The sequence below is a fragment of the Eriocheir sinensis genome, chromosome 64 (genome assembly GCF_024679095.1).
Source record: "Eriocheir sinensis breed Jianghai 21 chromosome 64, ASM2467909v1, whole genome shotgun sequence".
Lineage (NCBI taxonomy): Eukaryota > Metazoa > Arthropoda > Malacostraca > Decapoda > Varunidae > Eriocheir > Eriocheir sinensis.
This window is the reverse complement of record NC_066572.1, coordinates 6259289-6331377: the sequence shown is the minus strand read 5'-3', so window position 1 is coordinate 6331377 and position 72089 is coordinate 6259289. Positions and strand designations below refer to the sequence as shown.

The 72089-nt window shown below is 44.9% G+C and overlaps 1 protein-coding gene across 1 annotated transcript; it reads right to left on the bottom strand.

Annotated features, from left to right (window-relative positions):
- Nucleotides 1-28813: 28813 nt before the first annotated feature.
- On the bottom strand, nucleotides 28814-70150 carry LOC126987452 (paramyosin-like). The gene is made up of 11 exons (XM_050844417.1): nucleotides 69939-70150; nucleotides 63411-63648; nucleotides 60058-60205; nucleotides 57590-57684; nucleotides 54084-54197; nucleotides 49641-49787; nucleotides 45538-45767; nucleotides 44450-44614; nucleotides 43187-43349; nucleotides 29386-29751; nucleotides 28814-29185 (listed from the first exon to the last, which is right to left on the bottom strand). The coding sequence occupies exons 2-10, from the start codon at nucleotides 63621-63623 to the stop codon at nucleotides 29671-29673; spliced, it is 1356 nt and encodes a 451-aa protein (XP_050700374.1). The 5' UTR covers nucleotides 63624-63648; nucleotides 69939-70150; the 3' UTR covers nucleotides 28814-29185; nucleotides 29386-29670.
- Between the last annotated feature and the right edge of the window lie 1939 nt (nucleotides 70151-72089).

Genomic DNA, 72089 nt, shown 5'->3' with positions numbered 1-72089 from the left:
AAATGGGGACTCCTTTATGGTGCGATAATACGCAGCATTATAGGCCAAGATGTCTATAAGTAGCATTATATCCCAAACGGACACATTTCCTAGAACATTCTCCTCAAAATGTTAACAACAGTATAATTTGCGCGCTTTATTATTCCATTTCCATTTGTATGGTAAGCCGTTATTCGCGTGTCGCACAGGTAGCTTCTAATTTATCTCCTGCATCACGGAATTAACGAACTCTGAACCTTGACCTGTAACAACTGTCTGAGGAACACCGTGTACACAAACAACATCCACGTACAACGCCCTTGCCCCTTCGCGGGCTACCTTACTCCGTAAGGGTACTATAATCAAATACCTTTTAAAAACATCAACTATGGGCATTACGTATCGAACCCCATTGTCCGATACACCCATGGGACCCACAAGGTCCATGTGTATTCTTCAAAAGGAGCGGTGACGTCTGGATATTGCCGCCAAGCAGGGTGCAAGTTCCCAACTCACTTTTAACACGACTACCATGACGCACTTCCTTACATAATTTTCTACATCCCGTTTCATTCCAGGCCAGAAAGCGAACTTTCTACACCGACATAACGTATCTTGGGTTCCTCCGTGCCCTGCAGTGGCGACGAATGAGCCAGAGTTATCGCCTTGAAATACTTGGGGGTAGAATCACCACCTTAGTGGCTTCTCCGTACGGACTCACTAAAACACATCATTTATTTCCACCTGTAACTCTGACAGGGCGGCATCTCACATTATGCCCATCTTCAACACAATATAACATAATTTCCACCTGTACCTCTAACAGGGCGGCATCTCACATTATGCCCATCTTCAACACAATATAACATAATTTCCACCTGTACCTCTAACAGGGGCATCTCACATTATGCCTTTTTCTCTGAGTCTTTGCTCAATTTTCATTCATGGGGCTTCCTTCTTTAGCAAACTTATATGCTGGCTGCTCATCATGCAGCTCACTAATCTCCTGAATACTCCAGTCAAGTGTGTGGCCAATACACTCACTATTCAGGTCCATACATATCATATATTTTATTTTCTCATTTTCAGCGCCTGTTTCTTTTTCTGCACTAGTGCAATACCTTGCCCTCATTATCCACGTGTTCCACGGTTTTGTTGTTCCCCATCTACAAACATTATCGCGCGTGTCCTTCTAATTCAATCTCAGTGTCCTGTTGAGCCTTCATCCTTGATAAAAAATCTGCTACTATATTTTCCTTGCCAGGCAAATGATTGATTGTAAAACCATACTCAAGGTCTGTGATCCGTGTGGATCTCAACAGGGTAACCAGTATTAATGGGGGTTTACGTGTAACCCATAAATTACAGTTAAAGCCTCTCGTTCAACTATACTGTACCGCTGTTCTGCCGTATTCAATTTCTCACAAAAAAAGATACAGGTCTTAGTTTATCATCATTATCCTGTTATTGCAATACTCCACCAGTATTGTAGTAGGACGCGTAGAGTGACTGTACCAAGCATTCTATCCTTAAGGGTTGAGAACGCAATTTTTGTTTCATCCGTCCATATGAGTGGAGTTTTATTTTATTTTTATTTATTCTTTTAGTGTACCTTTCTTCTTTTTGTAAATCTTTAGAAAAGGAGCAACAATTTGTGAATAATTTGCAATAAATTTGCGATAATAATTAGTCAGTCCAAGAAATGACTGTAAATCATGAACAGTTTGGGGGGCCGGGACGTTTTGTATGGCCTCCAGCTTGCTAGACTGAGGTCTTATTCCCTCTGAGCTGATGGCATGGCCCAGGTAATCTACTTTGTCCTTAAAAAAGTTACACTTCTCCATCTTAAGAGTCAGTTTGGCTTCCTTTAAGCGATCCAGAATTTGTTCTAAGTTATCTGCGTGATTAGAAAATATATCGCCCAGGATAATTATGTCATCAAGGTACACCTGAACCTTGTTGCTTAATAGTCCTGTAAGGACAGTGTTATTATTTTCTTGAAGCAGGACGGGGCTGTTTTAAGGCCAAAGGGGAGGGAAGTAAATTCCCAATGTCCTGCTGGAGAAGAAAATGCCGTCTTTTCTCTGCTGATTTCATCTTGGGGGATTTGATGGTAACCCTGTTTCATGTCTAGGCATGAAAAAAAAAACTTACTATCTCCCAATTGATTGAGTATGGTAGTTATATTAGGGAGTGGGTACCGGTCGTCCCGTAGTGTTTTATTAAGTGCCCGGAAGTCCAGACAAAGTCGTAGTACTCCATCTTTTTGGGGCACTGGGATAAGTGGGGCATTATAGGGTGATCGCGAAGGGCGAATCACACCCTGTAGCTAGAGCGATATAAGTTGTTCATTTACTCTGTCATGATAACTGATAGGAATGTTATATGGACGCCTGTACACTACTTCATCAGTGTTTTGCTTGATGGTGCTTAAAAAATAGGGCGTTACTGTTAATGGTTCTTGTTCTGTGGAAAACACTATTATATATTTATCTATTAAGGACTTTAAAACCTGATTCTCTCTCTTCACTTGGGAATTTAGCGTCAACAATTTGATAGAGGCTTTTCTTCCTTACTTCAAGCTCTGCGGGCTTCAAGTCTGTTTTAGCTGTGTCAGCGGTCTGTACACTAGATACTTGTGGCAGATCAGCGTATAGCTCATGAGTGACAGGCTTCACAAATCCTAACGTTGTATTATCATCTATCTTTACACTCACTTTCAATATTCAAATACGGCACAGTGACATAAGATCTTTGATTGTCAGATGAAGGGGTTAACTTAACTATCCCTGAGCACAAGACTCTCGCCTGAGGAGTACTAACACAAGGCTCAAATAAAGCTTCACTTGCCTGTAGTTGCGTCACTAGCGTTATGTAACCTGCAACAGATGCATGCAGTTGCAAAGGTTCCGCTGCTTGGCAACGTACGGCCTTATTTTCAGTGAGACCTTCTTCATTTCCATCTACATTTAGCTAAGATCCTTCACCTCTAGATATAAGACATTTTTCCTGGCATAGTTGTATGGTTTCCCCTTCTATTATCAGTTTTAAGCTTCGTTTCTTTTGTTCCTTATTTAGTTGCCATGTTTTAAAACTTATCTCGTGTTGCATGAAAAATCAGTACTCAACACAATAGGGGTCGGCGAATCTGCATCGCGTGTTATCAATAACTCTTGGAAACTTCTTTTTCCTTCCATATTAACTTGTCTTTTACCGTCATTTTCAATATGGTATCTTTGCACAGAGACAATATTCCCGGGTTTCGCTTCACATTCATTTACTACGAGCCCTAATTCTTTAATAAATTCATCCGTTAAAAACTCACACACGCTCCTGTTTCTAGGAGTGCTGTTACTTTTGCATATGTGTTATCATGAGTAGTGCGATCTGCCTACCAATGTTACTCTTGAGTTATGTTGATTATAGCCTTTTTGTCATTATTTTTAAGGTTACTCCCTTGTTCGTTATAGCCTTCTTTTCCTTATATTTATGTGAGGCGGTTACTCCCTCGTTCGTTATAGCCTTCATCTTGTTATATTAAAGGTTACTCCCTTGTTCGTTATAGCCTTCATCTTATTATATTAAAGGTCACTCCCTTGTTCGTTATAGCCTTCATCTTATTATATTAAAGGTTACTCCTTGTTCGTTATAGCCTTCATCTTGTTATATTAAAGGTTACTCCTTGTTCGTTATAGCCTTCATCTTATTATATTAAAGGTTACTCCCTGTTCGTTATAGCCTTCATCTTATTATAAAAGGTTACTCCCTGGTTCGTTATAGCCTTCATCTTATTATATTAAAGGTTACTCCCTTGTTCGTTATAGCCTTCATCTTATTATATTAAAGGTTACTCCTTTGTTCGTCATAGCCTTCATCTTATTATATTAAAAGTTACTCCCTGTTCTGTTCTTCGCTCATTTTCCATTTTTTCCACTGCAAGTGTGCATATTTATTTATTTATTTACTTATTATTCATTTACTTATTTAATGTTATTTATAATAGTTAACTGAGGGGGGCACTACCCTGGCCTCCTCTTCCTCTGATTCCCTTACTTCACACATTTATCTTAATACTTCACACTATTGTCCATATGCTTCATTTTTTTTTTTTTTCATTCATGACTTTTTATCCATACCTCACACTTTTCTTAGTATTTCACATTTTTTCTAGATCACACTCTACACTTCCTACCTGGGGGACGCGGGTTAGGCCTTTATAATGTCACTCTATGGCTGCATGTCCGCCGCGGCACACCACCACCCTGTGAGGCGTAGAGCCCCGTGCTCCCCTCCATCCTGGGGTAACAATCCTAAAACAAACAAACCTGAGAGGCGGGACGCTGCCGCTGCCTGTCACCTGACACCCTCTCACTGATGAATGGATCGCGGCGCGGGTGGAGAGAGACTGCCCATCCCTCTCCACTCCGCCAGGGAAGGAACTCATGAATTCTCGGTTGAGTCGCGTGTGCTACCCATTGCACTACAGAACAACAGTGGTTGGCCAGAGTTTCCATTACCATATCGTCAAAGTCCATGTCCTCCGGAAGAACCATTAATTATATAATTAAATCGTCACTATTATTTCCGCCACTTAAAACGAGCAAAGCTTAATGAAAATAAGAGGCGTTTTCTCGTCAAAGTAAATTAAACAAAAGCACTGTAAGCACATGTCCCTATTTATCCCACCGCTGCCACCAGTTTTGGACCCTTCTTTTCTTGTATTAAATCAACTCTTTTATCACTCATTAATTACTCCATAAATGATCTCACCGTCTCGTATCCCTGGTAGCGTGATCCGGCTTAAGTTGTTATTGGAGACTGGTGTTCAGGGATAAACAAGGGAAAAAGAAAATATACATTTATTTAAAATTAAATGAAAGTAATTGCCTTACGCAATATTCTATGCTCAGACGATCATAACGCTGGCATATTCAGCAATGGATACAACATATGACAAACGACATGTCTTTAAACATAATACTACAATTTGTGCTCAGTTGTTGCCAATAATAATAACACTCGTCATTCCACAAGCAGTGGTTTGTTTCTCTCTGCTTACATCACAATATTTAAATACTCTCCCCACATCCTGATAACACATTCCTACAGTATAATCTACTACAATTTCACGGAAGCACCAAATTATACCACACCCAGTGCTTTCTACCTTTGCTTTACATCGCAAACAAAAAATCACAATCCTGTCCCACTCACAATCCTACTTCACATCTCCTACATTATAATCTCCAGGACAATACAGTCGGTTTCCCTTAGATTCTCAATTTCTACTCACGATTAAGATCACAACAGCCATTCTCAGCTGAGTGAGTAGCAAGTCTGCTTGAAGCAGTGCAAGGCTCGGTCTGCCCATATCACTGTTGTCTAGGTCACATTTTTCCTTGCTTGAGGCGGAACTTCATCTTTGACACGCCTTCATTTTCTACATAACCAGTAGCCAATACTTCCTGTCAACAACCATTGGCTCGCTCATTATATTATATTGTTTACTTCTCCTACTATTTGTGATTTCACTCTTAAGACACTCCCACTGTGACTTCTCTTTTCAGTTATTCGCTTATAGCATTTCGTCACACCGCACGTGACATGTTAGAGTCCTCTTGAATGGTTATCCACACTTCCTGACCACGCCTACTGGGTATCTGCTTTCTGTATGTGGGTCTGGGTATTTTCCATAACCTCTCAGTAGTGTTAGTGCTTATCAGATGTTTACAACTTTGTATATCTGACTAATTGCTTTCTTTCCCTCTCCTGTCATATTTACAATTCTTGTCTCCATATCTCCACTCGGTATTTGCCTCTGATTGGGGTCACTTTTAATTAACTGTGCTGCTATGGTCGTCTTCTGTTTGTCCATATTCTGGGTCCCAACATTTCCACTCAAATTCCCTTCCTTCCCATTCAAATTCCCTTCCTTTCCACTCAAATTCCCTTCCATTCCACTCAAATTCCCTTCCATTCCACTCAAATTCCCTCTCTTTCCACTCAAATTCCCTTCCTTTCCACTCAAATTCTCTTCCTTTCCACTCAAATTCCCTTCCTTTCCACTCAAATTCCCTTCCTTTCCACTCAAATTCCCTTCCTTTCCACTCAAATTCCCTTCCTTTCCTTCACTCAAATCCCCTTCCTTTCCTCCACTCAAATTCCCTTCCTTTCCACTCAAATTCCCTTCCTTTCCACTCAAATTCCCTTCCATTTCACTCAAATTACCTTCCTTTCCTCCACTCAAATTCTCTTCCTTTCCACTCAAATTCCCTTCCTTTCCACTCAAATTCCCTTCCTTTCCACTCAAATTCCCTCCCTTTCCACTCAAATTCTCTTCCTTTCCAATCAAATTCCCTTCCATTTCACTCAAATTCCCTTCCTTTCCTCCACTCAAATTCTCTTCCTTTCCACTCAAATTCCCTTCCTTTCCACTCAAATTCCTTCCCTTTCCACTCAAATTCCCTTCCTTTCCACTCAAATTCCTTCCCTTTCCACTCAAATTCCTTCCCTTTCCACTCAAATTCCCTTCCTTTCCACTCAAATTCCTTCCCTTTCCACTCAAATTCCCTTCCTTTCCACTCAAATTCCTTCCCTTTCCACTCAAATTACCTTCCTTTCTACTCAAATTCCCTCCCTTTCTACTTAAATTCCCTTCCTTTCCTCCACTCAAATTCTCTTCCTTTCCACTCAAATTCCCTTCCTTTCCTCCACTCAAATTCCATTCCTTTCCACTCAAATTCCATTCCTTTCCACTCAAATTCCATTCCTTTCCACTCAAATTCCCTTCCTTTCCACTCAAATTCCCTTCCTTTCCACTCAAATTCCCTTCCTTTCCACTCAAATTCACTTCCTTTCCACTCAAATTCACTTCCTTTACACTCAAATCCTTCCTTTCACTCAAATTTCTTCCTTTCCTCAAATTCCTTCTTTCCACTCAAATTCTCTTCCTTTCCTCAAATTCCTTCCTTTCACTCAAATTCCTTCCTTTCCACTAAATTCCTCCCTTCCACTCAAATTCTCTTCCTTCCACTCAAATTCCTTCCATTCTTCTCAAATTCCCTTCCTTTCCACTCAAATTCACTTCCTTTCCACTCAAATTCCCTTCCTTTCCACTCAAATTCCCTTCCTTTCCACTCAAATTCCCTTCCTTTCCACTCAAATTCCCTTCCTTTCCACTCAAATTCCCTTCCTTTCCACTCAAATTCTCTTCCTTTCCACTCAAATTCCCTTCCATTTCACTCAAATTACCTTCCTTTCCTCCACTCAAATTATCTTCCTTTCCACTCAAATTCCCTTCCTTTCCACTCAAATTCTCTTCCTTTCCACTCAAATTCCCTTCCTTTCCACTCAAATTCCCTTCCTTTCCACTCAAATTCCCTTCCTTTCCACTCAAATTCTCTTCCTTTCCACTCAAATTCCCTTCCTTTCCACTCAAATTCCCTTCCATTCCTCTCAAATTCCCTTCCATTCTTCTCAAATTCCCTTCCTTTCCACTCAAATTCCCTTCCATTCCTCTCAAATTCCCTTCCACTCTTCTCAAATTCCCTTCCTTTCCACTCAAATTCCCTTCCTTTCCACTCAAATTCCCTTCCTTTCCACTCAAATTCCCTTCCTTTCCACTCAAATTCCCTTCCTTTCCACTCAAATTCACTTCCTTTCCACTCAAATTCCCTTCCTTTCCACTCAAATTCTCTCCTTTTCCTCAAATTCCTTCCTTTCCACTCAAATTCTCTTCCTTTCACTCAAATTCCTTCATTTCCTCAAATTCCTTCCTTTCCACTCAAATTCCTTCCTTTCCTCAAATTCCTTCCTTTCCTCAAATTCCTTCCTTTCCACTCAAATTCCTTCCTTTCCACTCAAATTCCTTCCTTTCCACTCAAATTCCTTCCATTCCTCTCAAATTACCTTCCTTTCCACTCAAATTCCCTTCCTTTCCACTCAAATTCCCTTCCTTTCCACTCAAATTCCCTTCCTTTCCACTCAAATTCCCTTCCATTCCTCTCAAATTCCCTTCCTTTCCACTCAAATTCCCTTCCTTTCCACTCAAATTCCCTTCCTTTCCACTCAAATTCTCTTCCTTTCCACTCAAATTCCCTTCCTTTCCACTCAAATTCCCTTCCTTTCCACTCAAATTCCCTTCCTTTCCAATCAAATTCTCTTCCTTTCCACTCAAATTCTCTTCCTTTCCACTCAAATTCTCTTCCTTTCCACTCAAATTCCCTTCCTTTCCACTCAAATTCCCTTCCTTTCCACTGAAATTCCTTCACTTTCCAAAATTCCTTCCTTTCCACTCAAATTCCTTCCTTTCCATTCAAATTCCCTTCCTTTGCCTCAAATTCCTTCCTTTCCACAAATTCCTTCCTTTCCTCTGAAATTCCTTCCTTTCCTCAAATTCCTTCCTTTCCACTCAAATTCCATTCCTTTCCACTCAAATTCCCTTCCTTTCCACTCAAATTCTCTTCCTTTCCACTCAAATTCTCTTCCTTTCCACTCAAATTCCCTTCCTTTCCACTCAAATTCCCTTCCTTTCCTCCACTCAAATTATCTTCCTTTCCACTCAGATTTCCTTCCTTTCCACTCAAATTCCCTTCCTTTCCACTCAAATTCCCTTCATTTCCACCACTCAAATTCCCTTCCTTTCCACTCAAATTCCCTTCCTTTCCTCCACTCAAATTCTCTTCCTTTCCACTCAAATTCCCTTCCTTTCCTCTCAAATTCCCTTCCTTTCCACTCAAATTCCCTTCCTTTCCACTCAAATTCCCTTCGTTTCCACTCAAAATCCCTTCCACTCCACTCAAACTCCTTTCCTTTCCACTCAAATTCCCTTCCTTTCCTCCACTCAAATTCCCTTCCTTTCCACACAAATTCCCTTCCTTTCCTCCACTCCAATTCCCTTCCTTTCCACTCAAATTCCCTTCCATTCCACTCAAATTCTCTTCCATTCCACTCAAATTCCCTTCCTTTCCACTCAAATTCCCTTCCTTTCCACTCAAATTCCCTTCCTTTCCACTCAAATTCCCTTCCTTTCCACTCAAATTCCCTTCCTTTCCTCGACTCAAATTCCCTTCCTTTCCTCGACTCAAATTCCCTTCCTTTTCATTCAAATTATCTTCCTTTCCACTCAAATTCCCTTCCTTTCCTCCACTCAAATTCCCTTCCTTTCCACTCAAATTCCCTTCCTTTCCTCCACTCAAATTCCCTTCCTTTCCTCCACTCAAATTCCTCCTTTCCTCAAATTCCTTCCTTTCCTCCAAATTCCCTTCCTTTCCACTCAAATTCTCTTCCTTTCCACTCAAATTCTCTTCCTTTCCACTCAAATTTCCTTCCTTTCCACTCAAGTTCCCTTCCTTTCCACTCAAATTCCCTTCCATTCCACTCAAATTCCCTTCCACTCAAACTCCCTTCCATTCCACTCAAATTCCCTTGCATTCCACTCAAATTCCCTTCCATTCCACTCAAATGCCCTTCCATTCCACTCAAATTCCCTTCCATTCCACTGAAATTCCATTTCTTTCCACTCAAATTCCCTTCCATTCCACTGATATTCCTTTCCTCCACTCAAATTCCCTTCCTTTCCACTCAAATTCCCTTCCTTTCCACTCAAATTCCCTTCCTTTCCACCCAAATTCTTTCCTTTCCACTCAAATTCCCTCCCTTTCCACTCAAATTCCCTTCCTTTCCACTCAAATTCCCTTCCTTTCCACTCAAATTCCCTCCCTTTCCACTCAAATTCCATTCCTTTCCACTCAAATTCCTCTCCACTCCATTTCATTCCTTTCCACTCAAATTCCCTTCCTTTCCTCAAATTCCTTCCTTTCCACTCAAATTCCTCCTTTCCACTCAAATTCTTTCCTTTCCACTAAATTCCTTCCTTTCCCTCAAATTCTTCCTTTCCACTCAAATTCCTTCCTTTCCTCAAATTCCCTTCTTTCCCTCAAATTCCATTCCTTTCCACTCAAATTCCCGTCCTTTCCTCACATTCCCGTCCTTTCCACTCAAATTCCATTCCTTTCCACTCAAATTCCCTCCCTTTCCACTCAAATTCCATTCCTTTCCACTCAAATTCCCTTCCTTTCCACTCAAATTCCCTTCCTTTCCACCCAAATTCTTGCCTTTCCACTCAAATTTACTTCCTTTCCACTCAAATTCCTTCCTTTCCACTCAAATTCCTCCCTTTCCACTCAAATTTCATTCCTTTCCACTCAAATTCCCTTCCTTTCCACTCAAATTCCCTTCCTTTCCACTCAAATTCCCTCCCTTTCCACCCAAATTCTTTCATTTCCACTCAAATTCCCTTCCTTTCCACTCAAATTCCCTTCCTTTCCTCAATTCCTTCCTTTCCTCAAATTCTCTTCCTTTCCACTCAAATTCCTTCCTTTCCTCTAAATTCCCTTCCTTTCCTCAAATTCCTTCCTTTCCACTCAAATTCCTTCCTTTCCTCAAATTCCTTCCTTTCCACTCAAATTTTCCTTTTCCTCAAATTCCTTCCTTTCATCAAATTCCTTCCTTTCACTCAAATTCTTCCTTTCCACTCAAATTCCCTTCCTTTTCCACTCAAATTCCTTCCTTTCCTCAAATTCCTTCCTTTCCACTCAAATTCTTCCTTTCACTCAAATTCCTTCCTTTCCAAATTCCCTTCCTTTCACTCAAATTCTCTTCCTTTCACTCAAATTCCTTCCTTTCCTCAAATTCCTTCCTTTCACTCAAATTCCTTCCTTTCCTCAAATTCTTCCTTTCACTCAAATTCCTTCCATTCCTCAAATTCCTTCCTTTCCACTCAAATTCCCTTCCTTTCCTCAAATTCCTTCCTTCCACTCCAATTTCTTCCTTTCCTTGCAAATTCTTCCTTTCCTCAAATTCCTTCCTTTCCACTCAAATTCCTTCCTTTCACTCAAATTCCTCCTTTCCACTCAAATTCCTTCCTTTCCACTCAAATTCCTTCCTTCACTCAAATTTCCTCCTTTCACTCAAATTCCCTTCCTTTCCACTCAAATTCCTTTCCACAAATTCCTTCCTTTTCCCTTCCACTCAAATTCCTTCCTTTCACTCAAATTCCCTTCCTTTCCACTCAAATTCCTTCCCACTCAAATTCCTTCCTTTCCACTCAAATTCCTTCCTTTCCTCAAATTCCCTTCTTCCACTCAAATTCCTTCTTCCTTTCCACTCAAATTCCTTCCTTTCCACTCAAATTCCTTCTTTCCTCAAATTCCTTCCTTTCCCTCAAATTCTTCCTTTCCACTCAAATTCCCTTCCTTTCCACTCAAATTCCCTTCCTTTCACTCAAATTCCTTCCTTTCCACTCAAATTCTTCCTTCACTCAAATTCCTTCCTTTCCTCAAATTCCTTCCTTTCCACTCAAATTCTTCCTTTCCCCTTCCTTTCCTCCTCAATTCCTTCCTTTCCTCAAATTCTCTTCCTTTCACTCAAATTCCTTCCTTTCCACTCAAATTCCTTCCTTCCACTCAAATTCTTCCTTTCCCTCAAATTCTCTTCCTTTCCTCAAATTCCTTCCTTTCGCTCAAATTCCTTCCTTTCACTCAATTCCCTTCCTTTCCACTCAAATTCCTTCCTTTCACTCAAATTCCTTCCTTTCACTCAAATTCCTTCCTTTCACTCAAATTCCTTCCTTTCCACTCAAATTCCTTCCTTTCACTCAAATTCCTTCCTTTCCACTCAAATTCCTTCCTTTCACTCAAATTCCTTCCTTTCCTCAAATTCCTTCCTTTCCACTCAAATTCCTTCCTTTCCTCAAATTCCCTTCCTTTCCTCAAATTCCTTCCTTTCCACTCAAATTCCTTCCTTTCCTCAAATTCTTCCTTTCCACTCAAATTCCCTTCCTTTCCTCAAATTCCTTCCTTTCCACTCAAATTCCTTCCTTTCCACTCAAATTCCCTTCCTTTCCTCTCAAATTCCTTCCTTTCCACTCAAATTCCTTCCTTTCCTCAAATTCCTTCCTTTCCACTCAAATTCCTTCCTTTCACTCAAATTCCCTTCCTTTCCACTCAAATTCCTTCTTTCCTCAAATTCCTTCCTTTCCTCAAATTCCTTCCTTTCCTCAAATTCTTCCCTCCTCAAATTCCTTCCTTTCCACTCAAATTCCTTCCTTTCCTCAAATTCCTTCCATTCCTCAAATTCCCTTTCCTCTTCCTTCCACTCAAATTCCCTTCCTTTCCACTCAATTCCTTCCTTTCCTCTCAAATTCCCTTCCTTTCCACTCAAATTCCTTCCTTTCCTCAAATTCCTTCCTTTCCCACTCAAATTCCTTCCTTTCCACTCAAATTCCTTCCTTTCCACTCAAATTCCTTCCTTTCCACTCAAATTCCTTCCTTTCCTCAATTCCTTCAAATTCCTTCCTTTCCACTCAAATTCCTTCCTTTCCTCAAATTCCTTCCTTTCACTCAAATTCCTTCCTTTCCACTCAAATTCCTTCCTTTCACTCAAATTCCTTCCTTTCACTCAAATTCTCTTCCTTTCACTCAAATTCTCTTCCTTTCACTCAAATTCCTTCCTTTCACTCAAATTCCCTTCCTTTTCCACTCAAATTCCTTCCTTTCCACTCAAATTCTCTTCCTTTCCACTCAAATTCCTTCCTTTCCTCAATTCCCTTCCTTTCCTCAAATTCCCTTCCTTTCCACTCAAATTCCCTTCCTTTCCTCAAATTCCCTTCTTCTTCCTTCCTCAAATTCCTTCCTTTCCACTGAAATTCCTTCCTTTCACTGAAATTCCTTCCTTTCCTAATTCCTTCCTTTCACTCCATTCCCTTCCTTTCACTCATTCCTTCCTTTCCTCAAATTCCTTCCTTTCCACTCCATTCCTTCCTTTCCCACTCAAATTCCTTCCTTTCCTCAAATTCCCTTCCTTTACTCAAATTCCTTCCTTTCCACTCAAATTCCTTCCTTTCCTCCACTCAAATTTCTTCTTCCTTTCCCTCAAATTCCTTCCTTTCACTCAAATTCTTCCTTTCCACTCAAATTCCCTTCCTTTCCTCAAATTCCCTTCCTTTCCTCAAATTCCTTCCTTTCACTCAAATTCCTTTTTCCAAATAAATTCCCTTCCTTTCACTCAATTCCTTCCTTTCCTCAAATTCTTCCACTCAAATTCCTTCCTTTCCACTCAAATTCTTCCTTTCACTCAAATTCCTTCCTTTCCTCAAATTCCCTTTCCACTCAAATTCCTTCCTTTCCTCCAAATTCTCTTCCTTTCCACTCAAATTCCTTCCTTCATTCCTTTCCCTCAAATTCCTTCCTTTCCTCAAATTCCTTCCTTTCCCTCAAATTCCTTCCTTTCACTCCCTCAATTCCTTCCTCCTCAAATTCTTCCTTTCCCTCAAATTCCTTCTTTTCCCTCAAATTAAATTCCTTCCTTTCCACTCAAATTCCTTCCATTCCCTCAAATTCCCTTCCTTTCCCTCAAATTCCCTTCCTTTCCTCAAATTCCTTCCTTTCCTCAATTCCTTCCTTTCCTCCAAATTCCTTCCTTTCCTCAAATTCCTTCCTTTCCTCAAATTCCTTCCTTTCCACTCAAATTCCTTCCTTTCCCTCAAATTCCCTTCCTTTCCCTCAAATTCCTTCCTTTCCACTCAAATTCCTTCCTTTCCCTCAAATTCCTTTCCTTTCCTCAAATTCCTTCCTTTCCACTCAAATTCCTTCCTTTCCACTCAAATTCCTTCCTTTCCTCAAATTCCTTCCTTTCCTCAAATTCCTTCCTTTCCACTCAAATTCCCTTCCTTTCCTCAAATTCCCTTCCTTTCCACTCAAATTCCTTCCTTTCCTCCTCCTCAAATTCCTTCCTTTCCTCAAATTCCTTCCTTTCCTCAAATTCCTTCCTTCCACTCAAATTCCTTCCTTTCCTCAAATTCCTTCCTTTCCTCAAATTCCTTCCTTTCACTCCAATCCCTTCCTTTCCCTCAAATTCCCTTCCTTTCCTCAAATTCCTTCCTTTCCACTCAAATTCCTTCCTTTCCTCAAATTCCTTCCTTTCCACTCAAATTCCTTCCTTTCCTCAAATTCCTTCCTTTCCCTCAAATTCCTTCCTTTCCACTCAAATTCCTTCCTTTCCCTCAAATTCCTTCCTTTCCTCAAATTCCTTCCTTTCCTCAAATTCCTTCCTTTCCACTCAAATTCCTTCCTTTCCTCAAATTCCTTCCTTTCCTCAAATTCCTTCCTTTCCACTCAAATTCCTTCCTTTCCTCAAATTCCTTCCTTTCCACTCAAATTCTCTTCCTTTCCTCAAATTCCTTCCTTTCCTCAAATTCCTTCCTTTCCTCTCAAATTCCCTTCCTTTCCTCAAATTCCTTCCTTTCCTCAAATTCCTTCCTTTCCTCAAATTCCCTTCCTTTCCTCAAATTCCTTCCTTTCACTCAAATTCTTCCTTTCCTCAAATTCCTTCCTTTCCCTCAAATTCCCTTCCTTTCACTCAAATTCCTTCCTTTCCACTCAAATTCCTTCCTTTCCCTCAAATTCCTTCCTTTCACTCAAATTCCTTCCTTTCCACTCAAATTCCTTCCTTTCCTCAAATTCCTTCCTTTCACTCAAATTCCCTTCCTTTCCTCAAATTCCTTCTTTCCACTCAAATTCCTTCCTTTCCACTCAAATTCCTTCCTTTCCCTCAAATTCCTTCCTTTCCCTCAAATTCCTTCCTTTCCTCAAATTCCCTTCCTTTCACTCATTCCTTCCTTTCACTCAAATTCCTTCCTTTCCCTCAATTCCTTCCTTTCCTCAAATTCCTTCCTTTCCTCAAATTCCTTCCTTTCACTCAAATTCCTTCCTTTCCTCAAATTCCTTCCTTTCCTCCAAATTCCTTCCTTTCCACTCAAATTCCTTCCTTTCCCTCAAATTCCTTCCTTTCCTCAAATTCCTTCCTTTCCTCAAATTCCTTCCTTTCCTCAAATTCCTTCCTTTCCTCACTCAAATTCCCTTCCTTTCCTCTCCTCAAATTCCCTTCCTTTCCACTCAAATTCCTTCCTTTCCTCAAATTCCTTCCTTTCCCTCATTCCTTCCTTTCCACTCAAATTCCTTCCTTTCACTCAAATTCCTTCCTTTCCTCAATTCCTTCCTTTCCTCAAATTCCTTCCTTTCCTCAAATTCCCTTCCTTTCACTCAAATTCCCTTCCTTTCCTCAAATTCCTTCCTTTCCTCAAATTCCTTCCTTTCCACTCAAATTCCCTTCCTTTCCTCAATTCCCTTCCTTTCCCTCAAATTCCTTCCTTTCCCTCAAATTCCTTCCTTTCCACTCAAATTCCTTCCTTTCCTCAAATTCCCTTCCTTTCCTCTCAAATTCCTTCCTTTCCACTCAAATTCCCTTCCTTTCCTCAAATTCTCTTCCTTTCACTCAAATTCCTTCCTTTCCTCAAATTCCTTCCTTTCCCTCAAATTCCTTCCTTTCCTCCTCAATTCCTTCCTTTCCTCAAATTCCTTCCTTTCCTCAAATTCCTTCCTTTCCTCAAATTCCTTCCTTTCCCTCAAATTCCTTCCTTTCCACTCAAATTCCTTCCTTTCCCCTCAAATTCCCTTCCTTTCCACTCAAATTCCCTTCCTTTCCCTCAAATTCCTTCCTTTCCTCAAATTCCTTCCTTTCCTCAATTCCTTCCTTTCCACTCAAATTCCTTCCTTTCCTCCTCAAAATTCCTTCCTTTCCTCAAATTCCCTTCCTTTCCTCAAATTCCTTCCTTTCCCTCAAATTCCTTCCTTTCCACTCAAATTCCCTTCCTTTCCACTCAAATTCCTTCCTTTCCTCAAATTCCTTCCTTTCCTCAAATTCCTTCCTTTCCTCAAATTCCTTCCTTTCCTCAAATTCCCTTCCTTTCCTCCAAATTCCTTCCTTTCCACTCAAATTCCTTCCTTTCCTCCAAATTCCTTCCTTTCCTCAAATTCCTTCCTTTCCTCAAATTCCCTTCCTTTCCTCCACTCAAATTCCCTTCCTTTCACTCAAATTCCCTTCCTTTCCACTCAAATTCCCTTCCTTTCCACTCAAATTCCCTTCCTTTCCTCAAATTCCCTTCCTTTCCTCAAATTCCCTTCCTTTCCCTCAAATTCCTTCCTTTCCCTCAAATTCCCTTCCTTTCCTCAAATTCCCTTCCTTTCCACTCAAATTCCTTCCTTTCCTCAAATTCCTTCCTTTCCTCAAATTCCCTTCCTTTTCCTCAAATTCCTTCCTTTCCACTCAAATTCCTTCCTTTCCACTCAAATTCCTTCCTTTCCACTCAAATTCCTTCCTTTCCCTCAAATTCCTTCCTTTCCTCAATTCCTTCCTTTCCCCTCAAATTCCCTTCCTTTCCACTCAAATTCCCTTCCTTTCCGCTCAAATTCCTTCCTTTCCACTCAAATTCCTTCCTTTCACTCAAATTCCTTCCTTTTCCACTCAAATTCCCTTCCTTTCACTCAAATTCCTTCCTTTCACTCAAATTCCTTCCTTTCCACTCAAATTCCTTCCTTTCCTCAAATTCCTTCCTTTCCCTCAAATTCCCTTCCTTTCCTCAAATTCCTTCCTTTCCTCAAATTCCCTTCCTTTCCTCAAATTCCTTCCTTTCCTCTCAAATTCCTTCCTTTCCTCAAATTCCTTCCTTTCCTCAAATTCCCTTCCTTTCCTCAAATTCCTTCCTTTCCACTCAAATTCCTTCCTTTCCTCAAATTCCTTCCTTTCCCTCAAATTCCTTCCTTTCCTCAAATTCCCTTCCTTTCCACTCAAATTCCTTCCTTTCCTCTCAAATTCCTTCCTTTCCTCAAATTCCTTCCTTTCCTCAAATTCCTTCCTTTCCTCAAATTCCTTCCTTTCCTCCACTCAAATTCCTTCCTTTCCTCAAATTCCTTCCTTTCCTCTCAAATTCCCTTCCTTTCCTCAAATTCCTTCCTTTCCTTTCCTCCAATTCCTTCCTTTCCACTCAAATTCCTTCCTTTCCTCAAATTCCTTCCTTTCCTCAAATTCCTTCCTTTCCTCAAATTCCTTCCTTTCCTCAAATTCCCTTCCTTTCCACTCAAATTCCTTCCTTTTCCACTCAAATTCCTTCCTTTCCTCAAATTCCTTCCTTTCCTCAAATTCCTTCCTTTCCTCAAATTCCTTCCTTTCCTCAAATTCCTTCCTTTCCTCAAATTCCTTCCTTTCCCTCAAATTCCCTTCCTTTCCTCAAATTCCTTCCTTTCCCACTCAAATTCCTTCCTTTCCTCAAATTCCTTCCTTTCCTCCAAATTCCTTCCTTTCCACTCAAATTCCCTTCCTTTCCCTCCATTCCCTTCCTTTCCTCAAATTCCTTCCTTTCCTCCTCAAATTCCCTTCCTTTCCTCCTCAAATTCCTTCCTTTCCTCAAATTCCTTCCTTTCCTCAAATTCCTTCCTTTCCTCAAATTCCTTCCTTTCCTCAAATTCCCTTCCTTTCACTCAAATTCCCTTCCTTTCCACTCAAATTCACTTCCTTTTCACTCAAATTCCCTTCCTTTCCACTCAAATTCCTTCCTTTCCACTCAAATTCCTTCCTTTCCTCAAATTCCCTTCCTTTCCAAATTCCCTTCCTTTCACTCAAATTCCTTCCTTTCCTCAAATTCCTTCCTTTCCACTCAAATTCCCTTCCTTTCCTCCTCAAATTCCTTCCTTTCCTCAAATTCCTTCCTTTCACTCAAATTCCTTCCTTTCCACTCAAATTCCCTTCCTTTCCTCAAATTCCTTCCTTTCCACTCAAATTCCTTCCTTTCCTCAAATTCCCTTCCTTTCCTCAAATTCCTTCCTTTCCCTCAAATTCCCTTACTTTTCACTCAAATTCCCTTCCTTTCCTCTCAAATTCCTTCCTTTCCTCAAATTCCTTCCTTTCACTCAAATTCCTTCCTTTCCTCAAATTCCCTTCCTTTCCACTCAAATTCCTTCCTTTCCCTCAAATTCCTTCCTTTCCTCAAATTCCCTTCCTTTCCTCAAATTCCTTCCTTTTCCTCTCAAATTCCTTCCTTTCCACTCAAATTCCTTCCTTTCCTCAAATTCCTTCCTTTCCTCAAATTCCCTTCCTTTCACTCCAAATTCCTTCCTTTCCCTCAAATTCCTTCCTTTCCTCAAATTCCTTCCTTTCCTCAAATTCCTTCCTTTCCTCTCATTCCTTCCTTTCCACTCAAATTCCCTTCCTTTCCTCAAATTCCTTCCTTTCCCTCAAATTCCTTCCTTTCCTCAATTCCCTTCCTTTCACTCAAATTCCTTCCTTTCCACTCAAATTCCTTCCTTTCCTCAAATTCCTTCCTTTCCCTCAAATTCCTTCCTTTCCTCCTCAAATTCCTTCCTTTCCTCAAATTCCTTCCTTTCCACTCAAATTCCTTCCTTTCCACTCAAATTCCTTCCTTTCCACTCAAATTCCTTCCTTTTCCTCAAATTCCTTCCTTTTCCACTCAAATTCCTTCCTTTCCACTCAAATTCCCTTCCTTTCCTCAAATTCCTTCCTTTCCTCAAATTCCTTCCTTTCCTCAAATTCCTTCCTTTCCTCAAATTCCTTCCTTTCCCTCAAATTCCTTCCTTTCCACTCAAATTCCTTCCTTTCCTCAAATTCCCTTCCTTTCACTCAAATTCCTTCCTTTCCTCCTCCAAATTCCCTTCCTTTCCACTCAAATTCCTTCCTTTCCTCCTCAAATTCCTTCCTTTCCACTCAAATTCCTTCCTTTCACTCAAATTCCTTCCTTTCCTCAAATTCCCTTCCTTTCCACTCAAATTCCTTCCTTTCCCTCAAATTCCTTCCTTTCCCTCAAATTCCTTCCTTTCCACTCAAATTCCCTTCCTTTCCCTCAAATTCCTTCCTTTCCTCAAATTCCTTCCTTCCTCAAATTCCTTCCTTTCCACTCAAATTCCTTCCTTTCCTCAAATTCCCTTCCTTTCCCTCAAATTCCTTCCTTTCCTCTCAAATTCCTTCCTTTCCTCAAATTCCTTCCTTTCCACTCAAATTCCCTTCCTTTCCTCAAATTCCTTCCTTTCCTCAAATTCCTTCCTTTCCTCAAATTCCTTCCTTTCCTCAAATTCCTTCCTTTCCACTCAAATTCCTTCCTTTCCACTCAAATTCCTTCCTTTCACTCAAATTCCTTCCTTTCCTCAAATTCCTTCCTTTCCTCAAATTCCTTCCTTTCCACTCAAATTCCTTCCTTTCCTCCAAATTCCTTCCTTTCCCTCAAATTCCTTCCTTTCCACTCAAATTCCTTCCTTTCCCTCAAATTCCTTCCTTTCCTCAAATTCCCTTCCTTTCCACTCAAATTCCTTCCTTTCCTCAAATTCCTTCCTTTCCTCAAATTCCTTCCTTTTCCTCAAATTCCCTTCCTTTCCACTCAAATTCCTTCCTTTCCTCCTCAAATTCCTTCCTTTCCTCAAATTCCTTCCTTTCCTCTCAAATTCCTTCCTTTCCTCCTCAAATTCCTTCCTTTCCTCCAAATTCCTTCCTTTCCTCAAATTCCCTTCCTTTCACTCAAATTCCTTCCTTTCCTCAAATTCCCTTCCTTTCCCTCAAATTCCTTCCTTTCCTCCAAATTCCCTTCCTTTCCTCAAATTCCCTTCCTTTCCACTCAAATTCCTTCCTTTCCTCAAATTCCTTCCTTTCCACTCAAATTCCTTCCTTTCCACTCAAATTCCTTCCTTTCCACTCAAATTCCCTTCCTTTCCTCAAATTCCCTTCCTTTCCTCCTCAAATTCCTTCCTTTCCTCCACTCAAATTCCTTCCTTTCCCTCAAATTCCTTCCTTTCCACTCAAATTCCTTCCTTTCCACTCAAATTCCTTCCTTTCCTCAAATTCCCTTCCTTTTCCTCAAATTCCTTCCTTTCCTCCTCAAATTCCTTCCTTTCCTCAAATTCCTTCCTTTCCTCAAATTCCTTCCTTTCCACTCAAATTCCTTCCTTTCACTCAAATTCCTTCCTTTCCTCAAATTCCTTCCTTTCCACTCAAATTCCCTTCCTTTCCTCAAATTCCTTCCTTTCCTCAAATTCCTTCCTTTCCTCAAATTCCTTCCTTTCCTCCTCAAATTCCCTTCCTTTCCTCAAATTCCCTTCCTTTCCACTCAAATTCCTTCCTTTCCTCAAATTCCTTCCTTTCCACTCAAATTCCTTCCTTTCCTCAAATTCCTTCCTTTCCTCAAATTCCTTCCTTTCCTCCTCAAATTCCTTCCTTTCCTCAAATTCCTTCCTTTCCTCAAATTCCCTTCCTTTCCTCAAATTCCTTCCTTTCCTCCTCAAATTCCCTTCCTTTCCTCAAATTCCTTCCTTTCCCTCAAATTCCTTCCTTTTCCTCAAATTCCTTCCTTTCCTCCAAATTCCTTTTTCCACTCAAATTCCCTTCCTTTCCTCAAATTCCTTCCTTTCCTCAAATTCCTTCCTTTCCACTCAAATTCCTTCCTTTCCTCAAATTCCTTCCTTTCCTCTCAAATTCCTTCCTTTCCACTCAAATTCCTTCCTTTCCTCAAATTCCTTCCTTTCCTCAAATTCCCTTCCTTTCCTCCTCAAATTCCTTCCTTTCCACTCAAATTCCTTCCTTTCCTCCTCAAATTCCCTTCCTTTCCTCAAATTCCTTCCTTTCCTCAAATTCCCTTCCTTTCCTCCCTCAAATTCCTTCCTTTCCACTCAAATTCCTTCCTTTCCACTCAAATTCCCTTCCTTTCCTCCAAATTCCTTCCTTTCCACTCAAATTCCTTCCTTTCCTCAAATTCCTTCCTTTCCACTCAAATTCCTTCCTTTCCTCAAATTCCTTCCTTTCCCTCAAATTCCTTCCTTTCCTCAAATTCCCTTCCTTTCCTCAAATTCCTTCCTTTCCACTCAAATTCCTTCCTTTCCTCCACTCAAATTCCTTCCTTTCCTCAAATTCCTTCCTTTCCTCCACTCAAATTCCTTCCTTTCACTCAAATTCCTTCCTTTCCACTCAAATTCCCTTCCTTTCCTCAAATTCCCTTCCTTTCCTCAAATTCCTTCCTTTCCTCCTCAAATTCCTTCCTTTCCTCAAATTCCTTCCTTTCCCTCAAATTCCTTCCTTTCACTCAAATTCCTTCCTTTCACTCAAATTCCCTTCCTTTCACTCAAATTCCTTCCTTTCCTCAAATTCCTTCCTTTCCCACTCAAATTCCTTCCTTTCCTCCTCAAATTCCTTCCTTTCCCTCAAATTCCTTCCTTTCCTCAAATTCCTTCCTTTCCTCAAATTCCCTTCCTTTCCTCCTCAAATTCCCTTCCTTTCCACTCAAATTCCTTCCTTTCCTCCTCAAATTCCTTCCTTTCCACTCAAATTCCTTCCTTTCCCTCAAATTCCTTCCTTTCCACTCAAATTCCTTCCTTTCCTCAAATTCCTTCCTTTCCTCACTCAAATTCCCTTCCTTTCCTCAAATTCCCTTCCTTTCCTCAAATTCCCTTCCTTTCCACTCAAATTCCTTCCTTTCCACTCAAATTCCTTCCTTTCCTCAAATTCCTTCCTTTCCTCAAATTCCCTTCCTTTCCTCCACTCAAATTCCCTTCCTTTCCTCTCAAATTCCCTTCCTTTACTCCACTCAAATTCCCTTCCTTTCAAATTCCTTCCTTTCCACTCAAATTCCCTTCCTTTCCTCTCAGATTCCCTTCCTTTCCTCAAATTCCCTTCCTTTCACTCAAATTCCCTTCCTTTCCTCCACTCAAATTCCTTCCTTTCCTCAAATTCCTTCCTTTCCTCAAATTCCCTTCCTTTCCTCCAAATTCCTTCCTTTCCTCCAAATTCCTTCCTTTCCACTCAAATTCCTTCCTTTCACTCAAATTCCCTTCCTTTCCTCAATTCCTTCCTTTCCTCCACTCAAATTCCTTCCTTTCCACTCAAATTCCTTCCTTTTCCTCAAATTCCTTCCTTTCTCCCTCAAATTCCTTCCTTTCCCTCCTCAAATTCCTTCCTTTTCCACTCAAATTCCTTCCTTTCCTCTCAAATTCCTTCCTTTCCACTCAAATTCCTTCCTTTCCTCAAATTCCTTCCTTTCCTCCTCAAATTCCTTCCTTTCCTCAAATTCCTTCCTTTCCACTCAAATTCCTTCCTTTTCCACTCAAATTCCTTCCTTTCCTCAAATTCCTTCCTTTCCACTCAAATTCCTTCCTTTCCTCAAATTCCTTCCTTTCCTCAAATTCCCTTCCTTTCCTCACTCAAATTCCTTCCTTTCCTCAAATTCCCTTTCCACTCAAATTCCTTCCTTTCCACTCAAATTCCTTCCTTTCCTCCTCAAATTCCTTTCCTTTCCTCACTCAAATTCCTTCCTTCCTCCTCAAATTCCTTCCTTTTCCACTCAAATTCCCTTCCTTTCCTCCTCAAATTCCTTCCTTTCCACTCAAATTCCTTCCTTTCCTCCCTCAAATTCTCTTCCTTTCCACTCAAATTCCTTCCTTTCCTCAAATTCCTTCCTTTCCTCAAATTCCTTCCTTTCCACTCAAATTCTCTTCCTTTCCCTCAAATTCCTTCCTTTCCACTCAAATTCCTTCCTTTCCACTCAAATTCCTTCCTTTCCACTCAAATTCTCTTCCTTTCCTCAAATTCCTTCCTTTCCTCCTCAAATTATCTTCCTTTCCACTCAAATTCCTTCCTTTCCTCAAATTCCCTTCCTTTCCACTCAAATTCCTTCCTTTCCTCAAATTCTCTTCCTTTCCTCAAATTCCTTCCTTTCCTCCCTCAAATTCTCTTCCTTTCCCTCAAATTCCTTCCTTTCCTCCTCAAATTCTCTTCCTTTCCTCAAATTCCTTCCTTTCCACTCAAATTCCTTCCTTTCCTCAAATTCCTTCCTTTCCCTCAAATTCTCTTCCTTTCCTCAAATTCCTTCCTTTCCTCAAATTCCTTCCTTTCCACTCAAATTCCTTCCTTTCCTCAAATTCCTTCCTTTCACTCAAATTCCCTTCCTTTCCCTCAAATTCCTTCCTTTCCTCAAATTCCCTTCCTTTCCACTCAAATTCCTTCCTTTCCACTCAAATTCCTTCCTTTCCTCCAAATTCCTTCCTTTCCTCCTCAAATTCCCTGCCTTTCCTCAAATTCCCTCCCTTTCCACCTTTTTCCACTTCTCTTCCACCTCTCCACATACTTCTCTTCCACTTCTATCATTGCCAACTACTCTTCCACCTTTCCAGTTGCTTATCTTCTCCAGTTTAATCTTCTCAAAACTCCACTTTCTCTGTACCTCCACTCACCAATCTGTCCCTCTCCACTCATTCCACATACCATCACTCGACCTCCACCCTTCTATACGCAACTTGCTCCACCTCTCTACTGTAATTTCTAGCTGTTCTCTTCCCTTTACCCCTAATACTCCACATAGACCACTTCCTCCACCTCCACTCCTCCCGTCACCTGCTCCACCTTGTTACAGTCACATTTTCTCTTTAACATGTACGTAAAGTTTCTAGCTGCAGTTTATTTCACAAGTCTAGTTTCTTTCAAGTGCCGTCTACTCCACCTAGTCCACCTACTCCACTATTTCTCTTCGTTTCCACTTTCAATCTGCACCACTTCTCCACTCTACTTCTCATCTTACTCCACTTCTCACTCTACTCTTGTTCCATCATATTATACTTACTCTCCACTTTCTCTAATCATACTCTTTCTCTCCACTTTCAATCTACTCACTTCTCCAATCTACATTTTTTCAATCCACTCTTCCTCCAGCATATTTACAGCTTGCTCTCCACTTTCTCTAATCATTCTTTCTTTCCAGTTGCAATCTGCACCTCTGTTCCTTGTTCCGCCTCAAATACTCCTTCCTACCTACAGGGGCTTCGTGGTGCAGTGGTTAGTACCTCGGCTCACAACTGAGCCGGGTTCAATTCAGGCAGAGTTGAAAAAATGGGGGCTTTTCCGATACCCTACGCCCTGTCCACCCAGCAGTGAATGGGTACCAGGTATCAATCGTGGGTTGTGTCCCGTCTCCTGGGGTCTGTTCCTTCTCCTATAATTCCTTCCCTTCTGTCTCTCTCCGGCATATGACCACAGATGTTGCGCCGACTAAACCAAACTTTCCTTCTACCTCTCCACCCTGCCGACTCTTGTTCCATCATCTCCAGGCTACAGTGCACACAGAATACCAGGAAAGTGCCTTGTGTAGTGATTGGCATTGACATAAAAGGAGGAAATTTTAGGTAACCACATGGAAGTCTCTAGTATCCGGCACTTGAGTGGAAGTAACGGATCATTGTGGAGAAAGTAGATTGGTTCGGGCGATTGCAATAACTCTGTGGTGGACTGGCGAACCGGCTCCTGATGTTGGTGGTCATTGAGCGCCACTTCAGTACCCTGCTTCTGGTTTTAGTCCTGGTCCTCATATTAGGCAGGAAGGTCAACTATTTGGGCTCTAGGACCATGGTATTAACCCAGTAGCTGCGGGGATCATGTTTCTTAACCCAGTAGCAGCGACGGGCCAAATTTGTGGCTTTAACGTGTAGCAGCGATGGGCCAAATTTGTGCCATGATATAAACCCCCCAAAATAGATGATACATAATCTGATCACAAATGCTTTGATATATATTATGAAATGGTTTGTGTGAGGGGTGATTTTTTCTCATTTTTTTTGATTGGAGGGACCATTAAGAAACATGATCCCCGCTGTTACTGGGTTAAAGGCCCCTCTAAGCAAGAAAAATTAGAAAAAATCATCACTCACGCAAAGCATTTCATAAAATATATCAACGCATTTGGGATCAGTTTATGCATCATCTATTTTTTGGGGTTTATATCATGGCAAAAATTTGGCCCTTCACTGGTACAGTAAAGCCACAAATTTGGTCGCTGGTACAATGATAAAGCCACAAATTTGGCCCGTCGCTGGTACAAGGTAAACCACAAATTTGGCCCGTAGCTGGTACAAGGTAAAGCCACAAATTTGGCCCGTCCTTTGGTACAGTAAAGCCACAAATTTGGCCGTCGCTGGTACACAGTAAAGCCTAAATTTGGCCCGTCGCTTTGGTACAGTAAAGCCACAAATTTGGCCCATCGCTGGTACGCTGGTTAAATGCCACAAATTTGGCCTCGCTACCGGTACCATTTCCGGAGGCCACAGAGATGGTCAGCCTGGCTCTCATAGGTGTTCTTCCCATTCAAGGTGCAGGGGTTGTGTAAGACTATCACTAGGATCACGAAACTCTCCATGAAAGTCCCAGCAACTTCCATTAGAGGCTTTTCAAAGAGGCAAACTGAGGAGCTGCGAAGATGGGCCTCAATCTCTGCCCGTCTTCCCTCTCTGGACTCCCCAAGCACGCAGACTTTGTGACCTACTTGACAGGACTTCCCCTGATGCAGATTCTTGTCTTCGTCCTGTCCTCAGTGGCTCCTGGTGCAATATACCCCACTGCTTCCTCTATCCACTCGTGACTTGTAACCATTGATATTTAGTCCACTTGTACTCTTAACCCTTGAATGCAAACCTCCTACAAGAAGACACCACCAAGCTACAGAATGGAACAAAAAGTGGCTGCTACCATTCAATGAAGAAAATGAAAAGTCCTGTACCTTGGGAGAGTATATCCAGCATACCAGTACCACATGGGAAACACTGCACTATCCACCACAGAGGCAGAGAAAGATCTGGTACTGAATTTTACCAGGCTACCAGTGAAGGCGAAATCTGTGCCAACTGCAGTGACTGGGATAACTGTTATACCTTCCACCTACACCACTACCTCCACTCACTCCACATAACCCACCAATAAGATGCTTCCCTCTTAGACTCTGCGGTTGAGGAGTGTCGTTGTTCTGAGTGCCTCGTCCAAGCCCAGTGACCCCACAACTTAGTGAAAGAGTTTAGAATTTTCCTTTTTTTTTTGGGGGGGAAGAATGTATTGTTTTGCTCTCCAATCTTGGAAGTATTGCTCTGTCTATTTTCTTTCTTATGCATAAAATAAGTATATATTCCCAAGTATCTTCTAGTTCCCTATGCATTTATATATCTTGTTCCTGTGTGAACTTGTATTGGTTTCCTTTTGGTTCATTTCAGGCCTTCTCAGGGACAACCAGGAGAAGACGAAGATGAAATTACAAAACCCAGAAGGCTGAAAGAGAGTCAGTCAGTCAGTCTACAGTCATTACAAAACCCTGAAGACAAGACTGGAGGAGGAAGTCAGTCTAGTGTCATCCCAGAGGAGGCGGCCTGAGGTGCCAGGTACGCCAGAAGACAGTGGGTACTTCATTTATACAAAGCTAGAGGCAGGTTTGTCCTCTGGTTTCATTGATAGGCTTGGTAGTTCTAGTGACTGATCATCTGGGAAGGAGTGTTACTGACATATAAGGTTTACATATGTAGTTTGGTCTTCATTAATCTGGAAGGTTTCTCTTGGATTCATGGTGTTGGCCAGACTGTGCTGTCAGTGGTAGGTCCTCTGCAGTGTGGGGAGTGAATGAGGTGTTTGAGTTCAGTGGTCAGGTATAGGTCGTGTGGAAAAGGAAAGAAAGGAATGTGTGGTGGACAGATGAGATAGAAAAGAGGCAGTTGAGGAGAACAGAAGGAACTACAAGAAAATGTTAGAGAGAAATATGATGGAGGAGGCAGAGGGATGGGAGAGGAAGTACAGGAGAGCAAGAAGTTGGTTAGGGAAGTAAAGAGAGTGGATGAGGATTTGGGAAGGAAAATATCACCAAAATACCAGAACAAAAACTTTGCTGGAAAGAAGATAAAAGTGAAATAGGGAGGAAAGAGTGACATTTGTAGCATGAAGAGGAGAGATGGGTGCTTGTGAGGGGAATAAGGAGATAAGGGAGGTGTGGAAAGAGGAAACTGTAATGAATAAAAGTGTGGGAGGAGAGCGGAAGTGAGCAGTGTAGGAATAAAGATCAGTGTGGGGCGGCCAGATCCACAGGGAGGCTGGAGAGGGTGAGATAGAGGCAAAGAAGAAGTTAAAGGTAGGAAAGGCCCTGGAGCTGATGGCATAACAGATTATTATTAGTAGTATTTTTAACAACTTCGCCTCTAGCACCGGTTGGCTTTCTTCAGGGGCCTAGTGGTCGGCCCAAGCCCATCATGGCACAGGCAATTTTATAGTGGCGCCATTTATTCCTCCTCATGCTGTGCCCCGGAACTCATTCTTGATTCACTTAGACGGTTTCTTCTAGAGTCCGGGTCTTCAGGACAGCGTGTGGGTAGTCTTGGGCCACTCGGCTGAAGTATGGAGGAGGTGTAGTTGTGGAATGGATATTATGGATATGTAACAGGAACAGGAACAGGGTGAGGTGCCTGAGGGTTGAAGAAAGGCTAGTGTTGTGCTGCTGTACAAAGGGAAAGGAAGCAGAGGTGACTAATAGTTACAGGGGAATAAGTCTACTCAGAGTGGCAGGAAAAGTGTATGGCAGGGTTTTAAATGAGAGGATGAAGAAAGTAACTGTACATGGGCGGTTCTGTGAGAGAAATGAAAGCCAGAGTGGGGGAACTTGGTACAAGGCAGAAAGTGAGAGGTACAGAGGAGTCATTGGTGGCGGACCTGTTTTCAGATGATACAGTACGGTTGGCAGAGAATGAGGGACACTAAAGATGATAGTGGATTCATTTGACAGGGTGTGTAAGAGGAGGAAGCTGAGTGAATGCTGGAAAGCGCAAGGTTATGGTATTTGAGAGGGCGAAAGAGCAGGTCATTGATTTTGCAAAGCCATACAGAGTTAGAGCAGAGAGCACAACAAAGTGTAGGATAAGGTTAGGGGAGGAGAGAGTGGAGGAGGTGACTGAGGTGAAATATTTAGGGACAGTTGTATGTAAGCATGGAAGGTGAGGTGAGGGAAAGAGCAGTGAAGGGCAGACAGGTGGTGGGTGCATTGGGAGAGTTGTGAGAGGAAGAAGTGTGAGCATGGCGGTAAAGGGGAACAAGGAACAGTATTATCCTGCCAACTCTGTCGCATGCATCAGAGACGTGGACATGGAGTGCAGCGCAGCAATCAAGAATACGTGCAGTGGAAATGAGTTGTACAAGAGGTGCGTGTGGTGTGTCAGGATGGCATGGAGGAAGTAATGGAAGTGTGTGTGAGGGGTTTGGTATGGGTTGACAGTGAAGGGGGTGGAGTGTGGAGTGGTGGAGTGGGTGGTGCGCTGAGATGGTTTGGACACATGATGAGAATGGGGGAGAATGAATTTGTGAAGAGTGTATGAGTGAAGGAAGTCCATGGGGGCGCCCGCAGAGGAAGTCGATGGTTCCTTCCAGGAGGTACTTGGGATGAGAAGGGGGCCTGCATGAGACTCACCCAGAGGGACCCCTGGGCTCTGCGCCGTAGGGTGGGCAGGCGATGCACCCCGGCGTATGCCCCATTGATATTGATTTTGTAGCTCCTTATGTAATGCAATATTTAGTTTCTTCATCAGTTAATAATAGCATAAAAGTGAATTACGAATGTATTAAAAATCATTACCAAGCAAACATGACATGCTGAGAGCTGCACCTACAAGTTGTTTTTAAATGTGCACAATTCCTTCCCTCCCAATGAATTCAAAGTCTGGTGATGCCACCGTGTTCAGAACATCTCTGTAACCTGCAAGTTTATTTTTGCACTACCTTAACAATCTCATGAAAAATAGGAATATAAAGCACTAGAAACATTTATATAAGAGACAGACTTCAAATAGTGTCTTATTTTGTAGTTAAAATTTGTTTTTCAAGCCATCCACAGTCCTCTTATTCTCCCGTCCACTGAAGAAGGCACCAAGTAAGAGTTGCAAGGCAGAAGTGTGAGCTACAGAAAAAAGTGGCAAGATGCAGTGTGGAGGGCCAGTTTCTCAAGATGAGCCGGAGCAAGGCTGCCTCAAGCTGCTGTCCAATCAGCGAAGAGATCACCTCAACAGCCGGCAGGCCACAATGGCAATGTTCAGACTACAACAGCGTTCAGGAAAACAAAACTACACACATTTCGCGGCAGCCATGGGTCATTATTGAAACTGAATTATTAGCATTAGAGTTTTACTATGGAGATATACATATATTACCACTGTAGTGAAAGACAGAGTATGGAAGGAAAATCACCAAAATTTGTAGAAGTTTAGTAAAATAAATGTTTGCAATATACAAAAAATCTACAAAAGGTGAAAATGACATCCTGAAACTAAGGTGAAGATATGAAAGCAAAATACCTTGCCTGAAAAGGTGTGTAAAAACCTGCCTGGGTACACAAGTGCCTGAAAAGGTGTGTAAAAACCTGCCTGGGTACACAAGTGCCTGAAAAGGTGTGTAAAAACCTGCCTGGGTACACAAGTGCCTGAAAAGGTGTGTAAAAACCTGCCTGGGTACACAAGTGCCTGAAAAGGTGTGTAAAAACCTGCCTGGGTACACGAGTGCCTGAAAAGGTGTGTAAAAACCTGCCTGGGTACACAAGTGCCTGAAAAGGTGTGTAAAAACCTGCCTGGGTACACAAGTGCCTGAACAGGTGTGTTAAAACCTGCCTGGGTACACTAGTGCCTGAAAAGGTGTGTAAAAACCTGCCTGGGTACACTAGTGCCTGAAAAGGTGTGTAAAAACCTGCCTGGGTACACAAGTGCCTGAAAAGGTGTGTAAAAACCTGCCTGGGTACACGAGTGCAGAGTAACAGCCACACCCTGCAACACTCAGGATGCAAGTAACTGCTGCACCAATAAATGCTCCCGACAACACTACGTAACACTATAGTATAACCGTAAGCCTTAGGAAATATAAAGGCGTAAATCCATAAGCCTTAGAAAATATAAAGTCCGGAAGTAAGAACTGAATCCCCATTGATCCTCAGCCTGGTATCCTCTGAAGCCTTGGCCCGCCTGAGGACTGGAGTCACTCTGCAGACCTAAACTCCTCCACACACTTGGTGGCCTCAGTGAGGGCAGACATCAGCTCAACGTTGCCTTCCTCCATCTGTAAGGAAACAGACATTGATACAAGGTGACTTGCTGCCACTTCTGACTATATTCACCTACTAAGAAATCCCAACACACCCTTGTTTTGGGAGCAGCTGTGTGGTACAGATGGGGCACCAGCCCATACACCCAGGCCAGGGGTAACCTTTAACCTTTAGAGCATAGGTCCCCAACCTGCGGCCCGCGAGCACCCTTGGTGCGGCCCGCGGGACTTTACATCATTCAACATTAGGTGCGGCCTGCCGAAGGGCTCCAGGATCGTTTCTGTGGCCCGCGGTGCAGACTGTGGGCACATGACCAGTTTACAACTTTTTAAATTTCTGCAGTGCTGAGAGCCAATGAGCGTGCGCTGTTAAGCCGGCCAATCAGCGTCCACTATGGCGCACTTTTCGGCTTTATAAGGGGGCTTCGGCCATTCAGTTTTCAGTGTCTCTCCCCTGCTCTAGACGTCCATATATCATATTTTATATTGAAGGTGGTGTTGTTTTTTGGATGTGGCCCACGGGCTGACGGGGAATGGGCAATGCGACCCTCGAGGTCATTTGGGTTGGGGACCTAGGCTTTAGAGGGCTCCACATTTGGGCTCCTGAAATGTCCTGAGCCTGGTGGCTTCAAAGACGGGAGGACAAGAGTGTTTACCCAAACCCTGTCAGAGAACTGGGTAAATTTCCAGAACATCACCTGTGGGACACTGTTGCGCCATGACGGGCTTGGACCGACCACCAGGCCCCTGAAGAAAGCCTACCGGCGCTACAGGCGGAGATGGGGAGGAAAAAAAAAAAAGTCTGAGCAGCGAGAAACTCAGGGCGGTAATGCACAAAAATCAGGATAGTGAGAATTTAGGACCAAGCGCAAAACTGAAGGATCGTGAAACTCGGATTGCGCGAAATTCAAGAGGGCACTGTAGTGGTTACCCTCACTCTGATGCATGGCTGGACCAACTACCTCATTGCCGCGCTTCAAAACTGTCTGCCCCGCCCCCATGGTCCATCTTTACCCAGAGTACCTCTCCACCCAGGGGCACGGACCAACTACCTCATTACCGCGCTTCAAAACTGTCTGCCCCGCCCCCATGGTCCATCTTTACCCAGAGTACCTCTCCACCCAGGGGCACGGACCAACTACCTCATTACAGCGCTTCAAAACTGTCTGCCCCGACCCCATGGTCCATCTTTACCCAGAGTACCTCTCCACCCAGGGGCACGGACCAACTACCTCATTCCAGCGCTTCAAAACTGTCTGCCCCGACCCCATGGTCCATCTTTACCCAGAGTACCTCTCCACCCAGGGGCACGGACCAACTACCTCATTACAGCGCTTCAAAACTGTCTGCCCCGCCCCCATGGTCCATCTTTACCCAGAGTACCTCTCCACCCAGGGGCACGGACCAACTACCTCATTACCGCGCTTCAAAACTGTCTGCCCCGCCCCCATGGTCCATCTTTACCCAGAGTACCTCTCCACCCAGGGGCACGGACCAGCTACCTCATTGCCGCGCTTCAAAACTGTCTGCCCCGTGGCCACCATCTGTCCCTTCCCAGGGCACCCCTCCACCCAGGGCACCCCTCCACCCAGGGCACCCCTCCACCCAGGGCACCCCTCCACCCAGGGCACCTTTCCACCCAGGGCACCCCTCCACCCAGGGCACCAAGAGAACTGAACAAGCCACAGGACCTGCCATTACTCTGCACTACACTGCCAAGGTCCTCGCCACACACATGAACAGACAGTACAGTTGTAGTGCGGCGACTATGCCTGATGAACGAGCCTCCCATAACCCACTTAGCCAGTGTGGTACCTCTTTGGCCGACTCGGTAAGGAGCGGCTCTCCCGTCACGCTGGTCGCGGGTTCAATCCCAGGCAGCCGCCGAATACCCTGATCTTGATTAATTTCTCGTGTGTTTCGATACACACAGAGGACGTGTTGGAAAATAGAGGAAATAGAAAAATAAAATCCCGGGGCATGACAGTTTCATGCAGTTAAGCCTCCAAACACCTGTACCTTCATCTTGGTCCTAAAGGCTTGCAGTCCCAAAGGCTTGGCCTTCTCATGCAATACCTTGAGAGCCATCCCCAAAACCTTGAGTGACTTGGCGAGGATTACAGCATCGTGGACAAAAACAAAGTCAGTGACCTAATATTTGCTCCATAATGAATTTGGCTCACAACTTGCCTAATACCCAGTCCATACAAGTGTTGAGAAAGGCGATGGAGCAAGGATGCAGCCCTGCGTCACTCCCATATTCACAGGGAAGAAGCTGGACACACACCCACACTTCACAACATTCTCAGTCCCACAGTACAGGCCAGTCAACGGTCCCTGCATGAATCCCACAGAGCTGTAGATCCCAGAGTGTCTACATTATCTTGAGACTAACCTAAGCTGCAGGCCTGCTCTTTCAAAACTCACGTCGGCACTCTACCAGCAAGCAAAGTGCTGGGATACAGTCATTTGTTGGCTTACCAGCGGTGAACCCTGACTACTCAGGCCTCTGCAACTTCAGCAGCTGAGTGCGAATGTGCATAAGATATAGACAGGCAAGCACCATGCCTAGCACACTTAGCAGTGTAATGCCATGGTAGTTGCGAGATGGTGCACTAACCTGTGAGGGAGGCTCGGGGCGGAGCTCTTCAGGGATTGGTAGGTAGGTTGGAGGTCATTTGCATTGAAATGGACTTAGACATCCTCAGATAGACCCCTGACAAACCTCTTCTTGTCTCTCCTCAGGAGAACTCGAGTCCTACGCAACCGAGTGGTGGAGTGGTCCCGACTCCTTGGCAGCATATCTCGATATTCTCCAGCATCTCCCCGAGGCAAAACCACTCCTTGATCTAAGGCACTCTCCAATGCACTCCTTTGCAGCTTCAAAAGTTTCACACTTGAATGCATCCCACAAATCTACAGAGTCCTCAAGGGTGCTGAGCACAATTAACCAATTTAAGACTGCCACTGCACACAGGCTTCCCTTGCATTGCAACGGTTTGTTCCACAAGATTTTGCAATTGTCATTGTTTAAGTACCTTTCCCCACTACATGATCCAACTTAAGTACCTTTCCCCACTACATGATCCAACTTAAGTACTTTTCCCCACTACATGATCCAACTTAAGTACCTTTCCCCACTACATGACCCAACTTAAGTACTTTTCCCCACTACATGATCCAACTTAAGTACCTTTCCCCACTACATGATCCAACTTAAGTACTTTTCCCCACTACATGATCCAACTTAAGTACCTTTCACACTACATGATCCAACTTAAGTACCTTTCCCCACTACATGATCCAACTTAAGTACCTTTCCCACTACATGACCCAACTTAAGTACCTTTCCCACTACATGACCCAACTTAAGTACCTTTCACACTACATGACCCAACTTAAGTACTTTTCCCCACTACATGATCCAACTTAAGTACCTTTCACACTACATGATCCAACTTAAGTACTTTTCCCCACTACATGACCCAACTTAAGTACCTTTCCCCACTACATGACCCAACTTAAGTACCTTTCACACTACATGATCCAACTTAAGTACTTTCCCACTACATGACCCAACAAGTACTTTTCCCACTACATGATCCAACAAGTACCTTTTCCCACTACATGACCCAACAAGTACCTTTCCCCACTACATGACCCAACTTAAGTACCTTTCACTACATGACCCAACAAGTACCTTTCACTACATGACCCAACTTAAGTACCTTTCACACCATGATCCAACTTAAGTACTTTTCCCACTACATGATCCAACTTAAGTACTTTTCCCACTACATGATCCAACTTAAGTACCTTTCCCACTACATGATCCAACTTAAGTACTTTTCCCACTACATGATCCAACTTAAGTACTTTTCCCCACTACATGATCCAACTTAAGTACCTTTCCCCACTACATGATCCAACTTAAGTACTTTTCCCCACTACATGATCCAACTTAAGTACCTTTCCCACTACATGATCCAACTTAAGTACTTTTCCCCACTACATGATCCAACTTAAGTACCTTTCCCACTACATGATCCAACTTAAGTACTTTCCCCACTACATGATCCAACTTAAGTACCTTTCCCCACTACATGATCCAACTTAAGTACCTTTCCCCACTACATGATCCAACTTAAGTACCTTTCCCCACTACATGATCCAACTTAAGTACCTTTCCCCACTACATGAACCAACTTAATTACTTTTCCCCACTACATGATCAAAAATAAGAACCTTTCCCCACTACATGATCCAACAAGTACCTTTCCCCACTACATGATCCAACTTTACCTTTCCCACTACATGATCCAACTTAAGTACCTTTCCCCACTACATGATCCAACTTAAGTACCTTTCCCCACTACATGATCCAACTTAAGTACCTTTCCCACTACATGATCCAACTTAAGTACCTTTCCCACTACATGATCCAACTTAAGTACTTTTCCCCACTACATGATCCAACTGGCTCACTTTTAGGACTGGTTCAGTGAACCACCATCCTCTTAGCCCTTACTTGCTCAAGCCAACAAAGTTCTTGACTAGTTTTCAACTAAACATCATGTGGGAAAATATAGGAACTAGGCAGGAACACCACTTAAATCAAAGCAAGAGAGTTACCTGCTGAACAACCTGGCTCCTACCTCAGGATGAGACAAATAGAGTTGGCCAATACTAATTTAGTATTTAAGAATTCCGGAGAACGAAAGGAGAAGTGTTGAGGTCTAGGTAAAAGAAGTCCAGGGAGTAGCTGGCAAGGTCCAATAGGCTCCAAGGTGCTTTGTTGCGGCTAAAGGACTGCACTGGGCAAAGCAAGTTTGCTCTCAGCCTTTTCTTTAAAATATGCTTTTTAATGTATGTCTTGCTGGAGGCCCGACCACGCGACAGGCTTCCCTGATGCATTCCATCCAGGGAGCCTGCCGTCAGTGACGGGTGCAGGGCAAAGCCTACGGAACCCCTGCACCTCGAAGGAGGAATGGCTCCCTAACCCCTCTTTTGTTTAGGGGGTGGCCGGGGTGGTACAGAGGCTGTGCCTGCCCATAGAACCAGGCCTGGGGTTAACCTTCAGAGGGTTCTGTGTGGGGGGGAACATTCAGAGCCTCTCAGACGATGATCGTCTGCCCCACCTATGAAATAAGCTCAGAAGGCAGAGGGTGGACATAGAGGCACTCTCTGAGACGGGGAGGCCTGGCAGTGGCGAGATCAGTGAGGGGGGTACACCTTCTACTGGTCCGGCACGAGCAATGGCTTCCATCTCAAGGGCGTAGCTATGGGCATCTCCAGCCAACTGCTGCCATTTGTGGTTGAGGTTGCTCCGGTTGATGAGCGTACAATGCGAGTGAGGCTGAAGCACACACTGGGCTTCATGTCTCTTGTTGCAGTGTATGCTCCTACTGAGGCAGTGTATGCTCCTACTGAGGTGTGTAACACTGAGGAGATGTTCCACGATGTTCTCGACTCCAGTGCCCTCCCCTGGAACACACTCATGGTCCTGGTCGACTTCAGTACTACAAGTGGCACTGGCTGTGTTGGTCCCCATGGTTCTGGTACTAGGAACATCAACAGCTCTCTCCTGAATTTTGCAAGATCCAGGGGGTTCTGGTACCAGAGACCAGAGCTGCACCGCTGGATTTGGTACAGCGATGCCGTAGGTGTAGCTAAGGAGATTGACCACATCCTCGTAAGTACTCGTTGGAGGATCCTTCAGAACTGCAGGGTTTACCGGAGTACTGAGTTCTTTGCAACTGACCACAGGCTTGTTGTTGCAACACACAAGCTTCATGTCAGGTCAAGAAGGCTGAAAGACTTGGCATGTGCTCAAGACTATGCAGTGACAGTCTCAAACAGTTCAATGTGCTCGGCTCCCTTGAGAACCCTGTAGAACTGTGGGATACCTTCAAATGCGACTCTTCGAGCTGCCAAGGAGTGTATTGGAAAGCGCCCGAGATCTAGGAGTGGGTTTGCCTCGGAGGAGATGCTGGAGAATATTGAGGAGAGACGTGCTGCCAGACACTTGCTGGGAATCGGGACCATTACAGGGCTCTGTCACGTAGGACTAGAGCTCTCCTGAGGAGAGACAAAGAGAGGTATGTCAGGGGTCTTGCTGAGGAAGTCAAGGGACACTTAAATGAGAATGACTTCCAACCTGCTTACCAAGCCCTGAAGAAGCTCTGCTTCAAGTCTCCCTCCCAGGTGAGCGCTATCCAAACAGCTGATGGCTGCCTCGTGTCGGACGTGGAAGGGCAGAGGGCTCGTTGGGCTGAGTACTTTGAGCAGCTGTACATGGCAGACCCTCCAACTGGGCAGCTTCCAGCTACTGGGTTGCAGGTGGCGGATGCCGATCCACCCATTGACGAAAGCCCACTCTCTCTTGACGAGGTCAGAGGCTGTGGCAAAGCTGAGGGGTGGAAAGGTACCTGGCACCTGTAACATTGTTGAGGAGCTGCTCAAAGCTGGATGTGAGGCCATGATCCACGGGTTGAATGCAGTCTTGACTGCTGTATGGCTATCTGGCACTACTACTCCTGACTGGAAGAGTGGACTCTTAGGGGCTATCGCTGGAATGACTATCTGGAAAGGGAAAGGGGACCGCCAAGACTGCAACAACTACTGTGGTATTACACTGCTCAGTGTGCCAGGCAGGGTGCTTGCCCACCTATTGCTAATGCCAATTCGCAGCCAGCTGCTGAAGATGCAGAGACCTGAACAGTCTGGGTTCACGCCCGTTAAGGCAGCAACTGACCGCATCCTAGTGCTTCACGTACTGGTGGAGCGCCGACGTGAGTTTCGACAGGGGATGCTTGCAGCCTATGTCGATCTCAAGAAGGCGTTTGACTCGGTGCATTGCGAGGCACTCTGGGATCTTCTGCGACTCCGTGGGATTCCTGCAAAGACTGTTGGTTTGCTGACTGGCCTGTATTCTGGGACTGAGAGTGCTGTGAAGTGTGGAGGGGGTGCTTGTCCAGCTTCTTCCCCGTGGATGAGGGAGTGAGGCAGGGCTGTCCTTGCCCCATCGCTTTTCAACACTAGTATGGACTGGGTACTGGGCAGAGCTGTGGACCAGAGTCATTGCGGAGCATCCACTGGCAATACCAGGGTCACTGACCTTGTTTTTTACTATGATCCAGTAACCCAGTATCCAGTATGGGGAGGCGGTGGCTGAGTGGTTAGCGTGCCGGCCTCACGTCTGGTGCATTGTCCATGATGTGGGTTCAAATCACTAACCACCTGGAATTTTTCAGTCACCGCCTAGTGGCCTAAGACTACCCACATGCTGTCCTGAAGACCACCTAGCAACCCGGACTCTAGAAGCTGTGCAGCACAAGTGAAATCAAGAATGAGCTACGGGGGGCAGCATGAGCCAATAATAATGGCGTCACTATAAACAATTGCCTGCGCCATGACGGGTTCGGGCCGACCATCAGGCCCATATGAATTAGCCCACCAGCGCTATAGGCCACATGTAAAAAAATATAAATAAATAAAATCCTGGCAAAGTCGCTGGAGGTTTCGGTGATGGCTCTCGAGGCACTACACGAGAAGGCAAAGCCCTTGGGACTTGAGGTCTCCTGGGCTAAGACCAAGGTACAGGTGTTTGGAGGCTTGCTGGATGGAACAGTACAGTCTGTACATGCATGTGGCGAGGACATTGAGATCTCGGAAAATATTACTAACCTTGGTGGTGTAGTTAAAATAACCGGTGAGTCTCGCCATGAAGTCTTACGGTGGATTGGCTTGGCCCACGGTGTTATGGACTCGCTCAACACGAGTATGTGGCGTTGTCAATACCTGTGCAGAAGGACAAAGATCCGGATCTTCCAGTCCCTCGTGCTCCCTGTCTTACTCTGTGGCCGTGAGACATGGACACTAAATAGGGACCTGAAGTGGCGGACTGATGCCTTTGTTAATAACTTATAAGTGTCTACGCAGAATCATGGGATATCGCTGGAATGACTTTGTGTTGAACCGTTGACTGCTCCGTGAGACTCATTGGACATATATTACCTGCATAGTCCGCCAACGCCAACTCCGGCTATACGGGCACGTGGCACGTTACCCTGAAGCTGATCCTGCTCATCAGGTTGTCTCTGTGAGAGACAATCCTGAGTGGAGGAGGCCAAGGGACACCCATGGAGTTTATGGCTTGAGCAAGTCAATATATCCTGCCGGGAGGTACTCAGGATGGGAAGAGGGTTGGCATGGAGACTCGCCCGGAGGGACCCTCGGACTCGTAGGGTGGATGAGGCGATGCACCCCCCAGCGTATGCCCCCACTGATTGATTGATTGAATGTATGAGAATGAGTAAGTTGGGGACACAGGTGTGGAGGCGTGTTCTTGGCACTATCTAGTCTCAAGAAGAGTGCCGGCGATGTTCAATTCACAAAGTTACGAGTGCCACATCAGAACAAAGATTCACAGACGCTCAAAACCTCTGCCCTGCAGTCTTAATCCTGCTGTGGTATTGAATTACCACTTGTTCCCTACTTCATAATTGAGCCTCAGTTAATCAGCAATAATAATAATATACTACATACAAACTGGAAGAATTTCCACAATAACTAACTAATGAGGAGCACAAGCCAGGAGACATCACTTCACTTCACTCCTGCGTTGCCTCCACCCCCGGCGGAAGCCTCCACACATCCTCACTTCTCATTTCATGCCCCTCCAGATCGATCAACTCAACCCAGCCATGAATTACTTGGGTGTCCCCTTGGTGACCTCCTCTCAAGGTTTTCTTCTGCTAAAAAAATACTAAGCAGGATGACATCCGGGAGGCATGCCACGTGGCCATGTAGCCAGAGATGGCGTTCATGGACTAAGCTGGTAACGGCCTTGATTCAGTTTCATCGCTTAGTTGCTGGTTTGACAAAAAGCATTCCAGCAATGCCCCATAATCCTGTGATGGCACTTGGTACCAAAGGCACCAACATGCTTCTCCAAATCTCTATTCAGTCTCCAAGTCTCAGGGCCATACAGTAAGACAGGGAGCAAAGATTCAAATCTTTGTCCGCCTGCACAGGCATCAACACCACCATATCAACACTCACATTGAGGGAGCCCAGAACACCATGAGGGCCATACAGTAAGACAGGGAGCACAAGTATCACAGGCATCAACACCACCATATCAACACTCACATTGAGGGAGCCCAGAACACCATGAGGGCCATACAGTAAGACAGGGAGCACAAGTATCACAGGTATCAACACCACCATATCAACACTCACATTGAGGGAGCCCAGAACACCATGAGGGCCATACAGTAAGACAGGGAGCACAAGTATCACAGGCATCAACACCACCATATCAACACTCACATTGAGGGAGCCCAGAACACCGTGGGCCAGGCCAATCTGTGGCGTGACTTCCTGGTAAGAACCACCATTGTTATGCACTACAATACCAAGCCATGTGAAGCTTTTGGTGACTTCAACATCCTCACCACATGCATGGGGAGGCGGTGGCTGAGTGGTTAGCGTGCCGGCACCGCCTCTGGGAGATCCAGGAGGGACGCAGGTTTGAATCCTGGCCGCCACACAGCTGGGATTTTTCAGTCACCGCCAAGTGGCCTAAGACTACCCACATGCTGCCCTGAAGACCACCTGTCAACCCAGACTCTAGGTTACCTCTCCAAAGAAAGGCTCAAAGACGAGCTCCGGGGGACAGTATGAGCCAAAACAAGATGGCACCACAATAAATATTCGCCTGCGCCACAACGGGCTGGGCCGAACATCAGCCCCCACCATTGAAAAAGCCTAATGGTGCAATAGGACGCAAAAAAAGACTGAGCTGTGTCACCCAGCAAGCCTCCAAATGGCTGAACTTTGGTCTTGGCCCAGGAGGCCTTCAGTCCCAGAGGCTTCACCTCCTCATGCAGCACTTTGAGAGCCGTCACCAGGACCTCCAGCAACTCTGCAAGGAGTGCAGGATCGTCAGCAAAAACAAGATCAGTGACCTTGATGTCACCTACAGATGCTCTACAATGATTTTGATCAACAACTTTGGCCTAATACTCAGTCAATGCAAGTGTTGAAAAGTGATGGAGCAAGGATACAGCCCTGCCTCACTCCTGGAATAACAGGGAAGAAGCCAGAGACATCTCCCCCACACACATCACAGCACTCTCAGTCCCAGGGTAAAGGCCAGTCATCAGGTCAGTAATCCATGTAGGAATCCCATGCATCCGTACATGTCCCAGAGTGCCTCACAATGTACTGGCTCAAAAGATTTCTCGAGACAGATATGGGCTGCAAGCACCCCGTCAAAATTCACATCAGTGTTCCACAATGACGCAAAGTGTTGTGATCCACTCAAAAGTTGACTTGCTGGGCATGAACCTGGATTGCTCAGGTCTCTCAAACTTGAGCAGATGAGATCGAATTCGCATCTGCAGCAGATGAGCGAGCACCTTACCTGGCACACCAAACCACGGTGATTGTTGCAGTCCTGTTGGTCCCCTTTCCAGATAGGGACAACCAACCCCCTTTGTCAGTCAAGAGGAATGGCACTGGACTGCCCACACAGCACACAGCACCACATGCAACCCATGGCTCATGGCTTCACCCCCAGCTTTCAACTTCTCTGCGCTGATGTTGCAGATCCCAGCTGCCTTTACACCCTTCAACTTTTCACAGCCTCTCTCACTTTTGCAGGAGAGGCTGGCGTTTTGTCTATTGGTGGATCAGCAGTGGCCATCTGCAACCCAGCCAGAGGGACCTGTACACTTGGGTACTCTGCTGTGTACGACTGCCAAAGTACTCAGCCCAATGAGCCAGTACACATCTGCATCTGATGTTATCTGCCCATCAGCTGCTCAGACAGTACTCATCTGAGATGTGAATTAGGAGCAGAGGTTCTTCAGAGCTGGAGAGGCAGGTCTAAGGTCGTCTGCATTTTGACAACCCTCAACATCCTTAGCAAGATTAGAGAAACTGCAATAACACACTGAATAGATCATTGGCCTATTTGGGATGCTGCCTGGCTTCTGCTAGGAAGGCTCGGGTTTGATTCCCGGCACTCAGTGGTGTTCATTACGGATCCTTAGCAAGACCTCTGACATACCTCTCCTCAGAAGGGTTCCAGTTCTCCTGTACTGCCCTCAAGTCCCTGGCCAACTTGGCAGCATGACTCTCCTCTATACACTCAAGGCAATGCCACTCCTAGTCCTTGGATGCTCTCCAATGCACCCCTCGGCAACTCTGAGTTTCACATTTAAAGGTATCCCACAACCCTCCAGGATCTCTCAGAGCACCCACTTCAAACCAATTTGAGACTGCCACTGCATACCCCTGAGCACACACCTGGTCTCTGAGCTTCTCAAGATAAGGCTGCAGAGAGTTGCATCTCAAGAATTTCATGGACCTGAAGCATATCCTCAATTTTGTAACAAGAAGTCTGTGGTCAACTGTAATGAACTCAGCAGTGTAAAACCCTACATTTCTGGAGGATCCTCTAACAAGTACTAGCAAGGATGTGATCAATCTCCTTTGCCACACCACTAGTATTGCTGCTCCAAGACCAGCGGCAAGGCTCGCATCTCAGGAACCAGTAATCCTCAGCCTTCTGGGTTTTGCAAAGCTCAGAAGGAGTGAAATGTTGATGTTTCTGGCACAAGAGCCGTGGGGACCAACACATATCACACAGCCATCTCTCTCTGTGCCAGTAACTGCATTAAAGTCACGCACGACAATGAGTGTGTTGTGTCGGGGGCACTGGTCAACTACAGAGTCAAGCTTGGCGTAGAACATCTCTTTCTCCTAAAGTCCACACATCTCAGTAGGGGTGTACACTGCAATAAGAGATATGAAGGCCAGGGAGTGCTTCAACATCACCAGCATCACACACTCAATCCCCAACAACAGAGGACTGCAGTCAGCGAGAAATGGCCACAGCTACTCTCTTGAGACAGGCACCATCGCTGTGGCCCACTACTGATCTCTCCCTCACCAGGTCTCCTCATCTCAGAGCCCCACTATGTTCACTCTCAGCCTCCCGAGTTGTGTTCCACCCAAAATTGACGTCTCTTCTGGGTTCTCGTTCTGTTTTCCTTGGATGGATCATCATCTAGCCTAGTCTATTTTTTCGTTTGTTTTAATTTTTGCCCTTCCTTGAGCTCCCTCCGTTGCTGTAAAAAAATAATATAGACAAGCTGACAAATGAGGCAGTCGCTGATCCTTCGGGGGGCTCAGGATGTTCCAGGCACCCACGCAGAGTCCGACGGAGATCAACATTTTTTGAAGTTTCAGATGCCTGTCTTATGGGATTAGGGGGACAAAACTGTGCTGTGGCATTAGGGGGACAAAACCAATTGTATGTAGTTTGAACAAGGAAAGACATGCTAAGCTTCTGTCTTGGGGGGTATCACTGAGGCATTAGGGGGACAAAACCAATTATATGTAGTTTGAACAAGGAAAGACATGCTAAGCTTCTGTCTTGGGGGTTACAGCTGTGGTGTTAGAAGGACAAAGCCAATTCTATCTAGTTTGAACAAGGAATGACAGGCTACACTTGTCTTGGGGGGTATCACTGAGGCACTTGAAGGACAGAGCCAATTATATCTAGTCTGCACAAGGAGAGGCAGGCTATGTTTCTGTCTTGGGGGTTACAGCTGCAGCATTAGGGGGACAAAGACAGTTCTATCTAGTCTGCACAAGGTAAGGCAGGCTATGTTTCTGTCTTGGGGGTTACAGCTGCAGCATTAGGGGGACAAAGACAGTTCTATCTAGTCTGCACGAGGAGGCAGGCTACACTTGTCTTGGGGGTATCAGCTGAGGCGCTTGAAGGACAGAGCCAATTTTCCTAGTTTGTATGAGAAAAGGCAGGCTATGTTTCTGTCTTGGGGTTACAGCTGCAGCATTAGGAGGACATAGACAGTTATATCTAGTCTGCAAAAGGTAAGGCAGTCTATGTTTCTGTCTTGGGGGTTACAGCTGCAGCATTAGGGGGACAAAGCCAGTTCTATCTAGTCTGCACGAGGAGAGGCAGGCTATGTTTCTTGTCTTGGGGTTACAGCTGCAGCATTAGGGGGACAAAGACAGTTCTATCTAGTCTGCACGAGGAGGCAGGCTATTTCTTGTCTTGGGGTGTATCTCCAGTGGGGCAAACTAGAGCAAAGTTGACTCTGTCCTTACAACATACTAGGTCACTTTTCCCTTGCATTATATTTCTTGTTCATCCTGTGGTGTGTATCTTGACTTTCCCAGTGCAGAACTAGAGCAAAGTTGACTCTGTCCTTACACCACATACTAGGTCACTTTTCCTTGCATTATATTTCTTGTTCATCCTGTGGTGTGTATCTTGACTTTCCCAGTGCAAACTAGAGCAAAGTTGACTCTGTCCCTTACGCCTCCATTCCTTGTTTGCATAAAGCACGACAATGAATTTCCTGACCAGTGGAATTTGAGTTAATGTATTAATAAGTAAAATGGTACATACAGCATCGAGGATAAGCTTGTAGTTGTTCTTTATCATGATGTTGTTGTTACGGATATCCTCCATGGACTGTCTGATCTGCCCGTCCAGGTCAGCCACGTCATCACTCACTTCCTTGCACACAATGTCCTGCTCCGTCTGGTTGCGCTCCAGGTCCTCGAGAACCCTGCAGAGAAAAGACTTGCCTCACCTTATGCAACAGTGAGTGGGTGCTGGACACCCGACATCCGTGGTGCCTCAGTATGATCAGCGGGCCATCGTGAGAAATATGTCAGTAAGTTTGCAGATGATACCAGGATCGGTAGAGTAATTGAGTCGGATCAGGACGCTAGTATTCTCCAGGGTGAACTAAACAGATTGTATGACTGGGCGGATAAATGGCAGATGGAGTTCAATGTAGGGAAGTGCAGTATTCTGAGTGTAGGTAGGAACAACCCCTCATAACTATTGCTTAAATGACAATCTTATGTTCTTTCTTAACACTTGCTACACCTTACACAGACATGAGTGAATAACGGGATCACCGGGCCATGACGAGGAATAAAATGGTGCAATTCTTCATCGCTCTTTGCTTTTGGCAGGAAGGTGAAACCTATCTGGAGGACAAAATGCTCCTCTGGAAAAAGTTGTGAGAGGAACAACTGATACTTGTACAGCAAGGGGAGCAACGGAGCACTTCTCAACCCCTTGACTGTGGATTTCCTGCCAGAAGACATCACCAGGATACAGAAATGGAACAAAGAGTGGCTGCTACAATTTAATATAGAAGAATGTATTCCTGCACCTTGGGAGGGGATATCCAGCACACCGATACCACATGGGAAACACTCCACTATCCACCACAGAGGCAGGGAAAGACCTGGGAGTATGGGTTACCAGGCTACCAGTGAAAGCCAAATCCATGCCAATCGCAGCGGACGTGTTAAAGGGATTGAAGAGACAAAGGAGGTAAGGAAAAGGCATCTCAATTCATGAGGAAAGAGAAGTGACCAGTATGGAAGTAAAGATTCAAGTGGAACAACCACATCATATCTACAAGGGGAAGTGTAGAGGAGATAGACATGGCAATAGAAAAGTTGAGAGAGAGTGAGTTGGTTGGTTGGCAAAAGATATGTGCGGTGAGAGGGCCTGCCAAGACAAGGAAGCCTGGAGGAGCCTCTTCTGCCACGGCGCTCCATTCAGGGGTGGCTGTGTGAGGGGACAGTGTCAGAGAAATAGATGCAAAAGGAAAATTGTTTGTATACTGAAAACTTCATAAAGGCTTACTGTTTCTGCTCCTTGATCTCTTTGTTGAGGCTGTCCTGCTTGAGGTCCCACGCCTGGTGGATGTGTTGCAGCTTGGTTTCTGAGGCTGTGAGCTGCTGAGTTAATTGCAGATTACTCTGTTCTTGGTCCTTGATCTCCTCCTGAAGTTCGGCAATATTGCTGCCGAGTCACAGTGTGCTGAGCTTTCACTGCGTTCACACTGCGATCACGCTGCGTTGAGTTGAGCGATATGGGAATCACAGAGGCAGTTGCGATCTATTACGAACATCCCAAAACAAATCGCAGCAGTGGCCGCATCGTGCAATCACCCACGATACGTGGCGACTCTGCTATGCTTCAGAAAGACTCCCTGCAATTCCTGTTACAACTGTTGCAGCGAGAGCGTAGTAGATTGTGATTTCACCGCTGTTTTCCCATTTTCAGAATCGCAGCGAGTCGCAGAGGCAAAATCACAGATGTGTGATCCCAGCATAACAGTCTTGCCTGGGCAGGTCATAGTGTTCCTATTTCTAGTGCTGCTTCCAGTATAGTTTAGTCAGCATACCATTTGCTTCCTCTGTACATCCTTCATCCTCATCATGTAGATTCTGAAATTTATTCTGAATTTATAAACACAATTCTTCTCCCTGACTGCAAGGACATTAGGGAGGTTCATTTTCATAACCTTTTCTGCCTCTTTTCCCTCCCCCTCCCCTGCATAAACAACTAGGAGTAAAAGTCTGGAAGCCATGAGTGAATGACTATTAGTTTAATGGTTTTTACTCTGATTCTGAATGAGTTTGTTGTGGTGAGAGGAGACAAGGAGGCTACAACAAGGGGCAGGAAGCAGCTGTTGAGGGAAGAGGATGGCTGGGCAGAGCACAGCAGAGGCAAGGACTTCAGAGGGAGGTACAAGGAATGAGAGCAGCAAAGGGCAATGCAATGGACACAACTACCTGGAGAAGGTTCATAAATGCCATCGACCTCAATCCAGGGAGGCGATCAAAGAAAAAGAGAAGGACGACTCCATTCTTCCCATTCTGGCAGAGAAGGGAAATCTGAAAACAAAGCAAATGAAACAAACAATTGTAAATATAGACCTCACTTACTTCTCCTTTGACTTTTCCTGCTGGATCTCTTGCAGCATTGCTATGAGCTTGTCCAGTTTCTCCTTGGTTGTATTGATGAAGCTGGCTCTCTGCTGCAGCTGGGCCAGATGATCCTTCTTCTTCTGGTTGTCCTCCTTGAGCACTGCCAACTTCTCGTCCCTCTTCTTGATCTCCTGTTCCTCGCTGGCCTGGATCACAAGGCCCTCCAGCCTCTGCTTCTCACTGCCAGCCTGGTGAACAAGGGACATCATGCCTTGGGGACAAATTTCTGGCTTATGGTAAATTGAGTGGTTGATGGGTGAAGCAAGGCATTCTGAGATGGTTGAGATGCCTGGTGTGACTGAAAGAGGATGACTTTGTCAAGTGTGTATATGGAGAGGACATCAAGGGTGCAATGGATCAATGGACAAGTAATGGAGGGAGAGAGTTGACAGAGCTGGAGACATTTTCTCTGTGGCCAACCCCTTGGAGGAAGTTCCCACAAGGCAGACAGACACACAGATCACCGGGAAAAAAGGGAGAAAGTGGTAGCAAGAAGTGAGTGGTTCACATGACAAAGAGATGGTGGGACAGGAAGGTGGGAGGTGTGTCTGTCTCATAGTGAAGTAAGATCACTGGTGGTACAGTCTGCAGTATTCTCGTTAATAGTCTAATACTGTGGATAATACAGGAGGCACATGCATGACACAAACACAGAACAGTGCCACAACTCACTGGAACCTTCAGAACCACAACCAACAAGGTGCAATTAACCCGGTAGCAGCGACGGGCCAAATTTATGCCATGATATAAACCCCCCAAAATAATGATACATAATCTGATCACAAATGCTTTGATATATATTATGAAATGGTTTGTGTGAGGCTGATTTTTTCTCATTTTTCTCGCTTAGAGGGACCATTAAGAAACATGATCCCCGCTGCTACCGGGTTAAAAAGAGAAATCCATTTTCTTGTGTACAGCATGGGAGGCTGCTCAAGGGCAAAGAACAACAACAAAAGCCTGCTGGGCACTGCTCCAGTAAAAGGAAAAGAATGAGGGCCAGAAAATGTCAAGTATGGCTGGTGTCTTGATACTCTCCTCTTGAAAGAGTACAAGTCACAGACAGGATGAAACACAGACAATGGAAGGCTGTTCCAGTTTATCAGCAAATGAAAGAATGAAGATGCTCATTAACTCTTGCATGAGGAATTTGGATGAAATAGGGATAAGTGTAGCTGGGCCATGGGAGGGGGGGCCATGCAGTTAGCAGTCAGAATGAAAATATTGGTGGAGACGATACAGAACGCCCAACCTCGAGGAAGCTGATTTAGCTAGATGAGATATGAAGTTTCCAGTTAAATCTTAAGTTTAAGCCCTTAATAACGATGATGCCGCTGGCGTCATATAGTTCTTTCAGACGCGGGCAACGAGCATGACACCATGCAGTGCCGGAGAGCAAGCTATCTGGAATCTAAAGGGCTCGCGTAACTATGTCTGTTGATGCTAACTGACTAACTGGCACCTATTTTGTCCCTTACCCTGGTAATGCCACGACTCTGTGCTAAAAATAGCCTACAGTTCCTGTCTACGCATCATGGCGTCTGCAGAGCAATTATGTTCCCTCAGATGATCTATTTTGATGGTCTTCCTTCAGTTTCTGTTCGTTGTGTGCATGCTGAGCGTAGTCTTGACACCTCCACTGATATACATGGTGTTCTAGATGAACCAATAATGGACACACCTTAGTTTTTTTGCTTATAACTTTTTTATTTATTTAATGTTTTCCAATTTTTCTTTTCTGATTATTAATCTGTATTAAAAGAGCTTTCACTTGCCATCACGGAGTAGAGGGTAAAGTTTTGAACTGGGTCAAGGCGTGGCTTAGCAATAGGAAGCAAAGAGTGCAAATCAATGGTAAAAGATCTGACTGGGGATGTGTTACGAGTGGGGTCCCACAAGGTTCGGTATCAGGTCCACTTTTGTTTGTTATTTATATCAATGACTTAGATACAGGAATTAGTAGTGATGTTAGTAAATTTGCAGATGATACCAAGATCGGTAGAGTAATTGAGTCGGATCAGGACGCTAGTATTCTCCAGGGTGAACTCAACAGATTGTATGACTGGGCGGATAAATGGCAGATGGAGTTCAATGTAGGGAAGTGCAGTATTCTGAGTGTAGGTAGGAACAACCCCTCACATAACTATTGCTTAAATGACACTCTCATAAGCAGGTCTGGGCGCGAGAGGGATTTAGGGGTCTTAGTGAGCTCTGATCTCCGTCCAAGGGCACAATGCATTCAAGCTACAAATCGAGCAAATAGGGTACTGGGATTTATTTCAAGGAGCGTAAGCAACAGAAGCGCCGAAGTCTTCCTCAAACTATATTTAGCATTAGTTAGACCTCATCTTGACTATGCAGTTCAGTTCTGGTCACCCTACTATAGAATGGATATCAAAATGTTAGAATCGGTGCAGAGGAGGATGACTAACATGATTCAGGGGTTGAGAAACTTGCCATACGAGGAAAGACTCAAACAGTTAAACTTGCATTCTCTAGAAAGGCGAAGGGTGCGTGGAGACATGATCAAGGTTTATAAATGGATGAAGGGCTTTAATAAGGGAGACATTCATAAGGTTTTGTTGATAAGAGAACCGGGTAGGACACGAAGTAATGGGTTTAAACTGGATAAATTCAGATTCAACAGGGACACAGGCAAAAATTGGTTTACAAACAGGGTGGTGGATGAGTGGAATAGGCTTAGCAGTCACGTGGTGAGTGCCAATACAATTGTCACATTCAAAAATAGACTAGATAAATTCATGGACAGCGATATTAGGTGGGGTTAGATACACGGGAGCTTAGGGTCAAAGGAGCTGCCTCTACAGAATGGACATCAATTTGCTAGAATCAGTTCAGAGGAGGATGACCAAGATGATTCAGGGGCTGAGGAACCTCCCATATCAAAATAGGCTGAAACATCTAAACTTACATTCACTAGAGAGACGAAGAGTGCGGGGAGATCTGATAGAACTATTCAAATGGGTCAAGGGTTACAACAAAGGCGATATAAGTAAAGTTCTGAGAATTAGCCAGCAGGATAGAACTCGCAGTAATGGATTTAAATTAGAAAAGTATAGATTTAGGAGAGATATAGGCAAGCATTGGTTTAGTAATAGGGTGGTGGGGGAATGGAACAGACTCAGCAATCACATAGTTAGTGCAGGGACGATAGTTTGTTTTAAGAGTAGACTGGATAGCTACATGGACGAGGACGACAGGTGGCAGTGAGGTGTGGGTGCAGTAAGGTGCCGGGGTGCTGGATGCGTGCCTAGTACCGCCGGTATAACGAGGATCAAGCCGGCGGTGGCGACCAGTGACGCATCAACAGGGTGGTGATGGTGGGTGTGGATCAAGGTTTACGTTTGGAGCTCTAGCGACCAAACTACTGGGAGCAGGGAAACGTTCACCATTTTGGAAAGCACATTGGCAGGGCTAAATCATTTGTTAAATAACTTTTTTGAAATTCTCAAAAAATGAGTGGGTTTCAAGGTTGGGAACTCAAAAATACTTTTTTTTTGTTGTTTTTTGCGAATTTATTCGATTTTTGACCCTTTTGAGTCAATTTTTTAAGCCCAGTTGCTGATTATAAAATATAGCCCTTGCATTTTGCCGTCAAGTGATACCAATAACTTTTCTGAAGCCCCAGAAATAAGGGAGTTAGGGCGATTCGCACCAAAGCGGTTGATTTATCAAAATTCGCGGCTTAAGGACAAGGGCGCCGCAAAATCAAAAGAGAAAGACGTCCATTGCTTGAGATGTCACTGATACAACCTTAAAGAAAACACACATGCAAGTTACTCTAAAGTCCACGCCAGCCCAAAATAAGTGTGGGTCTACGACATCGGTAAGTGTGTCAATCCATTGTTTTTCTTACAGCACAGGAGGCAGCTCAAGGGCACTATAGAAGTCATTCCCAATTATAAAACTCATTAGTTATTACAGAACTCACTTGTGACTCTAGAAGAATGTGATTATAAGACTCATATGTGATTACAGAAGACTCGCTCGTGGTTCTGATATCCTCGCTCGGTGACAAGACAAGATTCCCTCAGACAAACCTCCATGGTCCTGAGCTCAGTGTCCTTTATGGCTATGTCCAGCTTGGCCAGAGAGAGTCCCAGTGCATCAAGCTGGGCCTTCAGAGCTAGCTTCTCCTCCTGGCACCTCTGCAGCTCCTCCGTCTTGGCTTCAACTCTCCTCATGTCCTGCAGGAAAGGGTCAGGTTGTAGTACTCAGGCATCAGAGGAGCAGGAGGCCAATGGGTAATGAAAGGCAGTACTGCTGGACCGGAAATGTAGTTTGTTATGATACTGGTTGGGTGAAGAAGAGGAAACACACACACACACACACACACACACACACACACACACACACACTGATGCACACACACACACACACACACACACACACACACACACTGATGCACACACACACACACACACACACACACACACACACACACACACACACACACACACACACACACACACACACACACTGATGCACACACACAAAACAGATGGGTGGAGTATTTAGAAGAAAACAGTATATTAACAAATAGCCAATTCGGATTCAGAGGAGGACGGTCTTGTGTAAGTAATCTGATCAGCTTCTATTCAAGAGTAATTGATATAATACAGGAAAGAGACGGTTGGGCAGATTGTGTGTATCTGGACTTAAAGAAGGCGTTTGATAAAGTACCACACAAGCGATTAATATGTAAACTTAATCATGTTGGAGGTCTGGGTGGTTCAATATTGGATTGGATTGTGGACTTTTTGACGAGGAGAGAAATGAGAACAGTAATCAGGAATAATAAATCAAGCTGGATGGAAGTGACCAGTGGAGTCCCCCAAGGATCAGTGCTGGCTCCGATTATGTTTGTAATTTATATTAATGGCATGACAGAAGGGGTGACAAGCTATATGAATATGTTTGCTGATGATGCTAAAATAATGAGGAGGGTGGCTCATGAAGAAGACTGTGTAGCCCTGGGCCAAGATCTTGATATAATAAGCGAATGGTCACGCAAATGGGAAATGACATTCAACACAGAGAAGTGTAGCGTGATGGAGTTTGGTAAGAGCAGTAGACAAATATCGGGGAACTACTCTCTGAGTAATGAAAGAATCATGAGAAAAACTGAAGAAAAAGATCTGGGAGTGATCATAACAGACAAGTTATCCTTTGGAAAACATATAGACCAGATAACTGGGGAAACATACAGTATGCGCGGAAAGTGTTGTCGCCGCCTAAATAAAACACTGATTATGACTTTCTGGGAGAATGGTGGACAAACAAATACGTATCATTGGACCAGTTAGTATTTATTTGCATTGCCCTTCCTTTTTACAATATCCTCAAGACGTTTGGGGAGACTGGTTGCAAGGTTTTGCAGGTAGGTGAGTGAAAACTGGCCCACAGTTGTGATTGCAGCCTCAAGTTTCGGCACCGATGACGTGTCCATACCATGCAGGTGTCTCTTCATGCATCCCCATAAGTTTTCTATTGGGTTAATATCTGGGCTATTTCCAGGCCAGTCACTGATGAAGGGAATGTCACAATCAGTCAACCACTGCTTCACAGATTTTGCTACATGTGCAGGAGCAGAATCCTGCACAAATATTCTTGCCTTTGTTTTTTCGAATGAATCGCACAGGACATCACTTAATAGCTCCAAATAGTTGTGTTGGTTTACCCTAACATTAGCAGGAAGAATAACTAATTCACCAACTCCATAGTAGGTGAAACAGCCCCACACCATGAGTGAAGCTGGGTGCTTCACAAACTTTGACGTGTGCTTGGGGTCCAAGGGGTCGGTGCCTGGCTTGCGGTACACTCGTGATGACGGTGTCCCGGTCACGGTGAAGGTTGCTTCATCACTCCACAGCACTGTCTTCCATTCCTCCTCACTCCAGGCTAGGTAGTTCTTGCAAAATTTTACTCTCTTCTCCCTTTGCTGTGCAGTTAACAGGGGCTTCTTGCGGGTACGGTAACATTTGTGGCTGAGGTCATCGTGCAGCAGCTGCTGTACGCTCCTTACAGATACATGTTCCAGTAACTGTGGGTTCTTTTCTTTGATTCCTCGTGCTGTCAGCCTTGGTTCCTTAGCAGCCTGCCTAGAGATAAGTGCACGGGTCCTAGAAGTAGTCTTACGAGGCCTGCCACACTTGATAAGGGGTGCCAGTGCAGTAGCCTCTCCGACGTCCTTCAAACGCTGCACCAGCCGCTGTGTTGTTCTCAGCAACACCAGTTTGACAGGAAATAAATGGGAGATCATGACCAGCCTTATATCAAGTGAACACCTCAATCCGTTTGTCCCTGCGTGTAGTCATTTTAGGCGTACTGAGAGGGTGGAAGGAAGCATAATGACAGCGCCATTAGCCTTCGTCTGGCACGCCAGACGATTGTACAACCTCTCTAAATGGCAGCTGAGCAGCTACTGTCGGTGACTGTCAACACTGGCGCCTGCTCCCCGGAGAGCGTAGAGGGTTGCCAGTTAGTGATGCAAAGGCGTCAGAACATCTTGTGATCCCGGGAAGGTAGTTGTGAGCCTCTTTCACTTAACGCGAAAAGAATTGTCGGCGGCGCCTTGACGACAGCACTTTCTGCACATGCTGTACAATCTTCATAGAAACATAAAAGCAGCATTTATGTATTTAGATGAAGAAATGGTGAAGAAACTAATGACATCGATGATACGTCCACGACTGGAATATGCAGCATTAGTGTGGTCACCTAGATTGAAGAAAGAAATTAGAAAGTTGGAAAGAATACAAAGAGCAGCGACTAAATTACCGGAAACTCTGAGAGAACATACTTATGAAGAAAGACTCGAGAAATTGTGACCAACAACACTGGAGAGCAGAAGAGAGAGAGGGGACCTAATAGCACTGTACAGGATACAAGAGGGACTGAAGAAATTGGACAGGGAAGACCTAGTGGTACGTGACAGAAGTGTGACAAGAGGCAATGGTAAGAAATTGAAGAAGAGCGACTGTAGGAGAGACATCAAGAAATACAGTTTTCCATACAGAAGCACAACAACATGGAACGGACTTGACAAGGAGACTGTGTGTGCAAAAACGATTCATGAATTTAAAGCCAAACTGGATAATAAGTGTTATGGAGACGGGACAGCACGAGCCTAGTGCGGCTCTTTTCCTGTATTTCAGAACAAGATAAATACAACTAGGTAATAAACACACACACACACACACACACACACACACACACACACACAGACAAATACAAATTGACAAAGTTTAGATGTGTAAAATATGTCAAGAAACTTGGCTTCCTTAACAACACTAAAACAAAACAAAATTATGATATCATACCTTGATATTAGTAAAGCATTTGACAAAGTGACTCACCAAAGACTTAAGTAACCTAGAAGGCCTTGGGATACAGGATAAGGATCAAGGTGACTAGATTAGACTTAGTGACTAGATGGGGATAAACTATACTGGACTTGCATTACTAGTGGCATCCCACAGAGGTTAGTCCTGAGTCATCTACTAACTATCTTGTACATCAACGAAATGGCTTGTCAAGTGGACCAACAAAAGGATGGTGCAGCTCAACACAAACAAATCCAACCTCTAAGTGTGGTATAAATAACCCTCTAAGCAGTTACACGTTAAATAACAGTTCTTGACCGCTCTAACTGTGAAAGGGAGCTGGGTGTGGGTGAGCTCTGACCTTCGACCCTGAAATCACTGCATTACCAAGAGAAACCGTGAAAAGTCTGGGATTTATTTCTTAAGTTTCAGCCCCTGGATGCGTATTTCCTACCAGAAGACATCACCAAGCTACAGGAGTGGAGCAACAAGTGGCTGCTACAATTCAAAAAGAAAAATGTAAAGTCATGCACCTTGGGAGGGGAAATCCAGCATACCAATACCACTGTCCCTATAATATTATGTATAGTTTAGTATGTTATTCTCCCTGTCACTTGGAGGTTGTGACAGCCAACTAGGCAAGACGCAATGCACCCTGTTCTGGTGACACGCGGCATGCAGCTGTTTGTTGTGTGAGGGTGTGGTTGTGTAGGTGGTGGTGCGGCAAGGACGACCCACTATAAGACATGAACCATTCAGACTAAAGTTACAGTGGAGTGTGGAATAGTGTTGGGACGTATATTGTGAGCGGGAGATTCAACACAGATCAATTCTCGCGGCGGTGATTTAGCTCCACCAACACGGACCGCTCAGCATCGCTGCGACAACATAGCGCTGAAAGGGTTAAATGAAGATCAAATGTAGCTATGGATGGGAAGGGCTTTGGAGAATAACCCATCCTCAGGGGCTGCCAAGTGTAGACCAGCTGGCTCCTTGTAGTTTCCTCGTATCCTTGTGTAGCCTCGTGTACAACTGTGTAAATACAACTACGTAACTACGCACACCTGCCCTCTAGTGGCCGGTGGGTGTGTTCAGTGAGGGCGGCAGCGTGCAATATGCTAGAAGTAAATGTGGGGAAAGGCTTTGACTCAGTCCTACCTCTTCCTTCGCCAGCTGATTCTTTTCGTTCTCCATCCTCCTCTCATGGATCTGCTGCTTCATCTTGTGTAGCTTGGCCCTCATCTTGTCCCGCTGCTCAGCGAGGGCACCCACCTGGCAAGGGGAAGGCCAGTCAGTTAACAGTGTGGAGAACAGAACACACACAAAGGGAAGTAATGAATGGACAGAAAAAGGCAATACTTCATGTGAAAGCTTGCCTATGAAGGGGTTGGGTTTCCATCAACCCATCGTGGATTCCATTCCTACAAAAACTTGTATCTCGTCTACCGTAAACGTGTGTGACTGCAGACACAGATCATCATCATTTCATCGACGCCTGCTCCTAGGAGCTCCCACCAGGGGATGGCCACACCAGAAGAGCTTCCAACTTTCTCTATCCAGACACTCCCTCCTTGCCTGCTCAAAGTCCCTCAAGGATCTTTCCCCCCTCTCCCTAACGTACTCTTGCACCCTATCTCTCCATTTCACTGGAGGTCGTCCTCTAGCATTCCCTCCCTCTATCTCACTCACATACACCTTTTGGTCATCTTACTCTCCTCCATTCGCTCCATGTGGCCAAACCACTTTAAAGTCTGTGGCTTCACTTCTTCCACCACTCCACACTTCTTCCCTTCACCCCCGTGACACATTCCAAAACGCTCGTACACACTCTCATTACTCATTCCATCCATTCTACTCACACCACAAGCACTCCTCAAATAACTCATTTCCACTGCCTGCACTCTAGACCTCTGACTTTCATTCCAGGCCCACGTTTCACTTGCATATGTGAGGGTTGGTACTATTATTGTATTTCTCAAATCCCTCTTTACCTCCATGCTCACACTTCTGCCATTCATGATTCGTCCCAAAGACCCTGCCACCCTTCTTCCTTGCAATGCCCTTTCTCTTATCTCTCCCTCCATACCACCATGCTTGCACAGAACTGATCCAAGGTACTTAAACTCATTGACCTCCTCCATTTCTTCACCATTCAAAATTATTTTGCATTCTTTTTCACATTCAATTCCCGCTCTATATGGGCATACAAAATCTACAACCTCACTTCTACTTCGCTCACAAACCATCACTTTACTTTTGTTGACATTTACTTTCAGCTTTCTCCTTTTACAGACACTATCAAAAACACTGACCAAAGATGGTAAGTCACTTTCATTTTCTGCAGTGAGCACTGTGTCACCAGCAGACACAGACAGACTGCAAAACACAGTACTGGTGCAGGTTGTCTTCCAAACAGCTTCACAATCTCGCAGACGAGTGTTTCCGGTTCACCAAGCACCAACATGTATTCTGCATTTATTTTTTCCCAAACACCAACTTGACACAGTCAATACATGGGCTCAATCAAACACCTAGAATGCTCACACACATCACTGGCAGCAGAAATTGAGGCTGCCAGGTTTGTAGCAGAGCAGTTTTGCTTTGCAGGTAAAGGCGGTGTCACACTGGGCTCTTTTCCTCCAACTGTGTTGACGGTAGAAGCAACCGGTAACTCCAACTTTTCTGGGTGTGCATCACACGGCCAAGGTCGGCTGCCCATATCCACAACGTAAACAAACCAGTCGGTCTGTATCCATGTGGCGCCGACTGCAAAAGTAATGGCTGCTGCAGCTTGTGCTGCTGTCACCCAAATTATGGACTTGTTGCTACAGTTAACCCTTCACTCCAGCGACGCCGACACCGTATGGAAAGGGTTAGACCCTTCTAAACCCCTTAATCCTCTTACATTTCCTCTTAATGCTCTTCTAAACCTCTTAAGAGGAAATGGAAGAGGATTAAGAGGAATTTAGAGGAGGATTGAGAGGTTTAGAAGAGGATTAATCCTCTTCCATTTCCTCTTGACCCTTTCCATACTGTGACGCCGACGTCTGCGTCACGGATGGAAAGTGTTGAGAGGAAGGAAGAAGTGGCCGTGGGTACAATCATGGCTTCAAAGATGGGAAGAGGAGTGTTTACCCAAGCCTCGTCAGAGAACTGTGCTGTGAAAACTGAGTCATTCTACAATTTTTGTCGAATGGAGAAAGGAAGGTAAAGGTGAGGTCGGGGGCACAAGCTACAGCTGCGCATGGCCTCAGTGCTCATCTCCCTCACTGTGGCCCTTGAGTCTGTGGTGGGAGGGAGCCCGTCACCACGGTACACAGGGCCAGTGTGACATCCAGGTTACCACAGTTTACCTTCCCCAGGTGTCCCCAGGTACCCATTTATCCACCAGCCCGAGGGGGAGGATGAACAGCTGGGTGAGCTGCACGCTGACTGCCCGGGCCGGGATTTGAACCCAAGCCCGCAGAGTAGTAGCCAGGCACGCTGACCACTAGACCACGGAGGCGTATGAATGGAGAAGGAAGAGTTTTGTTAACTATTGGAAATGGTGCCCCACTCATATCCAAGCAAGACACCAGAGTGAGGGAGGAGCAGCAGCAAGCATGAACCATTCACATCTTTTTTAATTCTCTTTGGCGGAGTTTTCATGTGTGTGGTCCCACAGCACGGGGAGTTCTCTATCGCGTAGACAAAGCCGCTGCCAATCCACTCCACCATTCTCTTGGTGGGCCATCTCCACTACTTCTTCTGCTCCTCAGCCACTACCATTGTTTACACACAGCTGCACGGTTGCTCATATCCCAAACCTCCCAGCCTCCAAGTTGAGTGTACAAGCAACCATGGTTGCCCGCACACCCAATGGTTGGAGGAAAACGGCCAGTATGACACTGCCTTAATAGAGCAAGATGAGCAATGGTTTCTCCTAAACTATATTTTCGTACAAAATTATCTGGATTACTAAAATAATGTATGGTAGTACTTTGCCTCACAGCCCCTAAAAGGAACAAATGGAGGCAGCCAGTCCCCCGCAGCGAGGGGAGGGTGGCACAGCGCTGCCGCCCACCTGCATGGCCCTTGGAGCAGCCCGTCATGAATGTTTATGTCAAAAACAAACACAATTCTGAACCTCAAAATATAAAGAAGATTCAAAATGTTCTTTAATGAAAACCATCAACCTAATGGTATGTATACTTCTGTCAATATAACTGACTGAAATTAAGTGAGCCTATCACATTAATAGTTTTCAAATAGTTTATTTTCTTTGCATTCTCTCATAAATTGTATGTCCAATCCATATGAAAGTTCCCCATAAGAATCCTTCCACATCTGTACACACAGCAGCCACCCTGAGAGTAAAGAAACTGGCCTGGCAGGAAGCACTCGGCAACAGTCCCCGTGAAGGAGGTGACTGAGGTGAAATATTTAGGGACAGTTGTATGTAGGCATGGAAGGTGAGGTGAGGGAAAGAGCAGTGAAGGGCAGACAGGTGGTGGGTGCCTGTCTGCCTTCACTGCTCTTTCCTCACCTCACCTTCCATGCTTACACACAACTGTCTAAATATTTCACCTCAGTCACCTCCTCCTCCCTAACCTTATCCTACACTTTGTTGTGCTCTCTGCTCTAACTCTGTACGGCTTTGCAAAATAACGAGGTCTCCACATTACCTTTTCTTCCCGCTCCTCCACTTCCTTGAACACGCTGTCCGTGAACACCAAGAAGTCATAGATCAGTGCGAAGAATCTCCTGCTCCTCTTAGGCTCTGAAACAAACAGCAGTGAAATATTACAGAACTTACACCCGGCGACACAATATAAACTGTAGCAGTGGGATTACGGTGCCAACAGCGACGGCATTGTTGATGAAGGCACAACTATAGTATGACACCCATGGGAAGGTTGTTTTTACATCAAAGGACACGGCTCAAGGGCAACAAAAAAGTACAAAAAAAAGAGCCCGCTAACATACACCTGGGTTGCCTTTACTTAGCCACACAGATACATTTAGGAAGAGGTTGGATACATTTATGGATAGTGAGGTTACGTGGGGTTAGGCTTACAGGAGCTGTCTTGTGTAGGCCAACCAGCCTCTTGCAGACTCCTTATGTTCTAAACAAAATAGATAAGAACACACACCAAGTAAACTGTACTGCAAGATGTTGTATGAACTGTGTGAGTTTCTTATGCAGCTTTCAGCCCCAGAAGACTGACTGACAGCCTTAACCCGGTAGCAGCAGGGATCATGTTTCTTAATGGTCCCTCTAAGCGAGAAAAATGAGAAAAAATCACCCTCACACAAACCATTTCATAATATATATCGAAGCATTTGTGATCAGATTATGCATCATCTATTTTGGAGGGTTTATATCATGGCACAAATTTGTCCCGTCGCTGCTACACGGTAAAGCCACAAATTTGAGCCGTCACTGCTACACGGTAAAGCCACAAATTTGTCCCGTCGCTGCTACACGGTAAAGCCACAAATTTGAGCCGTCACTGCTACACGGTAAAGCCACAAATTTGTCCCGTCGCTGCTACACGGTAAAGCCACAAATTTGTCCCGTCGCTGCTACACGGTAAAGCCACAAATTTGTCCCGTCGCTGCTACACGGTAAAGCCACAAATTTGTCCCGTCGCTGCTACACGGTAAAGCCACAAATTTGTCCCGTCACTGCTACACGGTAAAGCCACAAATTTGAGCCGTCACTGCTACACGGTAAAGCCACAAATTTGTCCCGTCGCTGCTACACGGTAAAGCCACAAATTTGTCCCGTCGCTGCTACACGGTAAAGCCACAAATTTGGCCCGTCACTGCTACATGGTAAAGCCACAAATTTGGCCCATCACTGCTACACGGTAAAGCCACAAATTTGAGCCGTCACTGCTACATGGTAAAGCCACAAATTTGGCCCATCACTGCTACACGGTAAAGCCACAAATTTGGCCCGTCACTGCTACATGGTAAAGCCACAAATTTGGCCCATCACTGCTACACGGTAAAGCCACAAATTTGTCCCGTCGCTGCTACACGGTAAAGCCACAAATTTGTACCGTCACTGCTACACGGTAAAGCCACAAATTTGAGCCGTCACTGCTACACGGTAAAGCCACAAATTTGTCCCGTCGCTGCTACACGGTAAAGCCACAAATTTGTCCCGTCGCTGCTACACGGTAAAGCCACAAATTTGTCCCGTCGCTGCTACATGGTAAAGCCACAAATTTGGCCCGTCACTGCTACACGGTAAAGCCACAAATTTGTCCCGTCGCTGCTACACGGTAAAGCCACAAATTTGGCCCGTCACTGCTACACGGTAAAGCCACAAATTTGTCCCGTCACTGCTACATGGTAAAGCCATAAATTTGAGCCGTCACTGCTACCGGGTTAATACCCTTCCATTCTTTATCCACCCTGTAGACTCCAGGCAATTTATAAACTCCCTTTTGACCTTCCAGAGAGTAGTTTATCCTGCCCTTCACACCTTCCTCACAGCAATGGAAGCAGCTCAGGCAGGAGGCTGCTAAGATCTGCCACAGTGTTCTCTGTCCCGGCCTGGCCAATGCTCTCATCTCATCTCTCCTCTTGGTCTTTTGTTGGACTGACTTCTCTTAACATTTCTTGGGCATTGGTATGATACCTTTGATAACAGTGCCAACCCAGAGACATTAAGATGAGCCAGGGCAGGCAGAGGGCCAGCTGGAGACAAGATGAGAGCATTTGCCAGAGTAGAATGGTGTGCACTAACAGAGAGGGGTGGAGAGCTTTGGGAAAGGTCTTTGTTCTGCGGCAGACTAGTAATGGCTGACAGTGATGGTGATGGTTTGTGTGATCAAGCTCTTGGAGACCCTTGCTGCCGAGGAGGTGGAGGCTGACACTTTTCAGTCATCGCCGAGTGGCCTCAGACTACCCACATGCTGTCCTGAAGACCACTTATCAACCTGGATTCTAGATTCCCCCAAAAAGAGGATCAAAGATGAGCTCCAAGGGGCATCACGAGTCAGGCAAGAAGGCACCACTATAAACACTTGCCTGCACCATAAAAGACTGGGGCTAACCACCAGGCCCCACCAAGAAAGCCTACCAGTGCCACAGGTGAAACACAAGACACATAAATAAGTAAATACATAAAAATACTCACTAGGGTTGAAGAGATCCACCTGCCTAAACGTGTCGTCCTCAAAGATCAGCTTGAAGCACTTCCGGATGTCTACCGCCATCATTGTGATTCGCAGGGCTCCCATGTACTCCTCGGGGAACTGAATGGTGTCCAGCAGCTGGGGCGGGATCTGCACCAAGACACAGAGAGCTTCCTTACCACTGATTCACGAGTCTTGGCGAGACCTCTTGTAATGTATACCTGCTTCCTCCTGCACCTTACTCTATGCTGGCAGTGATGTGGTAGCCTCCTTCTGCACTGCAAGTCTCAAGGGGTAGGAGAGTGGAGAGAGGGAGGGGGAGGAGGGAGGAGGAGAGGACACTTGCTGTGGGACAAGGAGGTGTTGAGTTCCTGAATCACAGTTTCATAGTCAGGTGAATCAATATCCCTGTCTGTAGCTGTACTATAATCTGCTCACTTAACCCTTTCATTGCTAAACGCTCACAGCGAGCGTTAGGCGTATTTGCTGGTGGTGCTAAACCCTCGCTGCGAGCTCCACCCGCGCTCAAATCTCCCGCGTATGAGAGTGTTCCAACACTAATTCTCACAACACAGGATTGCCAATTGAGTGGATTCTCCACCAAATTTGGTGGAAAATCACATCAGCCCAGCGTGGCAAATCTACGGACGAGTAACTGGTGGATGTTCTTGCCCAATATAGCGGCATTTTTGCATAGCTTCACCCATCACCTGACTGATTCTATGACCAAATAGTTGTAAATATTGCAGCTGGCAAAACTCCCTTGCCAGAATCTGAAGAAAAGATGTCTGCAGTTCCCTCAATACGGCTGATCATCCCGCACGCACCGACGTAAGTGTTAACACTCAACACCCTGAACGTGCATGTACGTTCGCAAGAGAGGCATACATAACCGACTCCTATAGATCTGGACCTCCTCTTTCCAATGGTGTTTTTGGTTTTTAGCTGTGATGAATAGTTTCTGAGATACAGAGGTTAAAAGAGACCCCCCATTGGGCTGCCCGACTGCGCCTGAGGGGATAGTTGCGTCCGCACCGCGCGCAAGGAAAGGGTTAAGTCTGCCCCAAGCTGACAACATAAACCTAAGCGTGTTCGTAAGCACAGTGCAGAAGAGCAGAAAGTGCTGCGTGAGATAAACACAAACAGAGGTTAAAGAAAACTTGGAAGCCATAGCAGTAGCCAATCAGCACTCGGCTTGCAAACACGCTTAGGTTTATGTTGGCAGCTTGGGTCGGACTTAAGTGAACAGACTATAGGTGGAAATGTCGCACACTACAGTAACTGATGTTTGACCCCTTGACTGCAGATTTCCTACAAGAAGACATCACCAAGCTACAGGAATGGAGGCGGTGGCTGAGTGGATAGCGTGACGGCGCCGTGTTCAGGATGACGTGAGTTCAATCCCCGCCCAGTGCCACAAGCTGGGATTTTTCAGCCACCGCCGAGTGGCCTAAGACTACCCACATGCTGTCCAGAAAACCACCCATCAACCCAGACTCTAGATTCTAGGATTAAAGATGAGCTCCAAGGGGCAGCATGAGCCAATGCAAGATGACACCACTATAAACACTTGCCTGCGCCACAATGGGCTGGGCCGACCAACAGGCCCCACCGGGAAGAAGCCTTCGGCCAATCATCAGGCCCCACCGGGAAGAAGCCTACCGGCGCAATAGGCCACGACATAAAAAAATAAATAAATAAATAAATAAATAAAAAAATATAAAAAAATGTGGCTGCTACAATTCAATGAGGAAAAATGTAAAGTCCTGCACCTTGGGAGGGGATATCCAGCACACCAATACCACATGGGAAACACTCCACTATCCACCACAGAGGCAGAGAAAGACCTGGGGGCATAGGTTACCAGGGAAAGTGAAATCAGTGTTAATCGCAGCGGACGGGTTAAATAAAGCTTTTAACAAAGGAAAATTTCTCCTTACAATTTATTATCTGTACGTCAATTTAGGTGTCCCGAAACAATGCTTAAGTGTTTTTTTACGTCGCCTACTGCACAGTAGGCTTCTTCCGTGAGGCTTCTTCCCGGTGGGGCCTGATGGTCGGCCCAGCCCGTTCTGGTGCAGGCGAGTGTTTATAGTGGCGCCATCTTGCATTGGCTCATGCTGCCCTCCCGGAGCTCATCTTTAATCCTAGAATCTAGAGTCTGGGTTGATAGGTGGTCTTCTGGACAGCATGTGGGTAGTTTTAAGCCACTCGGCGGAGGCTGAAAAATCCCAGCTTGGTGGCACCGGGCGGGGATTGAACTCGCGTCCTCCTGAATGCGGCGCTGTCACTCTGTCAACTCAGCCACCACCTCCCCACACGTGCTAATTTACTATGGTGGTAATACATTCTGATGCAATATACAAGTGGAAACCTTCATGAAATGACTCAGTAATTAACCCGTCCGCTGTGATTGGCATGGATTTGACCTTCACTGGTAGCCTGAAAACATGTACTCCCATGTCTTTCTCTGCCTCTGTGGTGGATAGTGGAGTGTTTCCCATGTGGTATTAGTATGCTGGATATCCACTGCAAAGGTGCATGACTTTACATTTTTCTTTATTGAATTGTATCAGTCACTTTTTGTTCCACTCCTGTAGCTTGGTGGTGTCTTCTTGTAGGAAATCCACAGTCAAGGGGTTAACTGATGGCTTAAAGCAAACCACCATCGTGATAAAGGTGAGCACAGTGGACCGTAATACTGCAATGATTCTACTCAACATTTTCCACACACACAGTAGCAGCCCCAGTACCCGGGAACCATGGGGAGTCAAGGTGAGCACAGTGGGCCATAAAACTACAACAACTCTACTTCAAATTTTCTACACAGTAAAACCCCCAGTGTCCGGAACCACGGGGAATTAGAGGTGTCGGATAAACAGAAATTTTGGATACCTGGGGCATACTCCAAAAGTTTAGCATGTAATTATATTCAACATGTTTACTCAGGCACTGTACACCCAGAAAAGCATCTCCATCTCCCCTGCTCGCCAGATTATTTTTTCTTTTTACAGTAAAGGAAGCAGCTCAAGGGAAAAATAATGATGAGAAAAAAAAATGCTAATCACTCAGAAGAATGGCCAAAAGAGAGGTCAATTTTGGGAGGAGAGGTGTCTTGATTCTCCTCTAGAAAGAGTTCAAGTCACAGGCAGGAGGAAATACAGACAAAGGAAGATTGTTCCAGAGTTTACCAGTGTAAGGGATGAAAGAATGAAGATGATTGTTAACTGTTGCATAAGGGAACTGGACAGTACAGGGGTGAGCTGGAGCAGTAAGTCAAGTGGTGCAGGGCTGCGGGAAGGGGAGAGGCATGCAGTTAGGAAGTTCAGCAGAGCACTCAGCGTGAAGTTCTCACCTGGTTGTACTTCTCCAGGTTGACTCCAATATCCTTCAGGAAGTTGAGGTATATCTTTTGTACCAAATCAGGCTTGGCTTGGTGCAGATCCTGAACGTTTATCCTCATGTCCCAAATGCTTGCCACGACCCTGACAAACTGCTCATCGGAGTACTCGTCCATGCTGGTGCTGCAGGCTTGGGACGGCCCGGGGATGGCTGAGGCCTGGGCCATTATCACTGGGGCTGTGCTGGATGGCCTGAAGAAGAGGAGGAGGTCTTACAAGGCTTAGTAGTTTCTTACCATGTTTCTTACAGCAAAAGTTTCAGACAGGAGGTAAAGATAATCAAATGAATGCAAACTTTGTGAGTTCCAGAAATATTACACAAGTTTTGAACACTAATAAAAATCAACCACTGCACAGCCATTCTAGTGTGGAGCAGGGTTGGTTTGATTTAAATCAAATGATTTAAATCAGAGTATAATAATCATGATTTAAATACAAATTAAATAGACTTATTGTATTTAAAATGATTTAAGTGTTATATCAAGAGTAAAATATCTAATGATTTACATTATATATTCATTCATCATTCATTTCATTGATGCCTGCTCCTAGGAGCTCCCACCAGGGGATGCCCACGGCAGAAGAGCTTCCAACTTTCTCTATCCAGACACTCCCTCCTTGCCTGCTCAAAGTCCCTCAAAGATCTTTCCCCCCTCTCCCTAACGTACTCTTGCACCCTATCTCTCCATTTCACTGGAGGTCGTCCTCTAGCATTCCCTCCCTCTATCTCACTCACATACACCTTTTGGTCATCTTACTCTCCTCCATTCGCTCCATGTGGCCAAACCACTTTAAAGTCTGTCGCTTCACTTCTTCCACCACTCCACACTTCTTCCCTTCACCCCCGTGACACATTCCAAAACGCTCGTACACACTTTCATTACTCATTCCATCCATTCTACTCACACCAGAAGCACTCCTCAAATAACTCATTTCCACTGCCTGCACTCTAGACCTCTGACTTTCATTCCAGGCCCACGTTTCACTTGCATATGTGAGGGTTGGTACTATTATTGTATTTCTCAAATCCCTCTTTACCTCCATGCTCACACTTCTGCCATTCATGATTCGTCCCAAAGACCCTACCACCCTTCTTCCTTGCAATGCCCTTTCTCTTGCCTCTCCCTCCATACCACAATGCTTACACATAACTGATCCAAGGTACTTAAACTCATTGACCTCCTCCATTTCTTCACCATTCAAAATTATTTTGCATTCTTTTCACATTCAATTCTCTATATGGGCATGTACAATCTAAATTGTTTCTATTCAGCTCATATATATATATATATATATATATATATATATATATATATATATATATATATATATATATATATATATATATATATATATATATATATATATATATATATATATATATATATATATATATATATATATATATATATATATATATATATATATATATATATATATATATATATATATATATATATATATATATATATATATATATATATATATATACAGTAAACCCTCGATATAATGGACTAATTGGGGGGGAGCTTAGTCCATTAATGCCGAAAGTCCATTATGAGCAGTGAAGAAGAAAAAAAAAGTAATAATAACGTAATAATAAACATAGGTATATGTTTTTTTTATTGTGTATATTGTCTGCGCGTTGTCTATATAGCCGCACTTGGCGATGGATTGCGGGGCACTGAGGTAGGCAGTGGGGCCTGCAGGGGGCCGTATTGTTATGGGCATAAGTAAAATTGCGCCAATCTCGCACTGGTAGACGAAACGTTTTCTTGGTAGTTCTCGTTGTGTTATGAAATAATCTGATAACTGTTTGTCACAAATCATTAAATGATTGACTTTTCAGTGCCTGCTGTACACCCACCACAGCCTGCAGCTGCGTCGCAAAATAACTCTCAGAGAGAGATGTTCAACTTGTTTACTGTTTCTATATTTCACTCGCCGCTCACAAAGATCACAAGTGGACAAAGTAGAACAAAACCAGGCAAATCAATGTTTTTCCTGCCGTGTATCCCCCGAGTGACATTCCAGGTGGACGGCAGAACAACTTATTTCTGCGAGGAGGTAATTCTCGTCTTCTTGATCTTGATTTATAATGCGCAGGGCATCCATTCAGGTGCATAACACACAAACACCGGCCGGCAAATAGGACCACGGACGCCGCCACAATGTACCCGCCCCGCACTGCGTATTTCCACGCCCCATACCGAGTGCCAAATAAATTTAAACAAACTAAACATAATTTAACCTAACCTACCTAACTGGGGGGCTTAGCCCCCTCGACCCCCAAAAGCTGTATCAGTACCGACACTCACAAACACCTGGCCATTTTCCATTACATTTATGTCCTGGATTGATGCATAAAACTTTCTTGTGGTATAAATACGTTCTTCATTTGAATGGGAACCACGGAGGAAAATATTTGATCAGGTGAGCAAAAAAAAAGACTACAGAAACCGAAGGATGGGACAACAGATAAAGGGAGGAGGGCGAGGTGGCCAGCAGACGCTATCATAGTTACCGGGAGCGAGTGGTTCAAAAACTGTTCTCGGTCGGTCCCATGGATTTCTGACCAATGACCTTGTCCGTTATATCCGAAATCCCGAACACGAACATTTTTTTTACTTACATTGTAAGGGGGACCAGGTGCAATATCAAGAGCTAGCATGCATCAGGAATATACTTAGAAACATGTTTGCAAACTTAGAATATGTAATTTTGGCGATAGTGACAAAAAATAATCTGAGAGCTAGAAATAAAGGAGGAAAAAAACAAAATTTAAAGGCAGTTTTCTCAAAACCGTTTTTCTCACATTTTTCCCTATTTCTCTGTAACAAATTAACCAATTTTGATGTTTTAGGTACCATTTTAAAGAGGACTAAATGCACAGTGACAATAGACTTTTCTTTTTTTTCACGAAAAAGTGAACCATTTAACCCGGTAGCTGCACCTCTAAGCAAGAAAAATGAGAAAAATCATCACTCATGCAAACCATTTCATAATATGTATCATCGCATTTGTGGACAGTTTATGTTTCATCTATTTTGGGGGGCTTATAACATGGCAAAAACTTGGCCCGTCGTGTGTACGTGGTAAAGCCACAAATTTGGTGACACCTGTAAGGCCACAAATTTTGCCCGTCACTGGTACACGGTAAAGCCACAAATTTGGCCCGTCACTGCTACATGGTAAAGCCACAAATTTGGTCTGTCGCTACATGGTAATGCCACAAATCTGGCCTGTCAGTGGTACACGGTAAAGCCACAAATTTGGCCTGTCAGTGGTACACGGTAAAGCCACAAATTTGGCCTGTCACATTAAGCCACAAATTTGGGGTAAAGCCACAAATTTGGCCCGTCGCTGCATAACGGTAAAGCCACAAATTTGGCCCATCGCTGGTACTCTGTAAAGCCACTAATTTGGCCCATCGCTGCTACATGGTAAAGCCACAATTTGGTCCATCGCTGCTACACAGTAAAGCCACAATTTGGCCTGTTGTTGCTACACGGTAAAGCCACAAATTTGGCCTGTCACTGGTACACGGTAAAGCCACAAATTTGGTCTATCTCTGGTACACGGTAAAGCCACAAATTTGGTCTGTCGCACACGGTAAAGCCACAAATTTGGCCCGTCACTGGTACACGTAAAGCCACAAATTTGCCGCTGGTATTAACGGTACAGAAGCCACAAATTTGGCCCGTCTGGTACACGGTAAAGCCATAAATTTGGCCCGTAACTGGTACACGGTAAAGCCACAAATTTGGCCCGTCACTGGTACATGGTAAAGCCACAAATTTGGCCCGTTGCTGGTACCAGGTTAAACATGAGTGGAAAAAAAAAACGTAAAAAAATAAAAGACTGAAAAATCTGGCTCTTTATTTTTGTTTCAACACTTGTAAGTTTTATATCTATGTAAAAATTTATCCTAAGTATGTGAGTAACTGAATGGAATTGAAATTTTTTGAAATTGTAAAAATATTTTTTTTCATATATTTTTTTTCTATTCATCAAAATCCTTTGAAACTTCAGTAAAATTCCAGTGTTTGCCCATACTCCCCCCTCCCCCCCATACAAGCCTGGGGACCTGGTGGGAATGCGGGGTTCGGTGGGGACATGAAATCTGTCGATTCGCGTATTTTTCAGTGTGGGGGATAAAACTCCTAGATCTATGGAAATTCCCTAAATTTAGGGAATTTTTCCTCCCACCACCACTAAAATAAGCGTTTGTGACGAATTTAGTGTTTCCCATATGAAAACCACGCACTCAGTGGATCCCCAAGCTTGTTTTGGGAGAGAAGTGTAGTGAACCCACCAAACGATGCTCACCTCACCATCTGGCGTGGCACCGGCGGCCATCTGTGCTCACATAAACCGCCTCCATCACACTCATGCCCTCTCTCTAGTAGGTTGTCACCTCATCGCAAGGTTTCCGTCCTCCAAGTAGAGTCCGTGGCACCAAACACAGTGTATCTTCATTGTTTATCACTGACACAAGTAAAACCACCGGCTAGCCGGGATCCATCCAACACCGCGCCTTTAATAGTACTGCGGCTTGTGCAGGAAGTGCAGGCTCTCGAACCTCTTGCCCGAGCTGTTCGAACACGTGAATCCTTACTGACCGGATTTTGAATCTGCTTCACGGGCTCGTATTCCCAGTATACAAGGTGATTGTGATATTGACTGCGCCTCCAGAATACGATAAAACGCCTCCATATATCATAGTAAAAAAAAAAAAAAAAAAAAAAAAAAAGTACTTAAAAGTAAAGAAGCCGAATTAATCCCCTTCCCCCAACAATCTTGGGGGACCTGCGTGAACTCGGGGTATTTGGGTGGGGGAGCATATCTAAACTACTCCAACCAAACTTTACGACCTGCTAACGAGGGGGCTTCACCCCCCTCGACCCCCATGCTAACCAAGGGGGGGCTGCGCCCCCCATGGACCCCCCCCTCTTAAAGGTGCGTGTTCTAAAAAAAAATTAACCACGCGTGGTGGACCTGGTCTCACATGCATGGGCTAATGGCTAACTAAGCGTCCCATTGCTAACCTAGCGTACCATCGGAAATAGTATTAGGTAAAGGTGCATGTTCCAAAAAAAAAAAAAAAATAACCACGCGTGGTGGACCTGGTCTCACCTAGCGTATCACTGCTGACCGGATCGTTGGCAACGCTGTTCATATTGCAATGGCGTCGCCATGTAAACACATCGTCCGTATGTATAATATGCCCTTAAGTACAATATGGAGGTGCGGAGTGATTTTCAATAATTACCTTGCGTGGTTTCCGTACGTTGTAAAAAAACCCCGGAATGTATGAAATTTCCCTACATCTTAGTAATTGTAAGGAATTTCCCTACATCTAGGGTATTTTTCAACCCCTCATAACTCAAAAACTATGCATTTGCGACGCATTTCATGTTTACCACCGCATTCCCCGAAGTCTCAATGGCCCCCTAGCCAATTTTGGTTGCGAGGGGTGAGTACGGGCAAACACTAGAATAATACCGAAACTTCTGCAATATCCTCACATCATTCAGGTCTAAAAGACATAATTTTTTTTGTTCAATAGTTTTGAAAATAGAAATCTACCGACGGTTCCCTTAAGTTAGGTTAGTTTATATTTATTCAGCATGCAGAGATGAGATGTGAGAGCAGGGGGCGAGCCGTTAGGGAAGGTTACGCTAGGTTAGGTTACTTAGGTTAGTTTCTTTCAAATTGTGTAAAAGGGCCAGTGAGTCTAAAATGAAACACTCCACCCTCGCCAACCAACTTCACTCTCTCTCTCTCTCTCTCTCTCTCTCTCTCTCTCTCTCTCTCTCTCTCTCTCTCTCTCTCTCTCAGGAGGGGTTCTCTCTCTCTCTCTGGGGTGTTCTCTCTCTCTCTCTCTCTCTCTCTCTCTGGGGTGTTCTCTCTCTCTCTCTCTCTCTCTGGGGTGTTCTCTCTCTCTCTCTCTCTCTCTCTCTCTTCTCTCTCTCTCTCTCTGGGGTGTTCTCTCTCTCTCTCTCTCTCTCTGGGGTGTTCTCTCTCTCTCTCTCTCTCTCTCTGGGGTGTTCTCTCTCCCTCTCTCTCTCTCTCTCTCTCTGGGGTGTTCTCTCTCTCTACCTCTCTCTCTCTGGGGTGTTCTCTCTCCCTCTCTCTCTCTCTCTGGGGTGTTCTCTCTCTCTCTCTCTCTCTCTGGGGTGTTCTCTCTCTCTCTCTCTCTCTCTCTCTCTGGGGTGTTCTCTCTCTCTCTGGGGTGTTCTCTCTCTCTCTGGGGTGTTCTCTCTCTCTCTGGGGTGTTCTCTCTCTCTGGGGTGTTCTCTCTCTCTCTCTCTGGGGTGTTCTCTCTCTCTCTGGGGTGTTCTCTCTCCCTCTCTCTCTCTCTCTCTCTCTGGGGTGTTCTCTCTCTCTCTCTCTCTCTCTCGGGGGAATAAAATATAATAAATGGAGTAGCGCCAGAATGTTATGCGCCAGAAACACATTATTTCAAACACCGAAATTACCACAAAAATAGAAGTACTGTCCAGGAAGTGTCCCCGGAGGCTGTCACTTGCCCACACGTGCCCCGCTGCCGTGCCCGCCGTGTGCTGGGTTAGTATGCAGGAGTACTAGCCGTGGGACTCACTGGGAAGGCAATACTAGAAAAAATAACAGCCCCTAACACGACGCGGCGGCCATCCCCTGTTTGAACGTGCTGGCGCCGCTGCTACGAGAAATAACTCCTCGCAGAAATAGGTCGCTGTCATGTCCACTTTTTTGTCCACTGGGCGATACACAGCCGGATAACATGATAATTCACCTCTAATGGAGTGATAGGAGTAATAGTCAGGCATAGGAATAGAGATTTTGGGATAGGTTTAATATCACCCTTCCCTCCCCTCCTCTTGAATTCTCTCCCCTCCCAGCATATCTGACATTTTCCACTGCCATTATTTTTTGCATTTCCCTGATTTCCTCCTCTTATTCTTGCTTCGTGGTTGATATTGCCCGCAGGAAAAGGACACACCTGACCAAACGAGCAGGAACTGAGTGAACATCTACGTGGGGTAATTCTCCCTAAAATCTGCCCTATTCGTTTGTTGTAAAGCCTCCTCATGATTAAAAGTGTTGCTCTGGTGTTTGTGCCGTGTGTTGGAGCCCAAGCAGGACAAGTAAACGACAGCAGTGAGTGAAATATAGAGAAAGTATGCAAGTTGAACACCTTTTTCTGCGAGCTATTTTACGGCTGCGAGTTGATTCCCACAACGCCGCCATGAACAACAAGTCAACCATCGTACACCTTCAGCCCAAAGTGTCGTACTCTGGCCGAACTGAATTATAAAACCTGTACTTGCCGCACAAGCATGTCCGTGAAATTAATTCATAGCCATTTTCACACTTAATGTTTCCAGTCTTCTCTATGGTTCGCCTAGAAGTTCGAAATGGCAAGTAATAAACGAAGGCTCTATACTACTGATATCATGACACCGCAGGGGCGTTTTGAAGGGTAAGATGCGAGGTGCGAGCGCGTCAGTAAAACCAATCTTGTGTAAATTACTTGTTCTGGTGGAGTTAAGAAATTCTAGGGCATCGTAGGGACGTCATCGCTAACGGTACCAGGCAATAACTCGTATCAATATAATAATTATCATGCACCGCATCGCTCAGGTTTCAGTGTTGCCAGTTCCCGTTAGTCTGCTCGTGCTACATAATCAGAAGAAAATTGTAATTAACCAAAAAGTTTGATAAAATTCTGATTATCCAATTTTTACATATTGAACGTGAAGCTTGAAGTGTCCCATCTCTAGAAACTATTTTATCATATATTTCGTTAAGAATAAAATATCGTTATATCTGCTAATTATATATATATATATATATATATATATATATATATATATATATATATATATATATATATATATATGATCTAAAGCAGCAGGCACGGCACCCTGCACGTATGGCAGCAGGCACGGCACCCTGCAAGTATGGCAGCAGGCACGGCACCCTGCACGTATGGCAGCAGGCACGGCACCCTGCACGTATGGCAGCAGGCACGGCACCCTGCACGTATGGCAGCAGGCACGGCACCCTGCACGTATGGCAGCAGGCACGGCACCCTGCACGTATGGCAGCAGGCACGGCACCCTGCAAGTATGGCAGCAGGCACGGCACACTGCAAGTATGGCAGCAGGCACGGCACCCTGCAAGTATGGCAGCAGGCACGGCACCCTGCACGTATGGCAGCAGGCACGGCACCCTGCAGCATGGCAGCAGGCACGGCACCCTGCAAGTATGGCAGCAGGCACGGCACCCTGCACGTATGGCAGCAGGCACGGCACCCTGCAAGTATGGCAGCAGGCACGGCACCCTGCACGTATGGCAGCAGGCACGGCACCCTGCAAGTATGGCAGCAGGCACGGCACCCTGCACGTATGGCAGCAGGCACGGCACCCTGCACGTATGGCAGCAGGCACGGCACCCTGCAAGCATGGCAGCAGGCACGGCACCCTGCACGTATGGCAGCAGGCACGGCACCCTGCAAGTATGGCAGCAGGCACGGCACCCTGCACGTATGGCAGCAGGCACGGCACCCTGCAAGTATGGCAGCAGGCACGGCACCCTGCAAGTATGGCAGCAGGCACGGCACCCTGCACGTATGGCAGCAGGCACGG

Excerpts from the sequence above, each read along its gene's own strand:
- LOC126987452 (XM_050844417.1), bottom strand. The coding sequence starts at position 63,623 with ATGGCCCAGGCCTCAGCCATCCCCGGGCCGTCCCAAGCCTGCAGCACC. Across the intron at positions 57,685-60,057 it reads GGTGGATCTCTTCAACCCTA|AGCCTAAGAGGAGCAGGAGA; the intron begins GTGAGTATTTTT and ends TGTTTGTTTCAG. Across the intron at positions 54,198-57,589 it reads TGGAGGAGCGGGAAGAAAAG|GTGGGTGCCCTCGCTGAGCA; the intron begins GTAATGTGGAGA and ends TCCCCTTGCCAG.